Below are 72,089 nucleotides of genomic sequence, written 5' to 3' on the forward strand. Positions count from 1 at the left end.
AAAAATTACTCTCTTATTTAAGGTAAAAGCAAAAATGACTTTACCATCCACACAAAAATTAGTTACTTTGATAGTATCTTTCTTAATTAACACTGATAGATATAAAAATACTGTAGATGAAGAAACTATTTGTAAAACAATATAACTGATTATATAAATAGTTTATAGCAGTATTTTAGACAAAACCATTTGTAAACACGCTCAATAGGAGCGATTTTATAAAATGTGATCCCTAAATTGTGAAAAAATACAACAAATTTATATAAAGAAGCAGTTTGTAAAAATCGTCCCGAAAATAATTTAATAAGACCGGTTTTAATTTAGACCAATCTTAAAAGATAAAATAATAGAAGCGGTTTATGCAATGGTTAACCAAAACCATCCCTACAATTATTTAATAAGAGTGTTTTTTAGAGCAATCTTAAAAGTTGAAGCAATAAAAGCGGTTATTATAAAGCGATGCTAAAAATACTCAATTATATTAATGGTGATAAAACTGCATCTAAATATTCAAACTATAGAAACGGTTCAATTCAAACCGCTTCTATTACTTTATCTTTAGAAGCGTTTGGTATAACCACAGCTGAACAAACGCTTCTAAAAACCAATTTTTTTTGTAGTGTCGTAGACATCTTGATGGTTGAATATTTCCTTGCAAGCGATGATACATACTAAGCTAGTGTTTGCAATCATTAAATATAAGTGATTATGGATTTTTCTTCGTAATTTGTTAAGAAAAAATTCATAATTATTTATTTTTAAATATTCCTACGAAGATCAGAAATAAGATGGCAATACGGAAACGGGTAATTTTCAGTTAATGATTTCATGTAATCATGTTAGCATGGAAAGTGATAAATTTTGTTATTTATGGATAAATTCTTGTCTTGATTGCGGGGAAATATCCTGATCTACATATGTCTAATATTAATTTCAACATTTTTACAACTCATCGATTTCAGTTTTTATTTATTTTTATTTATTTTAGTTGACTTCATTTTATATTTGGGCTAGGGATTTTACGTACACATATCCAACTATTTTACAAACAATATCTATCTTGAATTTTTGGTCGATCAATCGTTGCCCCCATTTTACTTCTGCAAAATCAAATCAAAAATTAAAATCATATGATCGAGAGTCTACTTTTTAGAAACTTGGAATATTATAAAATTTTAAAACCTGTGTGTGAGATTCAAATAATGGAAACACATTGCAAGAATGTTTCGTTTGACGTTGAATATTAATAAATTTATTCTGAACTAATTGAGTTTGTACATATAAGTACTCACGTACGAATTCTTATACAATTTAATAAATTTCAATATCTTGACAGCAACATCAAATTAAACATGTTGAATTAATTAGCCAAGAGTTGACTGGAGAGGAAGAATATTCTCAACTCCATTTGCAAGAAAATATGAACAGGTAATTTTAATGCTCGTGCCTCGAAAATTCAAAGAGGCGCGTTGATTTTTCCATATATATATATATATATATTGGAAAATGAAAATGACGGGTATTTGACCGAGTTTTTTAAAAATTCAAACATGCTTCTACTCTATAAAAGATATATATGTTACCTAAAACACTACCCTTGAATGCGTAATTTAAATATAATGTTTTCGAAATAATATTTATTTTGACAAAATATTTTCTAATATATTCTTAAATTCGTTAACTTGTCTCCCACCCATGATCATTACTCGGAAATTTCTTAACCACAAACTTGGAGTTACCAAAGGCCCTCCAATTATATATTATATATAAAGCTTGCAATAAGTTCATTCACAAAAATCCTACTACAAATTAAATAATCAAACATATTAAATTAACAAGAATAACAGAAGATGACTGATGCTTCGCAAGGCCCTTTTTTCGTCCCGCCAATTCCAACGGTGGGACTTCCTGGAGGCAAAGAATTGCCTGCACTTGGGATTGGAACATCATCCTGTTCAAAAATACTCGATCCATCTTCCGCGAAATCTGCGATTCTTGACGCCATTGGCCTTGGCTACACACATTTTCAAACTGAAGTTTCTTCCTTTTTGGAGCAGCCAGTCGGAGAAGCGGTAGCCGAGGCCCTGGAAAATGGGTCTGTAGGATCCAGAGAAGAGTTCTTCATCACTTCCAAGATTCGGTTCAAAGACGGTACTGATTCTGATTCCATCGTCCCGAATCTGAAGAAATCACTCGAGTAAGTGTTGATATATATATGTTCTACGTTTTAGGTAGTATTTGCCACTTCTCAGTTTTTTCTTTACAAAATATTGTTTAAAAAAAAGCTGAAAAGTGATTCTTAGAGCTCAGTGTCCTAGAATTAATTTATGTTCCTTATATTTTTGTACATGCATGCAGGACACTGAAACTGGAATCCGTGGACATCTTTCTGGTTGAATATGACAAAGAAGATGGGGAATTTTCAGTTACTGATTTCATGTTAGCATGGAAAGAGATGGAAGAATGCCAATCACTTGGATTAGCAAAGCTTATCGGAGTATGCAACTTCTCTGCCAAAATGCTGCAAAGTCTATTTAACTCTGCAGTAACCATTCCCAGCGTGAATCAGGTCTGTGAAAATCGATTACATTATACAGATTTAGGTAGTGTTTGTAACCTCTAAAAATAAGTGATTATAGAGATTCTCTTAACAAATTTGTTAAAAAAAACTCCATAATAACTTATTTTTAGAGGTTGCAAATACTCTCTTATAATATTAAGAAATTTTTTTTTAAAAAAAGGGTTATCTTTTATCTGCATAAATATATATATTATGATGATTGTTGATTTGTTAGGTTGGGATGCAAGAGATGTGGAGAGAGAAGGAGCTTAGGGAATTCTGCGCAGCAAACAATATCACCATTGTTGTTTCCTCTGCTGTCGATGGGGAAGACAAAGATTTTGAGTACACTCAGTTTTTGGAGTCGGAAGGTTTCAAGATTGAACAAGGGAGTAATGTAAAGAAACTTGCTCAGGTATAATTTTGTGATTATTAATTGTAAATTTTTCGATGATATATGGTTTCAGGGATAAAACACTGACGGATTGATTACTTGTCCTTGTTTTATTTAGGAAAAATAAGTTTTTTGGTTCATTAACTTTATCTTCTTTGGGTTTTGGTCCATTAACTTTTCTGATGTGGGTTTTGGTACACTAACTTTGCTTTTTCAGTGTTTTTTTGTCCAACTGCATACGTGTCAGCTTTTGATTGGTCCATGTCATCATTTTGGACCAATTAGAAGTTGGCACGTATGCAGTTGGACCAAAAAACACTGAAAATGCAAAGTTAGTGTACCAAAACCCACGTTGAAAAAGTTAATGGACTAAAACCAAAAGAAGATAAAGTTAATGGACCAAAAAACTTATTTTTCCTAAATAAAACAAGGACAAGTAATCAATCCGTCAAATTCATTAGTTTTTTTGTTAAAATCTACTTAACAATTTCAAATTTAACTAGTTATTTTCTGTGTCAAATTCACTATGTGAAGTTAATTTAAATCTTATCTTCAAATCAAATACCCATCGAATCCAAATCTCAAACACGACCTAAAGTGTCAGCCTTATTTATGTGGGTCTGTGTGCATTGGAGATTAAGGCTATCATGTCAGACCTGGATATTATTTCTTTATTTCATGTTAGGCATTCGGCCAATGAGGTGACCCATTTTTTAGCAAAATTTGTTGTTAATTTCTTCCCCTGCACCTTTCTGTTAGGTGCCTGAGATTTTTCCTAGTTGGCTGGTTAAACTTGTAATATTTGACATTTCTAGTATTCAATAATATTGCAGGTTTCGTGTCAAAAAAAATCCTTCCTATCACAAAAATTTTATATTTGGAAAACAAAAGATCATATTGAGATAAAAAAATATTCTGATTTCACAATTAGCCAACGTATAATCATATTTTTTTTTGAAAAATTATATTTTGATGACCAATATTGGCCTAACATCACATCTGCGCATGCTTGGTTAATTTGAGTGCAGGTTTATTTCAAATGGGCATACGATCAAGGCGCAGCTCTATTGCTCGAGAGCTTAGACGAGAAGCTGATAAGGGATATGCTCGACATCTTTAAATAATTACGTACCACGAAATTGTTCGAAAAAAGGCCCCGTGGCTTTTTTTTTCTTTCTTTTTTTGGATTATGCAATTTTTGTTTTTTAGAAATGAAGTTGTAAAATTTATTATCTATCGATCGATAACTTCTAATTATCCTGATTTACATGTCTGATATTCGTTTCAATATTTTACGACACTTCATTTACATTTTGTTACACTAACTGTGGATTCCACAAGTTTTCAACTGTGCGACACAAGAATCCAATTTTTGCATCGACATATTTATGCCAAGTATGGTGATGCTCATAGATTTTGGGTAGAGAATACGTTGCTTTACTTGATATATATACAACACAACCCTTTTAAATATTTGGGTCTCATAACATGAAATCAAGTGAGACTCACTAATCCACGAGCTCTTGTTCCACTAAGTGCAACACACCCTGTGGAGCATGCATTTGTAAGCCGAAATTTGATATAACTAACTGGTCGAGTTTTCTCTCTTTTTTTTTGTTCACAGTTTTTTGTACCTTTATGCATACATTTAATTTCTACTAGTTCTGAAATAGAGAAAGTTTGGTCCTATGTTGATTCTATTTTCTCCAAAAGTGTTTATGATATTTTGTTAAATAAATCGAAATTTTTCTAGAGATTTTTATCTCCAATATTTTTGTCTAATCCAAAATCATCATTTTTTTATATTAGGGGTGGGGGTGTTTACATTGTCTTGAGTTCAAGATCTCTCTCAATTATGGGAGATTTGTGCCACTTCGGCTAACAAATCTTGGGCCAAAATCACCATTTCAATTCATTTACGTATGTAACCTTACATTTTTCAAACATTTTCATGAGGATACTTTTGGTATTTTATTAAAAAAAACTGTTACTAGAATCATTACAATTTACAAAACACCTTTACTTAAAAAAAAATTCAGTTCTTTATTTTATTTTCAAACATTACTCACTTTTTTTTCTCTTCTTCATAATCTATAGATTTAAACACGTATATAATTTTATTTTTTTTTACAAGCATTCTTTAAGTACTCTATTTAGAAGATTTTTTTGAGTTTGGAGAGGATATTATTACACAACTTGATATCAAACTCGAAATCTTCTCATAAACTTGATAGCTTGGTATTATCACATGAGCTAGCTACAAGTTATCGGTAAACAATCTTGCATAAAGATTTTCATCAAATTACTCCACATTTTGCAACGAGAAGATGCTAATTGCCATAGGTCGGGATTAGAGGGGTAACTTGTTATACAAAGGAAGCAAAATATAATCTACATCTATACCAATTATAAACTGTAAATTAATGTCAAAATTTTTCATTGTGTGTTTTCAACTTTGTCTTTAGTTTCTACACACTTGATAAATTATGTGAGGATATTTTTTGTAAAATCAATTGTTATGATCAAAATTGACAAAGTGTATTGATGGGTTACGACCCAATTTTACTATCTCCTGTAATCAGACTCCTGCTACATGTCTCTGAAAACTCTTACTCTCAACCATCTCTACTAAACAAGACATGCCCGAGAGTGGGGGACTTATGATGGGTTATGACCCAATTTGATTTTCTCCCAGCCCAAGCTTAATGGCTTAATCCATCTGGATCCCATACTAATCCGATATTTATTTGGTCACTTTATCAAGACCCATAAATTTTTAAAAGCCCATAAGAAGCTCATGTCAATGAAACTGTTCGACTATCTATAAATAGCTTAAGTCCTCTCATTATTAAGATACGCTTTCTATAACTTTTATTGGGCAAATACTGACTTGAGCGTCGAAGTATCTTCGCCGGACAACCCTCGGCGCTACTCACTTTGCTTTGTGATGCAAGTAACAACCCACGAAATTCGGTCTTTGGAACAGTTCAAGTATTAATCTGGCTATCCAGGTTACCCAGATTTTCTCAAATCGGGTAATATCATTTTTTTGATACATAATGTATGTATATTAGATAAGGATCGAGTTTCAAAAAGATTGAAATACCAAAATATTTATTTTTAATTTAAGTTTTATTTTAATAATATAACATATGTTTAAATGAAAAATGACGCTAAATGTACTGAAATAAATTCTCCCGAATCCTTTTATTAATAAAAAAAAAATTGTCCTGAATTCTTCATTGTTAATATAGACACAACCGTTGTTGAAAAAGTTTTATTCCTCAAAATTTGTGATTTTGAGATTTAATTTAGGAGTGGGTTTTTGGTATACCGTATAAAAATATTTGTATGAAAAAAATTCATATCGGAACCAATATCGAAATTTCGAAATTTTGGTACGGAAAAAATTCATACTGATATCGTAGAGATACCGAAAAAAAATCGATATACCAAAAAAATGTGTATATATCAAAAAAAAATCGGTACGATATTTCGAAAAGTCAATATTTGATTCGGTATCCCAGCCCTAATTTATGTATTTGATAACTTTAAAATTTATGCATTTATTTTTAAAATTTGTATGTTTTTGTGTTATTTAATCCATCATATATACGGGATTGGATCCTCTGCTGTAGGGATGCGAACACCAGGGGGTGCTATGGGGCGTTTAACCCCCCCCCCCCCCCCCCCCCCCGCACATTATTCATTTTTTTTATATATTTAATTCTTTATATTTTTTTTGGGTTTTTTTTTTTGCTAAAATTTTTGGGTTTTTTGTTTCTCTCTTTTGACCTTTATTTTTTTAATTATACATTTTAATTTTTTTTAAAATATGTTATTTTTTTATTTTGTCATATTTTTGTATCATTTTAAACACATTATGCTTGGAAAAAATAAGAAAAATTAATTACTATAAAAAAACTGTTGAATCCGATATTTTGGTGATAACAAACAACAACTCATTGTATAGAAATGTGCTGCCAACCATTCATGTTATTTTTGATGAATCTACTCTTTGTACAGAACAAACTCAAGGGAGCATAAATGATCTGAGTCACAGATTGGAAAACACAAATCTACAGGAAGAGAGTGACAGTGATCTATATCCTCCAAAGAAGGATGATCCAGCTCCCTCTACCGTTTGTGATCAAACAAGGCCAGAAGTGGATCCACCGGTGGATAACGATCCTCCTGCCAATGATGATCCAGTAAACGAGGACGTTCATCAACCAATTGATGACAACCCTTTAGGGAATTATTTTAGGTGGAACAAAAATCATCCACCTGGGTTGGTCATAGGTGACCCTTCTGCTCCTCGAAAAACACGTGGTCAAATGATTAATGAATTCTTGCATGCAGCTTTCATATCTCAGGTAGAGCCCAAGAAGATAGATGAAGCCCTATCAGATGCCAGCTGGATCGAGGCAATGCAAGAAGAACTGAATCAATTCACCCGCAACAATGTTTGGCATCTAGTTCCTCGACCGGAAAATCAAAATGTGATTGGAACTAGATGGGTGTTTCGTAACAAGCTCGATGAACATAGCACTGTTGTGCGTAACAAAGCTCGACTTGTTGCTCAAGGATTTAGACAAGAAGAAGGCATAGACTTTGAGGAATCTTTCGCGCCAGTTGCAAGACTAGAAGCAATCCGCATCTTTCTTGCCTATGCAGCTTTTAAGGATTTTAAAGTTTATCAAATGGATGTCAAGTCTGCATTCCTCAATGGTCTACTTCAAGAAGAGGTGTACGTTGAACAACCACCAGGTTTTGTCAATCCTACTCATCCTCAATATATCTATAAACTTGACAAAGCTCTTTATGGATTAAAACAAGCACCACGTGCTTGGTATGACACATTACTAAAATTTTTACTGGAACATGATTTCCAAATTGGAACGGTCGATAAGACCCTGTTTAAATTTGTAAAAGGTGATCATGTGTTACTAGTACAAATTTATGTTGATGACATTATATTTGGGTCAACTAACCCCAAGTTGTGCTCAAAGTTCTCTAAGCTAATGCAGGAGAAGTTTGAAATGAGCATGATGGGCGAGCTAAACTTCTTTCTTGGACTTCAAGTGAAGCAACTTGAAACTGAAATATTTATCAATCAGTCCAAGTATGCCAAGGAATTGGTAAAGAAGTTTGGAATGGAACAATGCTCAACTGCATCTACCCCCATGAGTACATCAATCAAGCTTGATAAAGATGAAGGGGGAATTCCGGTCGAGGTAACCATGTATCGAGGCCTTATTGGCTCATTGCTTTATTTGACTGCCAGTCGACCGGATATTATGTATTCAGTCTGTCTATGTGCTAGATTTCAAGCAGCACCTAAGCAATCTCATTTCATTGCTGCCAAACGAATCATTAAATATATTAAAGGAACTACTAATGTGGGTCTTTGGTATCCCAAAGATTCAAATCTTAATCTTATTGGCTATTCAGATGCAGATTATGCAGGGTGTAGAATTGATCGCAAAAGTACAAGCGGCACATGTCAATTCCTTGGAGATAGACTGATTTCGTGGTCAAGTAAGAAGCAGACATCAATTGCTACCTCGACCGCCGAAGCAGAATACCTTGCTGCTGGCAGCTGTTGTGCTCAAATACTTTGGATTCAACAGCAGCTTAAGGATTATGGAATCCGGTCGAGTGAAGCTCCAATCTACTGTGACAATACAAGTGCCATAGCCATCACTCACAATCCAGTGATGCACTCTAGGACAAAGCACATTGATGTCAGGCATCACTTTATCCGAGATCATGTCTTAAAGAAAGAAATCAAGCTGGAATACATCTCTACCGATCAGCAAGCAGCAGACATATTCACCAAGCCTCTACCGGACGCTAAGTTTTTTTATTTTCGAAATATTCTTGGCTTAGTAGATCTGAGTTAGTATGCATGTGTTTAGGGGGAATAATTGCCATTATGACATTAATAGCTTAGCTTTTACATTGCCATAAATAGTGGCTTATCATCCGCCTTAAACTAGTGTCTGACAGGCTTAGTACTAGCAGCCTTGTGCTTTGAACCAGTTGACATTAATTGGGCGCGGTGATTTTTCTCCTCAAAATTTTTTTTTGAATTTCAAAAACACTTTTTCATGACGTCACCCTATGGCCCATAGGTTCCTATATATACCTCTTTACACTCGTATATCAACCTTTCACATTTGCTAAAGCTTTCATATTGCACTAAACGCTCCATCGAATTACTCTCTAGATTTTGCTTACTTTCTGCTCTAGTTCCTATCTACAGCTATCATGTCGATCCAGAAGACCTGCCTGGCAATCAACTTTGACTCCGTGGTTAAGGCAAACAATGCAGGAATTACAGAGGTCTTCACCATGCTTGAAGCCTCTGGACTGAAGAAATTTCTGGAATGCAGTGCCATCTGCGATTTGCCTGTTTTGAAGGAGTTCTTCACTACCGCTCAAATCGAGCATGGGACTATCAAATGCGTGATCAAGACAGAAGTCTACTCTTTCAATCAGGAGTTCTTCGCTAGCACTTTTGATCTGCCCTCCAGGGGTTTGACAAAATGCACGGATCTTCCAGACGGTAACTGCTCTTACTGGTTGAAGGAGTTCTCAACCACTGATGCTCCAATCAAACTGCCGGCCCAGAAGACATCTCTCAAAGCTCCATTCAGGCTCTTGACCAACATCGTAGCCAAGAATCTTCTGGCCAAGGCTGGTTCTTACGACAAAGTGACACTGGAGAAATTTCAATACATGGCGTGTATTGCCTCCAAGATCAACATAAACTGGTCAGACATTCTGTTCAATATTCTATGCGAAATGATCAGGGGCAAAGGGCAATCCGAGGGATTTGCTCTGCAAATTTGCCACATTTTGAGCATCCTTGGAGTGGACTTCTCCAAAACTGAGCCTCTGCATCCCACCAAATGGCTCAACAAGTCCACGATTCACAAATTCCTGAACAAAAAGGAGACTGCGGTCGACACCTTGCCCGCTACCGCAAAGGTTATTGCTATCCCACAACCGCTTTCAACGGTTCCGGTCGTGGCCAAACCAGTCGACACCAAAAAGTCTGCCAAGCGCCAACTGATCATCGAATCTGACTCTGAAGACGAATCACGTGAGAATGTTCCACTGATTCAAGCTTTCAGCAAATCATCTCCTTCTCTATCCAAAGCAGCTGTGTCATCTACGCCTGCAGGCGAGAAGAAGAGGCAGCACAAGAAGCTAAAGTCTCTGTCTGGCCTTGCTCCTACCCTGCCAACGGTCGAGACCACTACCGCTGCTGCTTCTACTGCTCCTCATCCTACAAAGGGTGTGACAATCCGGGAAGGTGCCTTATCAGCTCCTAAGGTCACTCTAGCTGATCCCAAAGACAAAGGGAAAGGTGTGATGATCTACACACCCAAGGCTCAACCAGCAGCTACGATAGAGCTCAATCTGATCATCTCACACGTCCTCCGCACTGTCAAGCATCACCTACAACGCTTTGACAGATGGCATCACTCCCGCACACACCTGACTCTGGCTCAAATATTTCCTAAATGGAAATCTCTAAACCTTATTGAGCAAAAGATGCTTCTATTTGCTGATACTAAAGACATCGTGGAGGCTTTGGGAAGAAGACAGCTCATAGACTTGAAGCTTCGAGGAAGCCTGCTATCTCTGTTAATTAATGAGCGTGTCAAGAATTTCAAATCTAAGAGTCCTACCGCTGCCGATGACTTTGTGATTTTGACTGGACTACAGGATAGTCTACGTCAAATCACTCAACTGCTTCAGCACTATCAAGCTCTCAACTTTGACAACACACCAGCTTCAGCAGCCTGTTTACAAGCTTATGTGCTGGAAGGACAAGTGATGATGAAGACCTTTCTCACTCAAGATCAGGGTGAGGAAGACGTCTATGCTTTTTCTTCTTCAGATGGGATTCTGACCGATCTCATCACTGCCGACCTCTTTCAATCATCTGCTCTAAAATCGAGTGTGGCAGCCTCTTATCGGTCGACCCCTCCTCCACCGCAGTCCAAGTAGTCACTCAACCGGAAGTAGTTGTGATTGCTCACTCCTTTCCAGTGACGACCGCTCTCACCTCTCCAAGTCATCCACAAGATGTTTCAGAAGTGGTTGCACAAGAGATACCTGTCACCTCTGTGACAGAGGCTCCTTGCAGTAGTGCAGCAATAGTGCCCCCAATGGAGACACCAAGCACTATTGTATCACCTGCATCTCCAGTACAGCAAGTGACTGATGCTGATCAAGCACATCAACCGTCTCCATCCACTGAAAAGTTTATGGAAGATCTCATTATGGATGAACCAAGTGCTGATCCTGATACTCCACCAACCATATTGGCTGCAGTCGAGACTATTACATCTCCAACTGTACCATTATTGGAGGGTCCATCATCTAGCTCTCCAGCCAGATCACCATCACCACATCATCGTGAGTCTAGCCCGGTTTCACCAAGAAATGACCAACAAGGGCAAATGCTTCAGACTAATGAGTCTTTGATTGACGCCATGGCCGCAGCTCTAGATCATACCTTGATTAATAGGCTACATGAGCTCACGCAAACGGTTAGGTCCTTCTCTCAAGATATCACTAACTCCTCTTTCTCCGTTGATAATTCACGCCAGACGATGATTCGGCATTTCGAGACCGTGTCTCGAGACCTTGCTCGTATGACCACAGAGATCACTAATCATCATCGCACTCAAATCAACACGCTCTCTACCGTCTCTGAACAAGTTGTCCGATCCGAAAATCGCCTTCACAAGCAGTTGAATGATCGGATGGACACTATGCAAGCTACTCTACTTGCTCAACTCGATGCAAAGATTGACAATATGCAATCCTGCCTTGGCACTCAACTCACTGAGATCATCGTTCGACTCAACCAAGGTGATGCCAAAAAGGGGGAAGAAGAGCAACGTAGAGCAGCAGAGGCAAGAAGACGAGAAGAAGAGTCCAGAAGAAAGGAAGAAGCCGACAGAAGAAGAAGAGAAGGCGACAGGTCAGGCGATAGGTCGGGAGGAGCCAGTTGGTTCAAAAGATGAACAATCTTCACTTATCTCAGCTGCATCTCATTTTGACTTTCTTCTGTAGGTGTAATAAAAATTTTTATTGTACTTAATGAAATTCATTCTCTCAATGAAGTTCATTGTACTGCTTTCATATTGTTCTTGGGGCACTTAAGTTTTGTCATCACCAAAAAAGGGGAAATTGTTGAATCCGATATTTTGGTGATAACAAACAACAACTCATTGTATAGGAATGTGCTGCCAACCATTGTATTTCAGGAATCTACTACAACATCTACCGGAAGCTTGTCAACCGCCTATGTCTCTCGACCGGTTGAAGTCTCAAGCCTATCGACTGGTTATTCAAACCAGCAGAGGACAAATATCCCTACCGGTAGAATGCCAACTGCCTATCAAGATATCTCGAGACAAGTACCTGCACAAGGATAAATCCATCTACTGGAAGCTTGTCAACCGCCTATGTCTCTCGACCGGTTGAAGTCTCAAGCCTATCGACTGGTTATTCAAACCAGCAGAGGACAAATATCCCTACCGGTAGAATGCCAACTACCTATCAAGATATCTCGAGACAAGTACCTGTGACAAGATGTTCTTTGCAGGATCCTTTATTAAAAGCAGAACCGGCGTATCAGAAGATTTGTTGACTCCTGCAAATCAAGACAACAGGTTGCACCAAAATGGCAAAAACAAAGAATGACTGCAGATAAAGCACTCGACCGTTTATTCCAGTTTTGGACCTTGGAAGTTGTCTGCAGTGTACGATCCTCATGCAGAATCATCAATGTATTTATGAGCATTAAATGTGCATTCAATGCAGCATCAGAACGTTCAAAATAAAGACGTTGATGATTGACCTATTTAAAGGGAGGATTGCTCAAGAAGTGAACAACAACATAGAGAAAAACAACAAAAAAGGAACAACAACAAGTGATACGAGACAACGAAGAGAGACATTTCAATCACTTGAGTAATATCAGAAGTCCTCATCTGATATACTTGAGCACACTCACAAGATCATTCATCTGCTGCTCAAATAAACCCTCGCTTATAGTTCACGTATCTGATCATCAAGGATCATCCTAGGGTTTCCAAGCCTCTCGACCGCTCTGCAGTCTGAGAAGCTCAACTCAACTATACTCAGTGTTGAAGAGACTTGAAGCTGCTCTGAAAGCTTTCACCAGTCTGATAAGAACTGAGAATCTTATCTGTGTAAATCTAGGAGTTTCGGATTAGGCATTGGATAAGTCCTAAGTCTGAAGTGGGTGTATTACAAGACGTTGTAATAACCAAAGTCTTCTAGTGAATTCCTTCCTAAGTGGAAGAAGGGGAGACGTAGAAGGATTAAGCCTTCGAACTTCCATAAAATCGTGCTTTAGCATTTACTGCCATTTATCTTACATCCTGCTCATACATTGCTTTATAAACTTTGCATCACTAAAACCTCTGAACTATTTCCGCACTATTTAAGTTGTTCAAAACGTTTTAGAAGTTGAGAAAACAGATTAAGTGAACTAAACCTCACTTGATCATTTTAAAGAAGAAGAAGAAAAGTTTCAGAGTGTATTCACCCCCCCTCTACCCTCTGAACCGATCCCAACAAAAACCAACATATAATTATTTATAATTTTGTTAATTAGGTTAACTAAATTTTTTTATGAAAACCAAAAATCAAACTGAATTAACCGAAATTTTTTAAAACTAAAATCGAATTTCTGAATTAATCGAACTGAATTTTTTAATTAATTTGGTGAGCTAATTCGGTTTAAACGAAATAATGCACACCCCTAATTCTCTTGAAATCATTAATTTCAATAGAAGTGCATTATTATATAATATTGAAATATAAATTATAAGTCTCCTAAAAAAATAAAAAGTATAAGACGAAAAAAATGATATAAAAAAATTATTAGATAAAAAAAATGAATGTTTCAAAAAAATTAAAATATATAATTTAAAAAGGTCAAAATATAGAAAAAAACCCCAAAATTTTAGAAAATTAAACCCAAAAATATTTTTAAAAAAATTTAAAGAATTAAATATATTTTAAAAAAAAATATTGTGTTGTAGGGGTTTACCCCCACACCACCCCTGTTGTGGACTTGTGGGCATTCCCCACAGCAGAGGATTCAAACACTCATATATATTGGATGCAATTAAAAATTTTAATAAAACTTAAAACTTTTTTTAAAACTTGGGCTTTGTTTGGATGGATACTTGAAATATATTTACTGTTTTATAAGTAAAATAAAAAAAAACTTAAAGAATAAGTTTGGACAAAATTTATTTTAAAACATTTTGAAATTATTTTAGCAAAATGTTTTCCAAGGTTTTTAAAGAAAAATTAACAGGTACTTTGTATATATATATGTTTTTAGAATTAAAAAACGCTGGTTAAAAGAGAATCAAAAAGTTTTAATATAAATTTTCCAAAAGTTTCTTAATTATTTTTAAATAGTTGACAAAAAATATGTTCAACTCTAAAAGGTTTTTATAAAATAGTTGTACAAACACATATTTATTTTTAAAATCTTTTAGATATTTTATAATTTAAAAAAAAATAGTTGAAAGAAACTTTTTATAAGTACTTCTTATCAAAATATAGATTAACCTCCAACTGAACGTTTGAACCTACTTAAACTTGTAAAACTTAAAATTACTTTGAACTTATTTGGACAAGTATTACGTTTTCAAAAAATTGTTTTTTTTTAAAAAAAATTATAAAATGTTGCCAGGATCGAAAGCTACTGTTGCTGGGGTAGAACAAGTAGTGAGCTGCTATTGTTCTAGAACTTGTTGCATGAAGCAATAGCTGACTGCTGCTAGTGAGTTCAGTATTGTTAGCCGCTGAACTCTCTTTTCTCTTAAATCTCCGAGCTAGAGTCTACCAACAAATATATGGTTGTGCGCAAAAAGGTCAACTGAGAGATTGAACTTACATCAGCTGGCTCTACTGGTTGTGTCTGTTCGTTCGTAATTAACATAACAATTTGTTTTTGGATGTTCGAAAACTCAACTGCTCCTACGTCACTCCTTATTCTGTCTTCAGAAAATATCACTAGAAAACTTTGACACGACGGTCCACCTCAGTCAGGACTTACCCCACTGCCTACTACTTAGACTCTTAGTTACTTTACTGGTTTCAGCCATTTGTTGAAATCAGGTTACAGAGGTTTACAATACCTCAACTGTTATAAATACAACATTTGTACAACTCAACACTTAGCACAATATGATCCTAAAAGATCTGATAGACTTGATGCGTGTATTGGTGTTCTTTGGCTTCTGTATGATCTTTTACGTAAGCCTTTGAACTCTTTTTATGTGGATATGAACAACTGAAAGTGTTTAGTAGTTCTTTGATAAGTTGTAAGTGATTGTGAGTTTTTGGGAGCCGGACAGTTCTTCTATTGGCTGTGATATCTATTTATAAGTGCAAGATAACGATCATCTTTTGATTCAAATGCATCCGTTGGTAACTAACCATTTTCTTGTCTTTTAGTTCATTGTAAGAAGGTACATTTTGGATCCATAGATCTGAGTCTAATGAGTGTACTAGAGACTTTGGTTAATTAATAGCTTTAAATGGTTCATGGAGAATGCTGATCTGCTCTTCTGCTTCTGATATTCTCTCTTCTATTTTTGCTTCATAATTTGCTTTCAATTGTTTATATATCAAGTTGATGTCTGAAATACTTTTTGTCAAACACTAAAACTCGGATATTTGATATCCTAACAAATGTTTTTATATTATTTTAAGAATAAGTATGTGTCCACTTTGGGATAAACCCTGATGCCTCGTGCCTTTGTTTTAATTTAAACTTTATCCAAAAGACTTTATATCAATAGAGATATAATTTTATATATTAACACATGCTCTTCTTCTTGATATTCCGATGTGGGAGTTTGGTTGCATTCCAACACTATGCTACAAAAATGTTTTTAGTTTTAAAAAATATTTCCTTTATCCCACTCATTTAGTTACTTTTTTTTCCATTCGTCCCATTTACATAGTATAATTTTTATATTTAATGTTATATTTCTTACTATTTTCCAATTTATTATTATCAAATTAATATTATTAACTATTTGTGCAATTTTTTTATTCTATTAAAATATTTATAAATAAGCCAAAATGAGTAATTACAAAATTAACTTTTATACTTTTAATTTTTGTGAAAACAAACAAGCATAAATGAATTAAACATAGAGAGTAATATGTTTTGATTTTCATCATTACATTAAATTCTAAATACCATGAAAAACACATTTCAATTGTTTTTTTAATATATACTCAGATATCACATTTTTAAAAAAATTAAAAAAATTTTACTAATTTTTTTAAACACATATTTTAAATCTTTTTCATATATAAAAAATTAAAAATATTTTAGATTAATTATCCAAATGAAACCTTTATCTATAAGGTTTGGTGCTTCACATTTTTTAGAAGGATGCTTTTATTGAGTCAATACCTAAAGAAAAGGAAAAGGTATTTAGTGCTTCAAAATCAAATACACGCGTTGACTAAAATGAAATCATTGAACGAGGACATCCGGGCCAAAGAAATGGACATCCGGGCCAAAGAAATAAAATACCCACAAAGTTTTACCATCTCAATGCCAACTCGTGTTTTAAAATTCGGAATGAGGGTAGTCGATAGACAAAGGACAATTTATTGAAATACTATTTTATCATATATTACACAATATTAAAATTTAATACAATAAATCGTTTTCTCTTCTCATGCAAAAATAAAATCAAAATACAAGTTGCAATGTATTCCTTTTTATCTTCATGTCTGAATTCAACGTTCCACGTTCGTGTCATATATGTTCCCACTACGTTATTTATCTTTTTCCCAAAAGTCAAAACAACTCTACGTCCACTTGTATATTTATTTACATTTATATTTATATTTTGAGGGCATAATTATCAAACAATTCACAAATCTATTTTTTTTAAAATCTAGTTTGCTATTATTTTTCGCTGTTACATCGCTATTTCATCAAAATAAAATAAAATCCTACCTATAAAACACAAATTAATATATTAAAGACTATAAATTGTAGGGTTTTCAAAAACCAATCCAACTCGTCAACCCGACACCATTCAACTCGAAAATATCATGTTTGAGTTGGGGTTTTTTGGGTTTGGGTTGAATCGGGTTGACCCGAAAGCCAACCCGAAAAAATTATTCGGGTTGGGTCGGGTTGGATCGGGTTGACCCGAATATTTTTATTATTTCTTTTTATATATATAATTAAAAAAAATTTGTTACAATTTCATATGTTGTTTATTTGAAAAACATTTATTTTATATTGATATAATATATTTTTTTGATTTAATGTTTATTTTGTACAATTTTGATTTTTTAAAATAATTTTTTTATTTTTTGTAGTAAATAAACTTTAAATTATTTACAAATAAACTTTCAAATTTAGATTATATATAAGATTAGATTTTGTTATCATATGATTAAATATAATATTATTATTATTATTTTGTGTTTTGAATTTTTATTTAATTATTTTGCTAAAAAATAATAAAATAATAATAAAAAATCGGGTTGTTCGGGTTGAGCGGGTTGGTTCGGGTTATACGGATTCGTATTCGGGTTGAACATTTTCGGGTTGGTTTGGGTTTGGGTTGAGGAATTTTTAAATATTTTTTTTTTCAACCCGACCTAAATCCATCATACCCATCCGAATTGACACCCCTACTCTTGGTCAAAAATCCAGCTCATATTTCAAAGCAGCCATCCCAAACGTATGACCGATGAAACAACAACCCGCACATGTTCACCTAATATATAACTTGCTCGAAACCCATAACAATTATCATTCGAATTCTCCCACAAACAATCATCAATCCATCGTTCAGATCAAAACAAGTATATAATATAAAAGATGACTGATGCTTCGCAAGGATCTTTCGCCATTCCCAAAATCAAGAGAGAAGAGCGTTCATCGGTGATAAACTTGCCTGCGCTGGGGATTGGAACATCATCTGCTCCGGAGAACCTCGATCCATCTGCTGCGAAAAGCGCGATTCTTTACGCCATCGGTCTCGGCTACACCCATTTTCAGATCGAAGTTTCTTCTTATCTGGAGCAGCTCGTCGGAGAAGCCATAGCCGAAGCTCTGCAAAATGGGACCGTCCAATCCAGAGATAAATTCTACATCACTTCCAAGATCCGTTTCGCCGACGCTGCTTCCGATTCCATCGTCCCGAATCTCAAGAAATCACTCGAGTATGAGTACTTCTTTGCAACTAGAATTTGAGTTACCGTCTAGTCTAATTTTTTTTAACATGATATCAGAGCTCAAACTCGTTTCCATTTTATTTTTGACAGGACATTGAACATGGAATCCGTGAACGTTTTTCTACTCGAATGGCCGGAGAACGACAAAACATTTTCAGCTAACGATTTCGTGTCGGCATGGAGAGCCATGGAAGAATGCGAATCGCTTGGATTAGCGAAAGTGATTGGAGTCGGTAACTTCACCACCGAAATGCTGGGAAGTTTACTCCAAATTGCAACAACGGCCCCCGGTGCCAATGAGGTCTGAAAATTGATTTCAAATTCAAAAGATATATACTTGTTTAATTTATACATATATAATATTGATTCATCAAACTTTTAATTTGTTTGCTAGATTGGGATGGAACCCATGTGGAGGGACAAGAATCTCAGAGCATTCTGCGAAGATAACGATATTGTGATCCTTGTCTCCTCTGCTGTTGATGGGGAAGATAAAGATTTCGATTACAGCGAGTTTATGAAATCGGAAGGTTTAAAGATAGAGAAAGATGGTGTTTTGAAGACACCTGAGCAGGTTTACTTCAAATGGGCATACGAGCAAGGGGCGGCTGTGTTCTTGGAGAGCTTCAGTGAGCAGAGAATGAAGGAAATGCTTCAGATTTTTCAATGATTACACCCAAAAATATGATATTTTGTTTCAAGTTCTTTCTTTGAGTCGATCATTTGTTTGATTAGATTTAAATTTGAATGTTTTGTTTGCCTTCTCATTCATAAATTGAAAACTATAAAGTTTTTGGTATCATGGTGCATATCTTTCAGAAATACTCCATCGCTTTCATGCTACCATTACTAAGATTTAGGTAATTCGAACCTACACTTGCGACATTGTCCACAAAAAAAGTTGATCAAATTTAAAGGTTAGAAGTTCGATTTTTCCGCCAAGCATCTTTTTGCACTAGTCTGTCACACAGTCTTATCTGACTAGTGTAGTTTGTATGTTATTACGTTAGTTTGAGAGTTTACCCGTTGTACATAAGAAGACAGTTGGTGCGGGTTCTCACATCATAAAAAAAAATATCGAATGACATACCCAGTTTCAAATGATTAGCAACGTGAGAAATCATACGTACTAATCGTTTGTCATTGGATCAACTCTTGAAATAGATTTATTATGTGGTTGACACTTGGTCCGCGAGACGGGTCACGGTGGAGACATTTTCAGTTGGGCTAACTCAGAAAATAAGTTTGGAACAGTAACCGGAGGTTAGAAACTATACTACTTGATCATGTTTGAAGAATACTAGTTGAATCTCTTGTCTTGTATAGTTCTTTCATGTTTTAATTTTATGAGATAAATGTATTAACTTTGGACTCATGTATGCTAGTTCATAGATGTATTTCCATGTTCTAAACTTTATTGAAGTGTTTAGAATTAATTTTGACAGTACTAGATCAAGAGCAGATTTTTATTTTTCGGACAGAGTTGCGCAGAATCGATCATGTGAGTTGGTAGGATCGATCCTGGCACAGTAGGATTCTGGACAGAAATTTTGATTAAGGTCCAGGATCGATCCTGGGAGTTCACAGGATCGATCCTGACCAAGATTTAAAAAAAAAAAAAATTTATTTCTGCTCTTGGTTTATTACTCTTAATTGTTTGATTAATTATTTAATTAATCATTAGTTGCCCTAAGATGAGATTAGCTTTGTTGTCAAGGATTCACCACATGCTTGCGAGTGTGGATATCCTATGCGATCCGAGGAGATATTAGTATGACAAATCTCTGGCCAGAGTACATGATGTGCTTTAGGTTACTTGGTTTCCTAGTTGCACATGCGATGTCACTATTTGATCTTCAAGATGTATTGCATAGTTATCGAATCTCGAACGACTCTCAATATACCAATAGTTGTTGATTCGATCGGGATATATGGATGAAGGGACCGTACTGTACGCAAACCAAAACCTACTGGTTCTTGCAGGCACTATCAGTGATACCTAGGGAATCATGGGGCGATGTTGCTAGGCGCTCTTACCATGATTCGATGGGTAAGTCAGAAATTGTTGTTCCGAGTCACAAGGAGTTGTGGGCCCACGATTAGCTGTATCCCTGAACCATTGAGGGTTACACAAGTAATAGATTTCTAATCCCCGTTGAGATAATTAACTTTAATGAGTTAAATTTAGTGTATGAGAAGTAGGACTTCTTATTAAAGAGTAGAGGGAGTGAGATTTTATAAAATGACATAGAGATGCCATTTTTGGAAATCACTGAATTCGGATTCAGAAAATTTATCTTGACTTTAAAATATGCAGAAAAGATTTCTGTACACATTGGTGAAATTGGTTTATCAATTTGAGTCACGATGAATTTTATATTAATTTTTGAACATGCAGGCTTTGCTTGTGAGACTTGAACTTATGACTAATGGACCCTAAGCTGTTAGCAGCCCATGTTATAAATAAGTTATTGCAGTACAGAAATTATACATAACAATTCATAATTTTCGAAAATCCTAGAGTTTTCTCTCTAGGGTTTGGCCGCCCCCTCCCTCCACAGTGTTCGAAAATTCAGACTGCAGTTTTCGAAATTTGCAGTCTGATTTAACAGATCAAATCTGTTAATTCTCTTCGTAGAAACTTTTGATAGACTTTCTAGTGCAGTCTGTCAGAGGGATTAAGAATTCTGTTCGTGGACCTGATTCAGGATTTGATCGATAGAGTCATCAGTTCCTGGGATATACAAGAAGAACAGAGTAATCTGTTGAAGTCCATAACCTCAAGTTGAGACTTGAGAGGTAAAATTTAATTCTGTTTTATTTTACTTGTTTGTTTTAATCGTTAGGATTTGATACCCATGATCTGGAATCGTTCCAGATCAAAAAATAAAAATTTTAAACTTCCGCTGCTACGAGTATCACATCTGACTGATCCGAGAACGTGTTTCAACAGTGGTATCAGAGCCAGATTGCTCTCAGATCAAACGATTAAAATTTATCGATTGTACAAAGCCTCGATTTTTCAAAAAAATAAAACAAAAAAAAAATTATTTCGGGAGGCTGCCCGGAAAAATTAAAAAAATTTTATTTTTAAAATTTTGAATTCGGCCCATTAATTGTTATCGGGCCCAGTTTTTGGCCCGATTGAAAATTGTTTTAGTTGGTCCACGAGGCAATGGGTCAAAATTGTTTGAGCCCAAAATTTTAAAAAAATTAATTTTTGGATAAATTTTGAATTTTGGAAATTTATAAATTTAATCCAATAAATTAAAATTTTTAAAATTAATTATTTTGGTATAATTGATTATAAAATATGATTTTATATATGAAATTAGATTTTATATATAAAATATGATTTTATGGATAAACTAGATAAAATATGATTTTATATATAAAATAAGATTTTATGTATGAAATATGATTTTATCTATTTACAATTATTGCCACTTTGAATTGCATATTATCAAATCATTTAATTCAATTAAATGATTGGATAAAAGGATGATCGATTGCCATGACCAAATTTTTAGGTGTATGTTAGGTTGTTTACATTTGGTTTTTATTATTACTATTGGGTTTTATTAATGGGCTTCGTTTATGGCCCAATTTGATTTGTTATTTGTAATAAAAGTGGGTCTGGTTAATGGCCCACTCCCACCCTTAAATATATATCTCTTACTTGTCATCAAAATTTATTGTAAATTTATTAGAATTAGTGGGAGATAAATATTTGAAGACAGTGGTAGGCCCAGCAGACAATAAAGACTGAAGAAATGTAAATTGGAAGCTCAATGTAATAGGACTGCATTGCTTACTTGCATATCACCTAGGATTGGACTTAGACTCATGATTGGCAACCACGGGTCGAGTAGATCTAGGCAGATCATCCTTTATATAATATTTGATATTATTGTTGTGTGCATGTTTAGACTAAATTACATGAATCCCGCAAGCATACAAATTTTTAAACGATGAGACAAATTTTTCAAAATTAAAAATCCCTCATTTTAAATATGATTTAAAATTGATATCAACATTAACAAAAGAGAATTTAAATATTGTTTAAATGTTCCTACCTTCCATCAACGATAAATGTATGAGATGCTACCCGCGGGCATGGTCTGTCTCATATTATTGGGGGGCCCGTTCGTTGGAAAGCTGTACATTGGATCAACACATGTTGTAAGTTGGGTGGAACTCCCGTAGGATCGGCTCATATTATTGGGGGATCCATACGGCGACCGTCCTTCACAACTTAATATTGGTGGGTCATCTTGACATGTCACAATAAACGGCGTCATATTATTGGGCTTTTATTGGACATGAGGTAAAAAAACATGGGGGTTGTTTTGGAAGCAATTGGGCAATACACAATAAAAAAACTTTGTCCACCATTCATACTTTTATAGTAGTAAATATAGTAGTAATAGATAATAGATAAAATGGTGTCTCTTGGTATTAAAATAAGAATGATTCTTTTAGAAAATTCAAAAATAATTTTTTTCTTATGTTTTCTTTATAATAAAGTTAGGAATATGATGAAAATTAATTAAAATATAATGTTGTATTCAATGATTTAAAAAAATAAATGCACCACTTTAATGAATGAGCAACACATTGATTCTCCACTATTTTAATATCTCAAATTTGACCCTAATTTTTACACTATTTTTCTGCACAATGCCCATGTAATTAATACACATAATTCATAGTTTTGGGGCAATATAGTATATACACAGTAAAAAAAACTTTGCCCACCATTCATACTTTTATAGTAATAATTATAGTAGTAATAGATAATAGATAAAATGGTGTCTCTTGGTATTAAAATAAGAATGATTTTTTTAGAAAATTCAAAAATAATTTTTTTCTCATGTTTTCTTTATAATAACTTTAGGAATATGATGAAAATCAAATAAAATATAATGTTGTATTCAATGATTCAAAAAAATAAATGCACCACTTTAATGAATGAGCAATACATTGATTCTCCACTATTTTAATATCCCAAATTTGACCCTAATTTTTACACTATTTTTCTGCACAATGCCCATGCAATTAATACACATAATTCATAGTTTTGGGGCAATATAGTATATACACAATAAAAAAAACTTTGCCCACCATTCATACTTTTATAGTAGTAATTATAGTAGTAATAGATAATAGATAAAATGGTGTCTCTTGGTATTAAAATAAGAATGATTTTTTTAGAAAATTCAAAAATAATTTTTTTCTCATGTTTTCTTTATAATAACTTTAGGAATATGATGAAAATCAATTAAAATATAATGTTGTATTCAATGATTCAAAAAAATAAATGTACCACTTTAATGAATAAGCAACACATTGATTCTCCACTATTTTAATATCCCAAATTTGATCCTAATTTTTACACCATTTTTCCACACAATGCCCATGCAATTAATACACATAATTCATAGTTTTGGGGCAATATAGTAAATACACAATAAAAAAAACTTTGCCCACCATTCATACTTTTATAGTAGTAATAGAAGTAATAAATATAATAAATTTATTATATTTTATGAGTACTAAACAAGTACGTTATTTTGTTAGAAATGTTTTTCATAAATTTAAATGCAGAATACTTGTAATTTAAATAAAGGTGAATAACATATCTGACTCAAATTATTTATTACAACTCAAATCTTAAAGGAGAAATAATCTCATATTAATTAAATTCACATTAGCTACAGTGATCCATTTGAGAAAATTTCAATATAACTATACAGACACTACTTTAATAGTAATAGTGTATCTTATGGTGAAAATTTATTAATATTAGTATTTCGCTGCACGCATTGCGTGCTCGTACATTTCGTTTTTTTAACGAAGAAAATAAATAATAAATTGTAAAATTAAAAAATAATAAAAAATTCAACGTTTTCATAAACAAATATTCACAAAAAATATATATATCTTATAAAGTGGGTGTCATTTTTGTAAATAAAATAATATCAAAGAGCACAAAGTGAATTTTTAATGGCTAGAAAAGAGGAAAACGTATAAAATAGCTATTTTGCCTTTATTTTTATTGAAAATTAAGTTAGGAGATAATGGTAATTTCAAATCAATTTTCACCAATTAATTAAAAATTTGTTAATTAGAGGGTCTCTCTACTTTAATAATATAGTAAGATATGCGGGATTAACTGAAATATAGTGAACCACACGTATATTTATAAATATCGGGTCCTTAAATCTTCCACAGTGCCTGGTACCTCATTTTAAATCTGCTAACAATCTCAATCTTTGCGGAATCATGAAACTGATTCCAGAGCAGATCACAATAACCATGGTTGATAGATTGGGCATGGCAGCTTCATCGATCCTCAACTCAAACTTCCCTCGAACTTCAGAGAAAAAAAGCTCTTCAAGTCGAGGAAAGCTTCCAGCATCGCAAATCATTTGTTTCCCGCGGAATCGAATGATTTGCAAACGGAGTATTTTAAGATTTGGAAACTTGTCTAGTGCTTGCATGATATCCTCCACAATCTCTGTTCTTATGAACTCTAAACTCAAGTGCACAAGGCCTGGACACATGTTTGAGAAGTCTACGGTTTCTAATCGAGGAAGTTTCAACAATTTACATGATCTGATACCAAGTTCAAGACTAACATTTGGCATCTTTAGAAGTTTTCTAAGGGCCTCTGATTCCTGCCGTCCATTAAAATCACTATCTCCAATAGAAATATGTATCGATCTTAGATTGCTTCCACAAATGTAATCTGTTATTTGAACCAGATTTTCATGATCATTTACCTCACAGTCACGAAGAGTTCGCAGCTTTTCCAAATGAAAGAGATCTTTCAACTCGTAAAATTTGCTTTGAAAATTATATAGACACTCTAGCTGAGACAGGTTCACCAATCTCAGCTTTCTTTCTGTTCTTATAACTCCATTTGGAAAATGGGGAAGATATAAATGCCTCAATTGCGGCATCTTGCAAAATGTATCCACTGGCGCCAACTGCATCGATGTTATTGTGGTACCAGTCAAACCAAGTGTTTGTAGAAAAGATAGCTTGTCAACCGATTCTAATGTAAAGTTTTGCCATTGACACAGTGCCAAACCCAACATTCTAAGATGGATTAAATTCTCTATTCCGCGGAAGCATTTCCCTCTCAAATAACAACGGAAAATGATCAGTGTTCGAAGGGATTTAAAATGTGGGAGATGGAAGATCTCTTTTGGTAAAATCAAGTAGTCACTTAACTGCTTGTGAATAATTTGCACAGATCTTAAAGGGATATTACTGTTTTCTATTGCCTTGAGAACGTCCAAATAATTGTCTTCCCCGTCCACGTGCGCGACCAGTCTATAAGCTTTACCGGAAATATTGTGATCGTCCACAACCTTGAGAAACTCCTCCTCTTTAGCCTTTGATAGGCACAATTCCAGTATCGAGTCGTGAAGAGAGACTCTCGAAAGATTATGTGACAGAACCATACTTCGAAATTGTAACTCAGAGAAATAACACTTTGCCACATCGCGCATTGTTTCGTTTCTGCCGACATGTTTTGATATGATCAAACCTTGTGCCATCCACAAATCATAGATTGATTCTACAAATATACTCTCATCTTCTCGTAAGAACCCCAAAGAGAGAAAACAAGGTTTAAGATGATATGGCAATTCATCATAACTTAAAGCCAACACTTTCTCCACCTCTCCTTGTTCCCCTGTTCCTTCACCTCTCCCTATGTAAGAATTCACATCTTCGCTCGCTAATTTCCATTCTTCCAAAGAATTTTTACCGCTCAATATCCCTCCGATCACAGAGACTGCTAATGGCAAACGTTCACATTTTCTTATCATCTTCCTTCCTAATTTCTCATATTCAGATTCATCCCATGCTTCTGGCAGCAGTCATCAACAGAAATAATAACTTTTAAACTTATATGGGCAACTTAGGATTCATGGGAATAATTATTAACACAAAATGCATATATAATAATAATTTAATTAATGAAGAGATTAACTGACCTTTGAAATGAATCTTAGCAAATGCTTTCATGCGGAGGAGCTCCCATGCCTCGTCCTCTGTGATACCCTTTAGTTGAATTGGATATCCAATTTCTGCCACCTTTTTATTCCGAGTTGTGAGCAATACTTTGCTGTGACTAATTCCAACACTAATTGGGAAACATTTGTTCAGACATTTCCAATCATCGAGTTTCCAGATATCATCCACTACAATCAGACATTTCTTTTCCATTTGCACTTTATAAATTTGTTCCACCAACTCGCCATCCTCTACATTCATATCTTTCTTTTTCTCAGGGAGAAGCTGTCGAAATATATCTTGAATCACAGATTGTATTTGGCATTTTTGGGATATGCAAACCCAAGCAAACAAGTCAAAAAAATTTTTGACATCGACGTTCTTATAAACCTTGTTGGCAACAGAAGTTTTACCGGATCCGCCCATACCCCATACACCAATAACTCCATGGTGACTAATTTCTTGATCAGAAACTAGAAGAGAAGCAAGTTTTTCGATGTCTTCCTCCATCCCCACGAAATGTTGAAGCTCCTCGTGAGGATATGTTTTTCTAATGAAACGTCGTTTGTTCTCATGATCAGAAGTACTTTCCTCTTCATGATCATCACGTCTAATTATGGCCTCTATGCCAAACTTATCCATTTTCCCGGTGAGTTTGTTGATCTGTGACTTGATTGTTTCTATTTCAGATCCAATGTTGTGTAAAGTTCCCATTTCATTCGCAAAACAGACGAATCTTTTCAGAATGTTAAGAAATCCCCGCTCTCCTTTTCCAGAACCAGCAGCAGCTTTCACCACATATTCTTCAAGAACATCCTCGGCTCTGTATGCAAGACGCCTGATCTCTTTGATCCAGTTTCGAATCGTTTCGCTATCTTGTTGTTTACGATCTGCGTCTTTTAAGAGTGATTGTAAGTTTCCAAACTCAGTTTGAAGCTCCTTAACTTGATCTTTCACTCCACTGAGAAATGTTGCTTCTTGTATCAACAGATTTCCAAGCGTTTCCAATGCCACAGAGACTACAGCTTCGGCCATATACTTCCTATTTAGTTCATAAGAAGTCTGAGTATGTATGTGTATACATATTATATAATATATTCCAACAGATATTGAAATATTATGCAAAAATTAATGAATACATCATTACCTTTGAGATGAATTAATAGACAGTGCTGCTTAATTCGATGAAAACCAGATTCATAGTTTGTGAACTCGCATGCATATTTTCATTAATGGACATGAGTACTACATCATTATATAACAATCATACACTACTAGTTATTGATTAACTATTATTAATTATATTTATTGATCGTAAAAAATAATCGTTTCATTTGATGTCGTAATTAATTAATTAAGCTATTATTAATGCACGCGTTCTTTAAGCTATAATTAATGTACGCCTAATTATTTTATTTCAATTTATACATTTGCATGTGAGACAACTCAGCAAATTTACTATTTTATTTGAAGCTTATTTAATTAATACATTATATATTGATTAAATTAATGTTAGATTTAGATTTTGTGAACATGCATAACCCGGCAACTACGGAGAATGGAAATTCACGTGCAATATTTAATAATCAATAAATTAGCTGTTAAATATTTAGTCAACAATACATATTATTAATATTTAGATTCAGATATATAATTGTTCACGTGTTTGGCTCGGCTTTATAGCTTATAAGAAGTTTGGGTAGGCACTACATCATATTATATATATAAATATATATATATATATATATATATTAGAAAACTATAATTTTGGTAGTATATGTTTGTCACTTTACGATTTCGATCTTTTATATTTTCATATTTCGGTTTTAGTTCTGCATCTGATTTGACAATTTTAGTCTGTTTTCTTCGAAATGCTTACGTGACACTATACACGACAACTCCACATCAGCACCGCAATGGTACCACATCAGCGCCGCGTCGAAAAAATGATTACAATTGCCAAAAAATAAAAATAGCGGACTAAAATTGAAATATGAAAATAAGATGACCGAAATCACAAAGTGACAAACATACATGACAAAAAAAAAACAGTTTTCCATATATATAAAACAAAAGATTAAGATAACATGAGACAACTTGTCTGATAAATTATTTTTTCTTCTTTCCACATATTTAGGCTACGTTTTTTTAGTATCCCTCTCAATTATATAGTCCAATTTTCATATTTATGTTCTTTTTCCAACTCTTTTACTAATTTAGTCCTATTAAATTTATATCATTAACTACTCATATCATTTTTTTACCATATTAAAATCTTCATTAAATATATTAATTTGTTTTATAATTTACATTTCCAAATACTTCTTAATCTATGTAAAAACACGTGCAAAGTTTTCATATAACATGCCTAAATGAGTAGGACATAGAGAATAATTATTATAATATTTACAGTTGCGAAAAATTAAGATCTTTTCATCTTTTCATCGCTGTCATAATTAATTAATAGGTGATTAAAGATCAACACCAATAATTGTGCTATTTTTTTTAAAAAGGACCAATAATTGTGCTATTATTTATGCATTAACGTACCATCTTATTTTAATTCCCAAGAATTCAAAGTGTCAGTTTAAGGATATATAGGATTGCTATATAACATCAACCTTTACTTTAAGGTTTAGAGTTAGACTTAGCATCTATTAGTTCGTAAATCTCCTTAAAATTTTAGTCATGCCGAAACTTGAAACTGTCTTGGTACGTAGATTTTGCTGAAATATGATCCTTATATTAACAGTCTTGCTGAATTTGATACTTAGACTTATAGATTCAATCATCTTATTTCATTCGGCAGCTTAGGTTAATTCAATTTTAGTCTTATTTCGTTGAATCACCAAACTTTAATTGTCTAACAATTTTCTCATTCATGTTGATCTCAAAATACTGGTCTTAATTAAAGAATTTGTTTGACAATAAAAGAATCACAAAACTCTTATAATTAATATCGTCTCAATATTCAATTTTGTTAAACGGATCCAGATCTAATCCGACTAGACTAATGAAAACTACAACTTAGTTTAGGACAAATGCATTATTTTTCACTCCTGCAGGTATAGATCGAGTCGATCGGTCTCACGGGTATAGATCCGTGAAACTATCTCATAGACTCAATTTGTGTGAAAAGGATTGTTTGCAAAAGATTATGTTTTTGTATTAGTTACTAAAATTTTAATGTACCGAAAATGAGAAAAATAAGAAGTTGATAGTGTTTGAAAATAAAGAGAAAAACTAATTTTTTTTAAGGTTAAATATTTGATAAATAAGTGATGATGTAGCCAAAAACTGATATTACCCGATTGGAGAAAACAGAGCAATCCATGGAAATCTGGGTGGCCGGATTAATAATAAAACAATTTCGAAAAACGAACTTTGTGGGTTGTTACCTACATCACAAAACAAAATTACTGGACTACAGAGAGCTGGTACAATTGGAGCTTAAATTTAATTAATAGTATATATATTATTTAATACATTTATATGGAAGAGTTGACTCGATTCATATTCGGAGCGAAAAGTAATATTCTGGCATGAAAATAATTTTTTTTCACGAAGCAGTTCGAGTGAAAGATCTGTCTCACAAAATTGATCTGTGATAAGTCTCATCTTGTGTTTTTAAAAAAACTAGAAAAATGTACGTGCGTTGCACGTAATTACAATTTTATTTGATTGAGACTGAAGTTATTAAATTTCAAATGTTTATGTTTATTAAAATCACGTGAAAGTTTAAACTTTAGTCACTATGATTCAATATCCAATTAGCAGGTGAAACGAAAATATTACGTCTTTAACCTTTTTTTGTGATATTTTCGGTTCTTGATCAACGTTTTTTAGTGATATTATATGTTTATATATTGAGTTTAATTTATTTTTTAACTGACAACTTTAAAGCAATAACATATGTTGTATATTTATTGAAAAGCGTAATATATATTACAAACTGTAGGATCAAATGATTTATGTTATTAAAAGGTATAGTTGATGGTAACTGTGCAACTCAAATCTTTTAAATCGTACAACAGTACAAATAAACACATGTTTCAATTGTTCAATCCAGGAAAAGGACAATTATTTCACCCAAACAATCATCTTATCCATTATTGTGCTTTCAATCAATCTACGTGAATCGAAACCATGACATTGACTTCAATATTAATTGTATAACCGAACGCTTCTCGCTTTAACAAAATTTATAGTTGATGGTAACAATATTACTCAATTAATATTTTAAACAATAGGTACAAAATCTCAAACGTCATGAATAATTTATGTTAAATGATAATTTTACTTATATTGATTTTAAGTAAAAGAATAATAATTTGTTTCAGAAAAATGATTTTTTGATTAATTAACTTGTCCAAATTTGAGTTTTAGTCCATTGAGTTGTCAAATTTGGTTTTGGTGGACTAACATTTAATTTTTTTTTACTATTTTTAGTCCAATTGTTGACGTGATATTTGATAATTCAACAATTTTTGATCTCATCATTTTTACGTCATGTCAGTAGTTTTTTTTATTATTACAAATCAGTATTTTCCAGTGTCACGTTACCAATTCCAATAATTGCTGAAAATTAAAATTTAGCGTACCAAAAATAAACTTTGAAAACTTAGTGGACCAGATCCTAAAAGTAAATAAGTTAGTAAACAAAAAACACTATTTTTTCTTTATATAAAAGTTTTATTTGGAAATGAATGTTGATATTATATTAATAAAGTAAATATAAATCATTTATTATTTTCTCTCTGGTAAACCATGATTATCATAAACAATTATTGTAGTTTGACTTGTTTTGATTCTCAATCATCTTGGTCATACATAATAATATTTTCAAATTTTTCTTACGTATATTTTTCCAGTTTATTGAATAAATTTGTTTGTTTGGTTTCGATAATAAAATTTAAATATACATTAGATAATAATTTAGTATAAAAAATAATCAATATTCTAACAAAAAATATAGAAATAAAAATAATATTTTTATAATATAAACTTTGAGTGTTATAGTATATACAAATATATACTAAGAGTGTTTAATTCAATTATACAAATAATTATTTAATTAATGATATATATATAATTTTTCATAAGTTCATCAAACTCTTGTTTTAAAAAATCTAACATATTAATATGTGATAAATATCTTTTTTCAGAAATCAAATTCATATAATGTGCAACAGTCAATCCAAACTTTTTTTTATATTTTTATTTGTTCAAATCTTGTAATATTTTGTTCAAAAACTCTTAGAGTATTAATTTTAGTGGAACTGATGACATTATTTAAATTATCTTTTTTTTTTCTTCCTATTCGAGATTGTAAGTATAGAAATAAATTATTTTTAATTTTTCTATTGTTATCGCTAATAACATAGTTTCTAGTCTAGATATATTATATTAATATTTCTCGATCCTCTAATCAAATATATGAAGAGAATAATTTTATGTCGTCTAATCTCACAACCTTTAGTTTTTCAACCAAGATGTTAGACAACAATGTCTTGATAAAACTTTAATATGTTTTCTGTTTTTCTTCAATAGTAATCCAATCGAGTTGTTTTAAATTTGATATACATATAAATTACATGTTGCATGTATTTTTACATGTCATACAAAATATTTATATATGTAGTGTAATAATTAATTTATAATTTCTAAGAATAGTATGTAAATATATTATTTGAAAAAAAATATGAGCAGATAAAAAAATGTGAGGAAAAATATTTTTTTAGAGGATGAACAATCATAATTTAAACAAGTTAAAAAATTTTATACTCAATATTTTAAAGATTTAAATGACTTAGATATAAGAATAATATGTCTGAAATAAAAATCGATTTTGAGTGTAGTGTTTTTCTAATTTTTTTCACGTAAATTTTTACGATTTCATAAGTATTAAATTAATTGATTATATTAGCCAACTATTATATTGTAGTACAAATATCAACATGAAACTTATTTATAATCATACTCTCTATATCTCCTTTATTTAAACTACATTTTTTTTTTTTATCTTTCTCAATTATATAGTATAGTTTTCATATTAAATATCATTTGTAATACTCTTTTACCAATTTATCCCTATTAAATTCATAAAATGTATAATTATTTTATTTTATTAAAATTTCACTAAATAAGGGCAAAATGAGAAATTTATTTTTTCAAATACTTACTTAATATATATGTGAAAATACACGTACACAAGCCTAAATTAGTAGGATGAAATGAGTATATATATTTTTTTACCTTGGACAAAAAAATATTGATGTTGTTGATTACATTTGTAGTCCTTAAAATTTCAAAAATATTACACAATTAGTCGTCACTATTTGTTTTATAGTATCTCTTCCTAAAAACTGAAATATCAGAAAGTCTAGTTAGATGATCAAATCTCAAAAAAATAAATTATTAATTGAATAAAGGATGTGAGTACATTTTCTATATAAATAAAATAGAACCTTGACTTATGACATGATTTCACTTGTCTTGAACACAATGATGAAATTTAATCATTTGATTTAATTTTTTTTAATTTTTCTTAAAATTCTAATAATCAAAATATTTCGTTACAAAAGTATATGTAACACCCGGTATTTTTTTAAATACGTAAATCCGCATGCATAATTAGGATATTTAATTATTTAAATTTTAGATTTATGGGTTAAATAATTATGTGAATTATTTGTGCATGATTTAATTTATTTTTAAGCATTTAACCCATAATTAGTGATTTTTATGATTTTTAGTATTTTAATTAATTGTTTTGATCGCGTAGACGGGACCGTGGACGGACGAGATGACAACTTTCCACCCAAATTATTTTATGAGTATTTTTAGAGCCCAAAAATATTATTTTGAGATATTATTCCCCAAAATTATCAGTATTTAATTTTAATTATTTTAGGAGTCCGTTTTTACCCTATTTAAGCCAAAATATGGACTTTTTAATACCTTTAAAATTCCTATTTTTACTAATTTCGAGATTTAAATTTTACCATCAGTTTTATTATGTTTTTAAGAGTTTTTAAGTTATCTTTTACTTATTTTAAATTCCCTTTTTATTCCCTAATTAAATATATATCATATTATATCAATTCCTAAACCTATTCTACACTCTTCCTCACGTAAATCACACACAGCCGCCACCCTCACTTCTCAGCCTCTTCACCATCGGCCATCACCATCCAAGAGCCTTAGCCGTGGGTTTTTCTAGCTCGAAGTCATCTCGTCGTCGCCCCGTCGTCCCGAAGCCCGTCGTGCACGTTTTAGCTCTATCAAATCGGTGTTAAGGCATGATTTTCTTCTCTTTTCAATCCTATATCAGTGTATGTATGTGTGTGGGTGTGTAGTATCGAGACCTATCATTTTTGACAGCAAGTTTTCAAACTCTTTCTCTTATGCACTCGGTTTTGGTTTTGTGATGTCCATGCTCACGTTTTTACTATCCATGGCTTGAAGGGGGCTGCTGGCTAGGTCCTACGGGGTCCCTAGAGTGTCTAGATGGGTCGGATTTGGCTGGGTTGGGGCTAGGAGTCACGGCCGATCGAGTTTCAGAAGGGAAGCCATGGGCGCGCAGGTTAGGGTTGTCTTGGAAGAGGGTTCGGTGTTGGGGAAGGAGGCAGCATGGGGTTCGGGCCAGGGCATGGTTCGAACCGGCAGGACCCTGGGGAGGTCCTGCCGGCGGGGCTCCGGCCACGGTGGTCGGAGCTGGGCTGCAGCAGGCCGTGAAGGCCTGCTGCTCGTGCGGCCGCGGCAAGGGGGAAGAGGGAGTATTAGGGTTTCGGGTTTTTGGGTTGTTGGTGGATCCGGGTCGGGTCATGTGGTCCGGGTCGGGTCTAAAATAATATGGGTTAAGTTAGTTGGGTCCGGGTCCGGGTTATTTTAATTGGGCTCGGGTATTTTTATTTTTTTAAGTTTTTAAGTTAATTAGGAGTTAAATGGGCTAATTAAATTCCCAAAAATTTAATTAGTACCATTTAATTTATTTGGGCTCCATTAAATTATTTTGGGTTAATTTAATTATTTTTGGGCTTTTATTAATTTTTATTTAAATTTTTAAGTTGGCCAGAAATTTTTATGGGCTTGGGAGCCCATGAAAGTTATTGGGCCTGTTATTGGGCTTTTGGGCCCCTTGGGCCAGGGACAGTGTTATTGGGCCTAAGTTAGTCTTAATGGGCTTTGGTTGATTTATTGGGCCTAGAAAAGTTGTTAATGGGCTTAAGTACACTAATGGGCCAAGTCTTAAGTTAATGGGCTTGCATGTCTAGGGCCAGCAGTTGAATCAAACCATGAGAAATTGCATGTGTCCTGAGTTTATATTTAATTATTTTATGCATGAAAAGTTATTTGAATATTTATATGATATTAGAAAATAAATTAAATATAAATGAAGGACACACAATTTATTTAAGTACATGCATTCATGAAATCAATTTTTATGCTATGATTGAAGTTCTATGGTTGAGCAAATAAAATATTTTAGGTGGAAATTGAAGTAGTGTGGCCATTTATATATGGGCAGTTTCTGCCATTTATGTATGGGTGGTTCGCCACCAGCCTCGTACGATGGTTTCTTAGACTGATCAGTCGCACTATAAGTATGGGTCACACTTACGGATAGGACCATTCGATGTTAAGAAAATAAGTGCTCAACAACTCAAGTATGTATGATATTATGTATGTTACGTATAATTCAGTGATTTCTTTAAGCAACATTTATGTTATTATTTTTGAGGCATGCTCATGCATTTATAGGTTAAGTATTATGTATGAAAGTGTATTAAATCATTTTAAACCCTTGTTAGTATGCATGTTGGGCCTCTAGGCTCACTACACTGATATGGTGCAGGTGAGTACGTAGAGGAGAAGGTTACCCCTACCGGTGGTGAGGACGTATGAGCGGAGCTGCAGTGGCCCCGTGACCGTAGTCTGCATCGTGCTAGTGTTCTATGCATGAATATTTTTAAACACTATTTTATTTGAAGATTTTATTCCAGTGTTGAGATTTGAGTATTATTTTTATGCAACTTTTTAGTGTATGCACTGTTGATTAAATTGTTTTGAATTATTTTAAGTATTGCATGATTCAGACGTTTTAGTAATTATTTTTATGTTGCATGATTATTTATTAAATTTTAAATCTCTTTTATGGTTGTACATATATGTATGGGCATATATGTATATATATATATATATATATATATATATATATATTTTACTTAGTATTTATTTTAAAATTTAAAAGAAAAAGAAAATTTTTAAATTTTCCGCATTTTTGAAATTTATAAGTCCAGGATGTTTCAGTTGGTATCAGAGCACGGTCCTTGGAGGGGTCATTACTGTTATGCTAGCTCAGAAATCCACGCTACCGGTCTGTAAGTTTTAAGTGTTTATAGCATGATTTAATTCTTTGAATTTAAGTTAGCATTACTTTTAAACAACTTAGTTATGCATGGCGATTTACGTAAAGTAATATGTGGTGGTGCAGAATGCCTCCCAGACCAGTGAACCGACGTGGGGGACCTTCACCTCCACCTCCGCCTCCACCGCCACCTCCGCAGAATCCTTTATCAGCATTGGAGCAGGCCAATGCTAATATGATGGCGGGTATTACTGCTCTGTTGGAGCAGCAGGCTGCACGTCCCAGACTGTCCCATGAGGAGGACGTTGCTGAAAGGTTCCAGAAGAAGGGGCCCAAGGAGTTTGTTGGTACCACCGATCCTTTGGTGGCTGAGGGATGGATTCGCTCTCTTGAGTCCATCTTTGATTATATGGGGATCACAGACATCGACAGGGTGAGCTGTGCGACGTACATGATGAGAGGAGATGCAACCCTTTGGTGGGAGGGTGCAGTTAGAGGAGTCCATCTACCTACACTGACGTGGACCGAGTTCAGGCGTATCTTCTACGCCAAGTACTTCACTGAGGATGTGCGCAGTCGCATGATCCGGGAGTTTATGAGTCTCCGTCAGGGGGACAAGACAGTGGTCGAGTATGTGAGACAGTTCGAGAGGGGCTGTCGCTTTGTGCCTATGATTTCTGATAGTCCACCAGAGAAGTTGAGGCAGTTTGTGGAAGGTTTGAAGGCGGATATCAAGCATGATGTTCGCATGGCAGACGTACTTACTTATGAGTCTGCAGTCAGTAGGGCCTTGCGTTCCGAGGAGGGTCGGAGAGAGATCCAGAGAGAGCAGCAGGGTAAGAGGCAGTTTCAGCAGACGGGGTATCAGCGACCATCTTCGCAGCCTCATGCGAAGAAGCAGTTTACAGGGCCATCTAAGGGCCCGAATCAGCAGAGGCCTCAGGGGAAACCACAGCAGCAGACTAGGGGCGGGGCCCCTACTCCAGGGAGATATCCAGTATGTCCGAAGTGTCAGAAGATGCATTCCGGGCAGTGTCTTATGGGAGCAGGAGTCTGCTATCGTTGCAAAGAGCCGGGGCATCAGATTTCCAACTGCCCGCAGAGGCAGAACGTCAGTGGGCGAGTATATGTGATGCAGGCAGAGGAGGCAGACCCAGATACCTCCTTGATCACCGGTATACCTAACCCCTAGAACTTTTTCAATTCTTTGCTTTTGTTTATTGCGATTATATCTGAATGCCTGTTACTTGAGTTTAACTATCAGCATGCTAGAATAAGAATTTTGTTTCTTTGTGATTAGAATTAAGGATTGTAGTGTTTTAACCTTGGGAGCGTAGTGGTATGAATTGTTGGGAATCTTCTGCGTGCAGGGAGAATTCTAGTTGGAGGCAACTCCACGTTTGCGTTGCTAGATTCAGGAGCCACGCATTCGTTTATCTCCCGAGATTTTATCAGACGGATAGGCATTACACCGGAGGTTGTCGACTGTGGTTACGAAGTTACCATGCCATCCGGACAGACTATCACTACCACTAGTGTTATCAGGGATCTGGAATTTGAGTTGCAGGGACACTCCATTCGAGCAGATCTAGTGGTTCTTCCATTGACTGGGTTTGACTTGATTTTGGGTATGGGCTGGCTATCAGTTAATGGAGCTTCGATTGATTTCCGACGTAGGACAGTGTCAGTGAAGCCAGCAGGAGGTGAGATGTTTACTTTCTTTGCATCTCAGTCTAGCAGTATTCCTCAGATGATATCACTTGTTCGTGCAAGGAAATTATTGCGCCATGGATGTCAGGGCCTCTTGCTAGTGTGGTCACTACCTCAGACGTTTCTAGCAGATCTTTATCAGATATAGAGGTGGTACGTGACTATCCAGATGTTTTTTCTGACGATGTTGCAGGAGTTCCACCAGTGAGAGAGGTGGAGTTCAGTATTGAGTTGTTGCCAGATACTATGCCTATCTCTAAGGCACCGTATCGACTTGCTCCTACAGAGATGAGAGAGTTGAAGGAGCAGATTCAGGAACTGTTGGAGAAGGGCTTTGTTCGTCCTAGCTTTTCTCCATGGGGAGCTCCAGTGTTGTTTGTAAAGAAGAAGGACGGTAGCATGAGATTGTGCATCGACTACCGAGAGCTCAACAGAGTCACAGTGAAGAATAAGTATCCACTACCGAGGATAGAGGATAAATTCGATCAGTTGCAGGGAGCTTCGGTATTCTCCAAGATCGATCTGCGATCTGGTTACCATCAGCTGAGAGTCAGAGATTCAGACGTGTCTAAGACTGCCTTTAGGACACGATATGGACACTATGAGTTCTTGGTGATGCCCTTTGGGTTGACCAATGCTCCAGCAGTTTTTATGGATCTCATGCATCGTGTCTTCCAGCCGTATCTAGATCAGTTTGTCATTGTATTCATTGATGACATATTGATCTACTCGAGGAGCATTGAGGAGCATATACAACATTTGCATACAGCCTTGCAGACTTTGAGGGAGCATCGACTGTTTGCAAAGTTCAGTAAGTGTGAGTTTTGGTTGGAGCAGGTGGCGTTTCTAGGCCACATTATTTCTAGGGATGGGATTGCAGTGGATCAGTCCAAGGTGCAGGCAGTGAGGGATTGGGGGATTCCAAAGAATGCTTCGGAGATTCGCAGCTTCTTGGATTTAGCAGGATACTATAGGAAGTTCATCAAGGGTTTTTCCTCTATTGCAGTACCCTTGACTTCCTTAACCAAGAAGAACGCGAAGTATATTTGGAGTCCAGATTGTCAGAGGAGCTTTGATCAACTGAAGGATGCACTTACTTCAGCACCTGTGTTAGCTATGACAGTGCCACATGAGGAGTTAGTGGTGTACACCGACGCGTCTAAACTGGGTTTAGGCGCAGTGCTTATGCAGTGTGGTAAGGTTATTGCGTATGCGTCGAGACAGCTGAAGATTCATGAGCAGAATTATCCGACGCATGACTTGGAGTTAGCAGCAATGGTCTTCGCTTTGAAAATCTGGAGGCACTATCTGTATGGCGAGAAGTGCAAGATTTTCACAGACCACAAGAGTCTCAAGTACTTCTTCACACAGAAGGAGTTGAACATGAGACAGCGCAGATGGTTGGAGTTGGTGAAGGACTATGATTGTGACATTAGCTACCATCCGGGTAAAGCTAATGTAGTGGCCGATGCTTTGAGTCGGAAGTCGTCAGTGTTATCATGTTTGACCGTACAGTTACCACTACAGAGCGAGATTCAGAGGTTTGGCTTGGAGTGTTATCCGAGTGGTCGTGCACCGAGCTTGTCAGTGTTGACGGTGCAGCCAGTTCTGCGAGATCGGATTAGAGAGGGACAGTCTACTGATGAGGAGTTGCAGCGATGGAGACAGAGAGATGAGGCTAGAGGTAATCTCTTGTATACAGTGGAGGATGGTATCGTTCAGTACCGTGGTAGGATATGGGTACCGCACGTCGATCAGTTGAGAGCTGAGATTTTGGCAGAGGCTCACACATCTCCGTACTCCATTCACCCCGGAAGTACGAAGATGTACCGAGACTTACAGTTATTGTATTGGTGGCCTGGGATGAAGAGTGACATCGGGAGAGTGGTGTCAGAGTGCTTGACTTGCCAGCAAGTCAAGGCAGAGCATCAGCGTCCAGCAGGACTTCTTAGACCTCTTCCCATTCCGGAATGGAAATGGGAGAATATTACGATGGAATTTGTGGTTGGCTTACCGAGGAGTGCCAGAGGTTGCACAGCGATTTGGGTGATTGTGGATAGACTCACCAAGTCAGCTCATTTCTTGCCGGTGAAGACTACTTATACTTTGACACAGTATGCAGAGCTTTACATCAGAGAGATTGTTAGACTGCATGGCATACCAGTGTCTATTGTGTCAGACAGAGATCCGAGATTCACATCTGCGTTTTGGAAGAGTCTGCACACAGCTTTGGGGACGAGGCTTTTGTTCAGTACAGCATTTCATCCCCAGACAGATGGTCAGTCTGAGAGAGTGATCCAGGTTCTCGAGGATCTTCTGAGAGCATGTGTCATTGATTTTCGGGGCTCTTGGGAGACTAGACTACCATTAGTGGAGTTTACCTATAACAATAGCTTTCAGTCGTCTATAGGTATGGCTCCTTATGCAGCATTGTATGGGAGGAGATGCAGATCTCCTGTGCATTGGGATGAGGTTGGTGAGCGGATTTTGCTGGGTCCTGAGATTGTGCAGCAGACAGCTGACATTGTGACTCAGATTCAGGATCGGATGAGGACTGCTCAGAGTCGGCAGAAGAGTTATGCGGATGCCAGACGACAAGATTTGGAGTTCGCTGTAGGTGATCACGTATTCCTGAAGGTGTCACCTATGAAGGGATTAGTGCGTTTTGGCCGGAGAGGCAAGCTTAATCCGAGGTATATAGGGCCATTCGAGATCTTGGAGAGAGTTGGCACGTTGGCCTACCGTTTAGCTCTACCTCCAGGGCTAGCGGCAGTGCACAACGTTTTCCATGTATCCATGCTTCGGAGATATGTCTCCAACTCGTCGCATGTGTTGGATTTCGAGCCCTTACAGTTGCCACCAGATCTAGTGTATGAGGAGAGACCAGTACGGATCTTGGCAAGGGAGGAGCGGAGGCTTAGGACGCGGGTCATACCGATGGTCAGAGTCCAGTGGCTGAATCACTCGGAGGAGGAAGCTACTTGGGAGACCGAGGCAGACATGAGGACTCGCTACCCGGAGTTGTTCGGGTAAGTACTTTAATTTCGAGGACGAAATTCAATTTAAGGGGGGGAGAATTGTAACACCCGGTATTTTTTTAAATACGGTAATCCGCATGCATAATTAGGATATTTAATTATTTAAATTTTAGATTTATGGGCTAAATAATTATGTGAATTATTTGTGCATGATTTAATTTATTTTTAAGCATTTAACCCATAATTAGTGATTTTTATGATTTTTAGTATTTTAATTAATTGTTTTGATCGCGTAGACGGGACCGTGGACGGACGAGATGACAACTTTCCACCCAAATTATTTTATGAGTATTTTTAGAGCCCAAAAATATTATTTTGAGATATTATTCCCCAAAATTATCAGTATTTAATTTTAATTATTTTAGGAGTCCGTTTTTACCCTATTTAAGCCAAAATATGGACTTTTTAATACCTTTAAAATTCCTATTTTTACTAATTTCGAGATTTAAATTTTACCATCAGTTTTATTATGTTTTTAAGAGTTTTTAAGTTATATTTTACTTATTTTAAATTCCCTTTTTATTCCCTAATTAAATATATATCATATTATATCAATTCCTAAACCTATTCTACACTCTTCCTCACGTAAATCACACACAGCCGCCACCCTCACTTCTCAGCCTCTTCACCATCGGCCATCACCATCCAAGAGCCTTAGCCGTGGGTTTTTCTAGCTCGAAGTCATCCCGTCGTCGCCCCGTCGTCCCGAAGCCCGTCGTGCACGTTTTAGCTCTATCAAATCGGTGTTAAGGCATGATTTTCTTCTCTTTTCAATCCTATATTAGTGTATGTATGTGTGTGGGTGTGTAGTATCGAGACCTATCATTTTTTACAGCAAGTTTTCAAACTCTTTCTCTTATGCACTCGGTTTTGGTTTTGTGATGTTCATGCTCACGTTTTTACTATCCATGGCTTGAAAGGGGCTGCTGGCTAGGTCCTACGGGGTCCCTAGAGTGTCTAGATGGGTCGGATTTGGCTGGGTTGGGGCTAGGAGTCACGGCCGATCGAGTTTCAGAAGGGAAGCCATGGGCGCGCAGGTTAGGGTTGTCTTGGAAGAGGGTTCGGTGTTGGGGAAGGAGGCAGCATGGGGTTCGGGCCAGGGCATGGTTCGAACCGGCAGGACCCTGGGGAGGTCCTGCCGGCGGGGCTCCGGCCACGGTGGTCGGAGCTGGGCTGTAGCAGGCCGTGAAGGCCTGCTGCTCGTGCGGCCGCGGCAAGGGGGAAGAGGGAGTATTAGGGTTTCGGGTTTTTGGGTTGTTGGTGGATCCGGGTCGGGTCATGTGGTCCGGGTCGGGTCTAAAATAATATGGGTTAAGTTAGTTGGGTCCGGGTCCGGGTCCGGGTTATTTTAATTGGGCTCGGGTATTTTTATTTTTTTAAGTTTTTAAGTTAATTAGGAGTTAAATGGGCTAATTAAATTCCCAAAAATTTAATTAGTACCATTTAATTTATTTGGGCTCCATTAAATTATTTTGGATTAATTTAATTATTTTTGGGCTTTTATTAATTTTTATTTAAATTTTTAAGTTGGCCATAAATTTTTATGGGCTTGGGAGCCCATGAAAGTTATTGGGCCTGTTATTGGGCTTTTGGGCCCCTTGGGCCAGGGACAGTGTTATTGGGCCTAAGTTAGTCTTAATGGGCTTTGGTTGATTTATTGGGCCTAGAAAAGTTGTTAATGGGCTTAAGTACACTAATGGGCCAAGTCTTAAGTTAATGGGATTGCATGTCTAGGGCCAGCAGTTGAATCAAACCATGAGAAATTGCATGTGTCCTGAGTTTATATTTAATTATTTTATGCATGAAAAGTTATTTGAATATTTATATGATATTAGAAAATAAATTAAATATAAATGAAGGACACACAATTTATTTAAGTACATGCATTCATGAAATCAATTTTTATGCTATGATTGAAGTTCTATGGTTGAGCAAATAAAATATTTTAGGTGGAAATTGAAGTAGTGTGGCCATTTATGTATGGGCAGTTTCTGCCATTTATGTATGGGTGGTTCGCCACCAGCCTCGTACGATGGTTTCTTAGACTGATCAGTCGCACTATAAGTATGGGTCACACTTACGGATAGGACCATTCGATGTTAAGAAAATAAGTGCTCAACAACTCAAGTATGTATGATATTATGTATGTTACGTATAATTCAGTGATTTCTTTAAGCAACATTTATGTTATTATTTTTGAGGCATGCTCATGCATTTATAGGTTAAGTATTATGTATGAAAGTGTATTAAATCATTTTAAACCCTTGTTAGTATGCATGTTGGGCCTCTAGGCTCACTACACTGATATGGTGCAGGTGAGTACGTAGAGGAGCAGGTTACCCCTACCGGTGGTGAGGACGTATGAGCGGAGCTGCAGTGGCCCCGTGACCGTAGTCTGCATCGTGCTAGTGTTCTATGCATGAATATTTTTAAACACAATTTTATTTGAAGATTTTATTCCAGTGTTGAGATTTGAGTATTATTTTTATGCAACTTTTTAGTGTATGCACTGTTGATTAAATTGTTTTGAATTATTTTAAGTATTGCATGATTCAGACGTTTTAGTAATTATTTTTATGTTGCATGATTATTTATTAAATTTTAAATCTCTTTTATGGTTGTACATATATGTATGGGCATATATGTATATATATATATATATATATAAATATTTTACTTAGTATTTATTTTAAAATTTAAAAGAAAAAGAAAATTTTTTAAATTTTCCGCATTTTTGAAATTTATAAGTCTAGGATGTTTCAGTATAGTAAATTAAAAACATAACTATGACGATAAAGTTGAAATAAGTCCAAAAAATTAATATTTTTTTAAATATATAGAGCCAAAATTAATGTAACTTTCAATAATTATTTTTTGTTTCCATGAGTGTCACAATATAGATTTAGGACATGAATTAAATATTAACAAACATAACTATGATGATAAAGTTGAAATAAGTCCAAAAAATTAATATTTTTTTAAATCTCTAAAGCAAAAATTAAGGTAACTTTCAATAATTACTTTTTGTTTCTATGAGTGTCACAATATAGATTTAGGACATGAATTAAATATTAATTAATTTGCCTTCAATAAATGAACACACAAAATGATATGAATTAAATATTAATAATTAATCTAGCTTGAATAAATAAATTGACTAATCTATAAAATGACATAAAAACCCTTAAAAACCCTTGAAAATGACAAAAATATTTTATTATTAAATGAAATAATGAGGAAAAAATTGTAAATTCATTATCAAAAATGTCAAAATATAGATTTAGTAAATGAATTAAATATTAACAATTTATTTACCTTGGATAAATAAATGGACACAAAAAATGATATGAATTAAATATTAAAAATTAATCTACCTTGAATAAATAAATTAACTAATGCATAAAAAAATGCAAGACCTTAAAAACCCTTGAAAATGACAAATATTAATTATTAAATGAAATAATGTGTACAAAATTATAAGTTGACAATAAAACCCAATAATTAATGAAATAATGAGGGTATTAAAGGAAATTCACAATTCAAACTTTTATATTTAGATATATTTAGAAGATTGGACTCAGATTTTGTGAACCACCTGCATATCGCGGCAACTACGCAGAATGGAAAATTACGTGCAATACTCGATTCATATAGTTCGAATAATGCTATTCGGTCTGTTAAATTTTGACCAAATGTTCATCCTTTAAGTGAAAGATTATTAAATAATTACACTATCCCACGTTACACACACACACACACACAATTTTAGTGACCGAATAACATTATTATTTAAAAATATATAGTAAAAATCATTTTGGTTGATGAACTGTTGATAAATTGACAAATTGGTACATGAATATTCGATACATTGAATTACATCTTTTCCAATAGATTAGAAGTCTTGAGAATTCTTTATGCCATTAATGATTGCATCTTTTGCTAGTGGGAGTCACATGCCCGATGACATCTTTTACTAGTGAAGGAGTCACATGCTTGACTTTTTCTTTTGGATTTATTCTCCTCACATGCCTTCTTTATTGTTGTCGGGGCATCTTTTGCTTTTGCAGTGGGCCCTTGGGAAAACGCGGTTTTGGTGGTCCCTGTCCACCTTTGCTTGTCTCGAAAAAATCTTTTCGATCCGTTTGGGATTTGAAGGTTTTTCCGAATTTTGGCTCCTTCTGGTTTGGACATTCTGGGCAGATATTCTCTGACCATCTTCCGATATGAGCCATGTTACAAAATTTTCGGCAAGTTTCTTTACTCCCCAGCAGCTTGTTGTTCCACAAAAAGTTCCTCTTCTTTTCGAAGAGTTCTTCCGCAAAATCCGTAGTTTTTTCTATCAGTGTGTTCAACAGGAATGATCCGTTCACAGAATTTTGATAAAATTTGAACCGGAACTTGACCTTATCCATCTCGGTGAGACAAACCCAAATACCCCATGCCCTTCTGGTTGAAATTTCATTTTCTCCAAAGGTGGACACCAATGGTATTTCTTCAGATATGGGATCCTTGATAAATCTTTGATTATTCATGTCAGGTCTCCTTAGCTTGATGAAATGAAAAGGCTCGTGTGATCCTTTCCCTGTTGGTTCTGGAGCAGCACTAAAGAAGTATAACTCGAGCACATATCCTCTGGACAAATGATCATTATTTGCCCATGTTTCTTGGACTACTTCCTGAATCCATTTTGGTAGTTGTGATATTTCTTGAAAGCTTGGTGAAGTTGTATAAACTGAGGCTAGAGCCCCAAATTCATACCATAGCTTTACATCCTTAGGATTGACATTGTTTTTTTAGCCAAACCCTTGGATATATTCCTGCAACATCAACCCTGCAAGTGATCGGGTTGATTTCACTTCTTGTACTTAATTTCTCCCATCTTTGTTGATAAACCTGAAATGGAGAAATTACAGCTGGGTTAGTATTAATCTTAGATTTGCCCTTGTCAGTGTGGGGCCTAAGATTGATCTCTTCCTCTTTTACCCCAGAGGCGGAGGGTTGACTTGATGAGTTATCCTCATCAATTGTTGCTTTATCTAGATCATCAAAAGATGATGATAGATTAGCGCTTGTTTCTTGAGTATTAGAATCCTCAACATATTGTTTTACAACCGGTGGCTGTATTTCTTGTTTTTGAGAAACCAGTGGTTTTTCTATGGCACGCATAATTGGCCCTTGAATAGCAGCTCATAGTTGATATTGAGCTTGCATACATCTTGTGATTCGATTGGATACTTTGATCCGATCAGCTTGCTGTAACCTGCCCGCCATATCGGCACTTATGACAAGCTGGTTGAACTCGGTTTAAAGCAACCCAAGGTGTTCCCTGAGATGCCGCTGCATTTTCATGATGGAATCTACGTCACTGCCTTCCATATCTTGTTAAGAAATCTGCAAGAATATTTTCATGAGATTTAATAATAACAATATCAAAAATATAATTTTGACATAAAGCTTGCCATCTTAATAACCTAGCCTTCTCAGGTTTAGATTCAATCTTATTCCTTAGGAAAGCTTTTACCTGAGTGTTATCAACCTTCAAAGTGAATTTTTTAGCAAGTAAAAATAATGGCCATTTTTCGAAAGCCCTTTTAACTGCATAAAATTTCTTTTCGTTGATATGTTATCTGATAGCCTCAGATTCTGAAAAAAAGACCGCTACAGTATCTGCATGGTATTTCTCCATCCGGAGTGATCTTAGTAAGAACTGCTGCCCACCATTCGTTACTGGCGTCTGTAAATAACACCAGATCATCTTCTACGGGTATAGCCATTTTTGGGAGATTCTTACATATCTCCTTTAATTGGTTCACCCCTTTAGTATGTTCATCGGTCCATATAAACCTTGCATCCTTTTTTAACAAAGGACTAAACACCTTTCTATACATTGCCAGATTGTTTATGAACATCCCTGCAAAATTAACTACTCCTAGAAAACTTTGGAGTTGTTTTACATCTTTGAGTTTATCTGAAAAATTCTTTACCTTTTCCACAATATGAGGTTGTAGAATTATTCCAGTTTCATCAATCTCAATTCCAAGGAATTCAATTTTTCTTGTTGTTATGACTGCTTTCTTTTCAGATAAAACCAGTCCTTCTTGTGTACAAATTTTAGAGAAAATCTAAATGTTTAATATGTTCATCTATGTTTTTTGATGCTATAAAAATATCATCAATATAAACAAACATCAAGTTGAAATAATCTTTAAAAAGATTATCCATCTTTCTTTGAAATATTTGGGGTGCATTAGCCAATCCCATAGGCATAAATTCCCAGATATAATGTCCTTGTGGTGTAGAGAAGGCTGTGAATTTCTTACTGCCTTCTTCCATTCGAATCTGGTAAAATCCAGACTTACAATCAAATTTTGAAAATACTCTAGCATTTCGTACACAGCTAATTAGATGTTCTCTATTGGGTATGAAGTACCCATCAAATTCCAGAATTTTATTAATACCTTGGTAGTTAATAACTAACCTGGGTTTTCCTCTTTTTATTTCACCATGATTTCTGACCAGAAAACCTGGGCTGCTATATGGTGAAACTCCTTCTTTGATTAGACCAAGGTCCAAATGTTCCTTGATAATTATTCTCATATCCCTTTGATCTATTATGTTTATTGAGATAGGCTTATATCTGACGAATTCATACTCTTTGCCTTCCTTTAGAGTAAGACTGGCTTTGAGTTGATTTCTATCCCACCATGCCAAAGGATGCTCGTTGTAACTTTCTTTGAGCCTCTTTTTGACATCTTCAAGGGATACTTTATTTTCTAACTCTATATCTCTGTGATTTAGAGTTACTTTGAGAAGCTCCATATCCTCTGTTTGGAGTTCTTGTTCTGTTGTTATTTTCAACATGGTTTCTCCAAACCTTCTTGGATCTTTCATTTTTGGGTGAAAAAGTTGTCCTTTATCACCACGCTGGCTGCGAAATATTATCGGTATTTGTCGATAAAAAGCAACCTTGAGTCGTTGAACGATAACTTTATGATCACAAATTGTAGTGAACATAAGTCTTCTTGACTCATTGTCTTGTGTGTACTTCTTAAACATTTGTAAGAAGTTATTTCCTAACAGGATATCAGCTCCTATATTATGGAAATATATTGGTGGTGTCTTTACCTTGTACCAAGGTGTTTGACCTGCTCCTCCTATAAGGATCTCTGCTTGTTTTATTCCTTTGCAAAGAATTAAAATTCTTTGAGAGAAATCTCGTCCAGCAATTTTTTGCAATTCTTCTTTACATTCTTCAGGGAAAACTCCTCTTTTTTCTGTACAAATTCCTGCTCCCGAGTCAATATAAGCTGCAAAATATTCAGCCTTATATTGTTCATACAACATCCCTATTGGAATGTATATGGATAAAGGACTTGTTGTCATTTTTCAAATGGATTACTAAATGGCCCTGCCATTTTTAACAGACTGTGTTGTAACTCAATAATCCGATTAAGACTATTTACCTTTAGTTTTCCTAAGGCCTCAGAAGGTAGAGTATGGTTACTCATTTCTACTTCTTCAATGCGTTCTAGTAAACCATATTCATGACTTAATAATTTCAACAATGGCTTTTTCCTCTGTTTGTAAACAGAGTTTTCGAATCTGATTAAGGGATTGTTCCTTATCCAATTCTCTTGGTTTTCCATCTCGTAGAATTCTTATTGAATCCTCCAAGTCTTTTTTTTTTTGCCATAAACTCTATTCCTTTTTCAAGGCGTTTCCATGGTTCATGGTCCTCCAGAAACTCTAGACCAAGAATGAGCTGATCCACTTCTTTTCCTGGAATTCCACAGATTTGAACTTCCAATTTTTCAATATTTATTAATCCTTGGTAAGTTCCTATTACATGCTGCTCTAAATAGTAAATCGAGTTACAAGGAAATTGGTTCCCGCGACTTGTAATTTCGAATACTATTTTGACTTCTTTCCATCTTTCTGGAGATCTAAGTTTTCCTATTATTGAAAGATTAAATCTCGAGGATCTACAAGATCTTGCGGATTCTTTTTCGAATTTTAAAGTAGTAGATCTAAAAATGAATTCTCCTGAGGGTGAACAACTCATAGGAAATCCCCCGAGATATGTGGTTAAAACAGAAGAACCACATAGTGAGTTCCATGTTGGAGAAAATTCACATCCAGCAGGAACCAGATCAAGAAGGAGTAATATACCAATACATCAAACTCCTTATGGAAAAACCGTTTTAGACCCGATACATCCTTATGGATTATGTTAAACCTGGATGTTCTGGACTTCAAAAACAGAGAAGATCTCATAGATGATTGGACATCAGCCATGAGAATAGCAGCAGGAACTTTAGATCTCAATAAAGAAGAATTTATCAAACTTCTGGAAATGAGTCTAATGGGATCTGTCAAGATAGCTTGAGAAATGACCATGCCAGAAACCAAGGAATCAATCTTAGCAGGAGAATCACTTAGCGAGATTGGAGGAAGAATGACCACCCATTTTAAAGCACAATTCATAGGAGTAGACTATTTCTATAATCAAGATACAGAGAAAAAGAGAATATATACTCAAGCTCTGTATAGCCTCGAGTTACATGATATCTGTTTAGTTGATGAATATATTATGTTATTTACCAAATACAGATGGAATTCGGGAGTTGAAGAGAATGTAGCCATTCAGCTATTTTTTGCAAAAATGCCAAGTCCCTGGAGAGAAATGCTGATAAAAGAATACGTTCCAGGTAATCTTAATACTTTGGCAAGACGCGCCTCTTTTTTGAAAGGAAAATTGGCGGAATGGTGTCATATGGCTGCATTACAGAAGAACTACAAGAAAATAAGGGGTATTAACAAGCATACTCCTCTATGTTGTAGAGAAAATGATCTCCCTACGGTTATAGAGAATAAATCACAGGGATTTAAAAGGAAGAAATTCATAAATAATCCCTACAATAAAAGAATAAAAAGTTCTTGAAAACCAAGAACATTTTAGTCCAAACAAAAGGCCAGATCTTATAGATCAGGTAGAAGAAGTGGACCTACAAGAACATCCCCAACAACAAACTCATCACAAGGCAGGGGAAGAACACCATCTAGAAGAACTTTCAGAAGAACTCATACGAGAGCAAGTGAAAGTTTCAAGGATTGCAACTGCTGGACATGTGGAGCAAGAGGACATATATCTACAAACTGTCCAGAAAACGAGAAAAAGAGAGTTAAACTCTTTGAAGCAACACCAGATATGGATGATGCGGTATTATTTCAAGATCTAGTCCAAGTATATAAATTTGAAGATATCCCCTCAGATGAAAGTATATACGAAGAAGAGATATTGTTTAGCCAAGATGAATCTGAAGATGAATCAGAATCAGAATCAGAATAAAGAAGAAGTGTTTCGACACGAACACAAGAGAGTTTGGCTGGATTTTTTAGTCAAACCACGATATCTCATAATATGGTCCAAAGGATTATGAGAAAAAATCCAACATTACAGAAGTACCAAGGATTTTCGGCAGGACGAGTAGAGAGGGTCTTAGGAAACATAGGGCTAAGACAAAGAAGACATCATTTGATTTACAAAGTATCCAGAAGGGAAATGGCAATTCCGATGGAGTTAACAAGTAATCAAATAGAGATGCAGTTAATTCCTTTTGAAGAAGTAAGAGAGGAATTACAAAAGCTGAAAAATGAGGTAGCAAGAACGATGTCTTGGATTCATATTGAAGCAATCCAAATAATGATCAAGACAACTTTTAAAGAAGGAATAGATTCACCCATAGATATCGTAGTATGTGATAAAAGAATAGAGAATATCCAAGATGCTGTTCTGGGTACGATCTCAGGAAATCTATGTGCAGGAAAAACTGTAGGAGTTATTTATCCAAGAATAGCCTACAATTTAGCTGACAGAGACTTTAGTCGAGCCTTGACGTTGCATCAAAACTTCAAGAAAAAAAGATTAATGAAGGAAGGTAATAGACCATATTCTATTACTTATCAAATTTCATATGCTCTTTCTAATACGCACCATTCTGAATTATTTATTAGAAATGAGTTTATTGAAATTCCAGAAATCTTTGAAAAAGTTGCTCAAGTAATATACCCGGAAAGAATCGAGTTTCCTTTAATTCAGAAAACATACATTTAAATACAAGATAAACCGGTTCTATACAGAGATCTAAAAATAGAATCCCGAAGGTTATCTTTTCAAGGTGACCGAATGACAAGTCGAAGGTGGGAAAAATCTCTATTCAGAAAATTCCACCAGAAGAAAAGGAGTTCAACAAGGTTTATAAGCACGTGGATGTCAAAAGATATTTCGAGTCATTTGCTTGGGTTTGCATAACCCAAAAATGCCAAATGGAATCTGTGATGCAAGATATATTTCGACAGCTTCTCCCCGCAGAAACTAAGAAAGATTCGACAGACGAGTTGGTGGAGCAAATTTATAAAGTGCAAATGGAAACAAGATGCCTCATTGTAGTGGATGATATCTGGAAACTCGATGATTGGAAATGTTTGAGCAAATGTTTCCCAAGTGTTGGAAGTAACATCAAAGTATTACTCACAACTCGGAATAAAAAGGTGGCAGAAATTGGATATCCAATTCAACTAAAGGGTATCACAAAGGACGAGGCATGAGAGCTCCTCCGCATGAAAGAATTTGCTAAGATTCATTCAAAGGTCAGTTAATCTCTTCATTAATTAATTTATTATTATATATGCATTTTGTGTTAATAATTATTCCCATGAATCCTAAGTTGCCCATATAAGTTTTAAAGTTATTATTTCTGTTGATGACTGCTGCCAGAAGCATGGGATGAATTTGAATATGAGAAATTAGGAAGGAAGTTGGGATAAAACCCAAATACGTTCTTAAAGTTTCCTAACTTTTCTAAAAATATACTAACATTTTATTCGTTCCTAATTATGTCCCTTATTTAACAAATAGTTTAATTAATATGTCCCTCAAACTAAAAATTGTCTATAATACCCTTATTCTAACAATTATAATTAATATTTCCTCTGGGCTCAAAAAATGATATCAGAGCCTAGGTAATTTTATTCAGACTTTATATTATTCATTAATTCATACTTTTCTTTGTTGAGGAAGAGATTTACAACAAACCATGGATTCAAACGAAAGTTTGAACCAGAATGATTTCATTTATATAAAATCCCATAAACAAGTGAATCTATTTAAAATATATTTTTTACAACAGAACTTAAAGAGACTTAGGTCTTTTATACTCTCTGAAGAGATTAAGAAATATGATTTCTAATTTTTAATTTCTAGAGATCACACCAGATTCCTCTAAACTCTTCGGAGATCTTAGAGAAATTCAAAAGACGGTACAATATTACAGTAATCAGCTGTATGAAATACCTCGGTAGATTGGAGAAATCATTAAAAAACAAGAAGAAATTCTTGTAACTCTAAAGGATCTTCAAACTAATATTATAAATCTAGAACATACTTCTGGTTCTAGAAAGGGAAATACAGGAGGAAGGTTACCACTCTCGTTTGGTACCGAACCTCTGTTACATCAGAAAGGTAAAACCAAAATGGTTCAAAAACCTTTAACTGATGATGAATTGATGATTAATCTTATAAAACAGTATCAGAAAAAAAACACTATCTAATGACTATTTTATGAATAGTTTTCCATCCTGCTTTGAAACTATGCTAGCCCAGTTTTGAGTTTCAAATTGTGAGAATCCATGACTTTTATTGGGCTGAAGCCCATTTGAAAATTTTACTCAGGTTTATGGCTGATGAAAGTTTTGGTTTGAAGGGTGTAAACTTAGGTTCGTTATCTTTCATTTGAGGCCCGGTTTGATATGGCCATAATGGATCGGTTTTAAGATTATAATTTAATGTAGATATGGTCTTTATTTACCATATCCCCCTTATTCTTTTTTAAAAAATCATTAGACTCCTTTAGACGATAAACTAGTTTTAATATTTATTATGATTAGGGGTGCAAACGAACTGAACATGTTCGTGAGCTTTACGAGCCCGCTCGATAAATATTTGATTCGTATTCGAGCTTATCGAACTCGAGCCGAATTCGAACATATTCGAACTTATTTTCGAGCCGATCTCGAGCCAAAATTACTCTGTTCGATAGTTTGCGAATAGTTCGCGAGCCTTAATATTTAATTAATATAATATAATTATATAATAATATATATACATTTCGAGCTTTCGAACCATAATATCCGAATAGTTCACGAATAGGTTCGAATATTTCGAACCGAACTCGAACTCGAACTCGAACTTCATTTCGAGCCGAACTCGAGCCAAAATATTTGAAATTATCGAACTTCGAATCGAGCTCGAACTCGAATATACTCTTATCAAGCCGAATTCGAATCTCAAAATTTTACCATTATACGGCTCGATTCGGTTCGTTTGCACCCCTAATTATGATATATATATATATATTCTAAAACTATTTTTACAAATAAATGTCCAAAGATTATTACAATTTTTGTTATTTTCATGGTATATATTGTGTCATTTTTTGGTTAATAAAGATTATAAACGATTTGAAAGTATCAAACATATCAAAACTTCTGAACTCAATTATTTTATCAAAGCATTTAAATGGTTTAATTTATAATATTATACTTTATAAATTATAAGCTACTGCAACAGTTTTTGTGAAACTCGAAGCCAAAAAATTATAATGTGATACATGGTCCGTAATATGAGTGGTTAATACCTGAAAGATAGAAACCCCATCAAAAGAATAGGCGACGAGCGAGATGAATGAACTGATCTCATAGTGGAATAAGAGGTACAAAAGATTTGATATATATATATATATATATATATATACAACTTTTACTATAAGAAGGTGCATTTTTTTTTCAGGAGCTCATCACATAAGAATTTCAAAGCTAAGCGTGCTTGACTTGGGACAATTTTAGGATGCATGAGTGACCCCTGGAAGTTTCCATATATAAAAATGTGGATAATATTGTAAACGAGAATATAGTCAAAATGATCCTGTAAGTTTGTTCATTTTGTGTTTTGGTCCTGTAAGTATTTAGTTTTGAGTTTTGGTCCTATAAGTTAAGTTATAATTATTTTTTAGTCCTTTCTTCATATAGTGTTGATGTGGCAACAAAAAATGATGACAACTTTTGAGTCGTGACTCGTGTGTATATGATCTATTTTAGCGACGTTTTAATCTATGCACACACGCTTTATATGAAGCCAATTAAATGTGAAATGACAACTATGGATTTGTCTGTCTTTGTATCATTCGATGGGACTCTTTCGATTGAAATGATATACGTCAAATGAAAAATAATTGGCTCTACCTAAGTAATAATTTAATTTTTTTTTAGGTAGGAAAAATATGGCAGCCGAAAAATATCCAGTCTCTAATTGAAAATTTTGTCTAGCCTTGAAACTTAATTGTTGGATATTTGGATGAAGCTATAAACCATCAAAATTAATTAACGATTTCCTAATATTTGTGATTGCTGATTAACAATTCTAATTCACGATGCTTTTGCTAACACTGTCGTCCGATCTCAATTACTTTACATATATATATATATATATATATATATTAGGATAATAATTATTATATCTCAAAAACTCCATGACACGATTTCACGAGTTAATTTTATGAGACATATATTTCTTATTCGAGTCACCTAGCTATGAAAATTAATGTACTGATTTTTATATGAAAAATATTATTTGTTATTGTAAATATTGATATGTTTGAACCGTCTCAAAGAAAGTAAAAAAAAAATCCGTGAAACCGTATGAAAAGAGACCCACGCACTGTTTCTACATACTGTTGCTACATATGATAATCAATAACATCCTTAATTGGTCCCTAAGTCCCCACGTAATGAAGTTTGTCATGCATGTAATTGCACCGATCGAACTGATCTTCCGTGTAGATGGGATGACGATGATGGATGCTATCATATGTTACAATTCAAAATCAAAATTTACATTCAAATAAATTGAAATTTTCACATCTCAAAACAACATTCGACCCACAAATAATAACATCACCTGACTAAAAAATAATTACACGATGTGAAAGGCGATCACAACCCAAGAGTAATGGCCCCCTCGCTTTTCAGAACTAATTAAACTAGCATGCCCGTAAGAAGAATATATTAATTTGGATTGGGATTTGAATTTTATAATAAATTTTTATGCGAAAATATTTTGGTTTTTTGTTTGTTTGTTTGCCTTTTTTTTTTTTTTTTTTTTTGAAATTGAACATAGGTGGGACTTTGTAATATCTGTGATTCGGACACAGGTTATGATTACGTCTATATATTGGTGTGTAATAAAGTAATGACAAATAAGTAGGTGAGTCATTGCACGCCTGCCCCTTAACATTCCCATATCATTGGTTGACTTCTATCACCATTAATCATTGTGTTCGATATACTTCTATTTTTATCCCAACTTCATCATCGATTTAATTTCCACAAAATTAAATTTTTATGCTACACCGATCCCAATTTGCGTGTTAATTCCACAGATTTCCAGTTTCTATCAATGTTGCATAAACCATAATTCTTCAACATGCGCCAAGTTTGCTATTTTAACTCTTTTTTTTTTTTCTTGTAAAACAAATAATTATAAGAATTTATAAAACGCACTTAAAAGTGAATATATATATCAGAAAGTCAACCCATTTACACGAATCATGAGCCGCAATCTGGGTGCCCCCTACCTACGACGACTGCAGTAGTAAACCGTGCAAGATTAAGGGTATATATATTTTTATATATAAAAAATATATATAGGATCATTGTATTATAAGGTTCTGTTGGTCCTAAGGTGATGCATGTGTTATAGCAAACTCTTGCTTACAGAACGTTGCGTCTAGGAAATTGAAGCTAAAATTTGCGTGTGTATAGATGTTTATACGTTTGTTTAGTTTCAATCGAATGCGAATGCGGGGAAAAAATATTTATCAAATGCGGGGTAAAAGATACTTGTAGGTGAAGTTTCGATTTTTTGTGTATATTTATTTTACTTGAGTATAATTAGAATTATTTGCGGGTTACGATCACGAGAGGAAATAATGTTTCATTGAATAATTATAATATTTGTGGTAAAAGGAGAGACAAAACTGACGAGAAAAAGGAAAGAGAGCAGGAGCGAAAGAGTGGACAAAATAGGATAGTTTGAGAGGCGCATGCATGCATGCATTAAGTATTTAGTGTTTCAGCTACATACGTTGTTGTACAGGCTTTATGTACAGGTTTTCAGCGTAAATAAAGAAGGATTTCATTTGATTTTTGTTATTATATATATATATATATAATATGATGAGACAAATTATTCAGGAAATACCTGTGAGCCTTTCAGAACTGTCAGTTGCAGATGTTTTTTTTCCCCTTTATTTCATGTCGATTTAATACCATGCGTAATCCAAATTTAATCCCAAAAAAATCTGATTAAAGTTGTGATTTTGGAGAGCTTGTGCAAAAGTTCTAAATTATTATTACTCCTTCGGATCCGGCCCACTAAATATGAGAATTGGACTACATAATTAATTAAGAGGAATGAAAAACGAAATTCAGTCTAAATAAGTGGAACGGAGAAAATATTAAGAGCGCATCGGAGATCTCATCCTTACTCAGCAAACTGAAGGCTTTTAATTTTTTAGCTAGATTAGATTATGTTTTAAGAAGAAAGTGGGAGTTTGGGGGAAATGAATCACAAGGGACGTAACTCAAAACCAAAGTCGGAAATTATAACAAGGAGGCTTTATATTGTACCTTTTGATCTCACTAATTAGTGATCTTGTTTATTTAATTAGTTTATATATTTAGTTTATTTTTTAGCTATCGCATGGAGTCCGAATCGTCTGCAACATTGTGTATAGCATTCTTAAATTAATTATACATAGTTTGTATCAAATTTAATGAGTTGTAGCTTTGCCTAATCAATACACGCGACAAATATTTATCTCCTGTAATTGTTCCAAGTAATTAAATGAGAAGTTTTAGTATATATTCAAGTCATAGAGTACATTTTGGAGCGTATAATGTATGTAAATAGTAGAAATTGGTGAATAGATTCTATATTTCGACAAATACAAATTAATATTTGATTTTAAAAGAGGTCCTAAAATAATTTCAAATTAATGCCTTCGAATTCTTTTTTTTTTTTGGCAAAATTTATGCAGTAGATACAAACGAGGAAAAGAGATCAGAAAGAAAATAAATAGTAAATCTTATAGATTCATATGTTTCTTCTAATTTTTAAATTAATTTTTTGTGTTTGGCGGGTTCGTTTAAGAATAAATATTGTACATTAATCAGTTTTAAGAGGTTGTAAAATAATGTTAATATTATATTAATATAAAAATATACATGGGGATGTCGCTTTCAGTGAAGTGATAATTATATGTCAATTATCGAAAGTTCATTATTTGGTTTAATTTAAATGCCCCTTAATGCTGCACGTGGTGTAGGTAAGTGAGAGGTAACCAGCTCCTAAAAACCTTCCTCTTATTAATTTTCTTTTTTTCCCTAAACCCAATAATATGTATATGTATAATCCAAATGATAACCATATTTTTTAGCTAATATAATTCAAATATTTCTTAATTAATTAGTTAATTTAAGTTAATAATTTACATTGATAATTGCTGTAGTACTACTATATATATACGAACTCTCTATATATCCAAATTTATGATGCATGAATATTATATAAGTAGATTTTAATTCAAAGAGGAATTCAGGTTTAGGGTTTAGGCGTTGACGAGAATGGAGTTCCACTAAATGTGATAAATTCGTAGGTTAATTATATTGCATGTGTTAATTGCATTTGACATGATGCATGTACGTACACCATTTAATCTTGGAACCATATTTCATTACATGAATGAATATATATTTGTTTATTTATTTATCAATGAATCAAATTTGTAATTCCTTTTTGTGTTTGATTACTGGGGACGTAAATGATGAAAATAATAATAATAATAATAATAATAATAATATTATTATTATTATTATTATTATTATTAAGAAGAAGAAGTAGTAGAAGAACAACTGTAATAATTACATTTTAATTATTTAAAAAAAGTGATTAATATGATTTTTTTTAAAAAAAGAAATGAGATTATTATCTGTAGCAGTGTACGAAGAAATCCGTAAACTGGAAAAAGCTGGTAAAAAATTGTCCATTGATTTTACAGCTTTCAGAATCTGACAGTATCTTCCCCTTGTCGTTAAAATCTAGTTGAGAACTTTATTGTTCCCTCCTGCCTATGCCTATTTCCTTCCCCTACATCTAAATGCATCATTAATTTACTCTCCAATTTTTTATTTATTTATTTATTATTTATTTATTATTTATTTATTTATTTATTTATTATTATTATTACTATATAATTATTATTATTATTATTATTATTATTATTATTATTATTATTATTATTATTATTATTATTATTATTATTATTGTCTTACCTTAATACAAAAACTGCCGTTTCAATGATCAATTCTATGTTATCCACACACACACACACACATTATTTTTATTCAATTAATTACGATATATTACTAAATATTTCTTTTGAGAAAGATATATCACTGATTATTGTATATCCAAACACACACACATTATTTTTATTCTATTAATTACGATATATTACTAAATATTTCTTTTGAGGAAGATATATCACTGATTATAAGCACAATCACGATTTAATTTATATTGAAATTAAATTTAAACCAAACAAATAAACAATTGTATTTGAGTTTTTTCTCTCCATCTTTTTTCTTGAAAAAATTGAAATTTAGGAATTATGAGTTTGGTTTATATATACTACGGCTTCAATAAACAGGTAACTTTGGCTGATTTAATTTTTTATATATAAAAATATAAATAAAGTTCAAATCATAATCTCATTTCATTTCATTTCTAATAGAAAATAAAATAATTATTGTAAGAAGTTGTGATATATTATTAAAATTTGTAATAATTGTTGCTATTAATTTGATTTACTCATCAACCCTTCAATATAATTTAATATTTTTAATAAAAAATTATTACGTTATCCATGCACTCCAGGTTAAAAAATTGTCATCTATAATTCTCTGGCCAAATAATTAAACATCAACTAAATTGCGAATGATACGTAAGAACACATGGATAATAAATTATTACAGTTCATTATTCAATAATTTCCCCAAACATTTCTGTCAGTGACATTAGTGCTGATAACTAAATGCTGAATAATTTCCCATTACTCCAACCCTGAATTTAGACGTAATTTGATACTCTCTCTTTTTTCCTTGTATATATAATTTATATATATAATTTTCATTTTAATTAACTTTAATAAAAGAATGAAGAAAAGATACCTTCTCACTCCTGAAAATTATAATTTTCGTGTTATCTCTTGGATTTTGACTACTTCAAGAAATCACATATATATATGATGATTGTTTTTTATTACTTGATTAAAAGATAACGAATTTTTTTTAAAAAAAAATAATATTATGAAACATTAAAGTTTATCCATTATATCTAACACAGCTTTAAATTATGTAGGTAGTAATAAGGTTTTGTCTTTTTGCAAATATATTTGTTTAATTTTAAAATTGTAAGCGGTTCCGTTCCCACCATCACATGGACATTAAGGTGTTTTAATGCAGAATTAGTGGATTATTTATAATACGATATTGTATTTTTTGAGTTTGGGGAAGAGATTTTTGTTATATTAATTGAGCCTCGAACTGAGACATTTAAGATTTTGATTTCACATTAGCCACAAGTCATCGGCGGAATACAATATTGCAACAACATTTATTAACTACTCCAAAAACTAAATGAAGGCCACTATAACTATAAATACGTCTAGTAATTATTCATCAGCCTACTTCACTTCGTAAGTAAAAATTATAGAAATTTCATGTTTTTTTTTTCTTCTGGAAAGAAATTTCATGTTTTTTAAGCAAATTATCTGGCAATCTCCATCGAAATCGTAAATGTATTTCAAATCTACCACATCTAATATTCAATTAAAGAAGGGTGTATTTGAAATTCATAGAACACAAATTCATCCAAACAAATTTAAAACTTAAAATACAAATAAATAAATTTTGCTAATTCAAAATATGTGTACCATCGACCAATGATGCACTCTATGATTTTCTGACTAGCATGCCTCAGGTAACTCCATGCTCTAAGCTGGATTAGTCCATAATTTGTGCAACTAATCAATTTTTTTTTTGACGTAGCAACTAATCATTTCGAACAATGCAAGTTTATATATAATTTCTCAATTTCACATGTATTAATTCATTTGATCGTATTAACCCTGAAGCCATTTTACACTGTTTAGTTGAAACTGGTTGGCCAAAATATATTACGAGTGGGTGAAACTTATTTGTGAGTGTGAGTTAATAAATAATAGAAAGTTTTAAAAAATAAAGATGTGGTTGTCCGAGTTGATAGAGCAGGTAAACTTTTAATAGATACTCAAGAATTCAATTATCCCTATTAATACTTGATCAAACGAGCATATCACATAAGGTTAGTTTGTTTAGTGTTACATTAGTTAAGAAGTTTACTCATTGCTAATTGACAAATTACGGTTGCAGGCTTCCAAATAAAAAAAATAAAATACGAAGCACACAAATTAAATAATAAACTTGTGGAAATAATTGACAAGAAGAAAAACAAATTTCCAAACACAAATTTCTGAGAAAAAAGGTGCAACTTTTAGTATCCGGACACAGAAACCTAAATCAGTCCCTTGAACGAATGATTTGTCCTCTAGAGCTTGCGAGAAAACTTCTCAAAAGAAAATTACTTGCTACAAAAATAAAATAAAATAAAATGCAAAAGGTAGAAAGAAAATTACTTGCTACAAAAATAAAATAAAATAAAATGCCAAGGTAGAAAATACAAAAACTTCCAAAAACCTTTTTTTTTTTTTTTTGTTAATAAAGAAATCGGAGAGTACACGAAATGAGAGAGACAAAATCTGAGCGCCGCCAGTGTAATCATTCAGAACAAAGGATAAAAGGTGACTTCCTTGAAACTAGTAAACAAAGTCGCACTTCTAATCTTTTCTTGCCCGAAAATCGTGATTCTGTTATCATGTTCGATTTTGACATCTTGATCATGACACTTTTTTTTTTTAATTTACTTATTTACATATTATAAATAAATAATATACAAATCGATACGCCAAAACCAAGTGGAGGAAAATATAAAGTTCATTTTCCTCTTATTATTATATAAATACAATATTATACTAAAATTTGATAAACGTGCATGATTTTTTCTCATAATATATCCAAAGTAACTCCATTTGAATTGGTATAGATCAAGTTAGAAACCATGGGATTATACAAGAAAAACACATATATAGTTTCGAATCATGTATGACAAAATCACAATTTTTGTTTTCTAATTAAAATTTTAAAATTTTTTGTTTAAAAAAAAATAAGTGATTATTCCGTGAGGACTGAGGTACGTGATCAATTTGTTTTTTTTTTAAGAAATAAACGTAGGAAAAATAATAATACAATGAACGACAACATTATAAATATAATTAATATATATGCAACTCACTTTTCTTGGAAATAGACGAAGCAATTGCTGTAAACCGCAGTAGCCATTAGAAGTCACACATGTCGATTAGTTTATGGAAAAAGAAAACTTGATGTAACATTTAACAATGACAATAATAATACCAATAATAATAATAAGTTATAAAGCGTTGTTATTTATTATGAGTTGATCCGAAATATAAATGGCTTTTCAGTTATCTTATCAACAAGATTGAGCCATGATATCACTTTGAAAAAATTGCCTCAGGCCATGTTTGGATCTTAGCTTTCAAGATATATATATAAGGGTAAATATTAATAAAATATTTTGATTTGTCTTATTAGGATGATCAAACCTTTTCCAGTACAAATTTCGAGCTACTTAACTCTGAAATTATGAAATGAATTAAATTTCGGTTTAAGAAATATATGCAACAAATTACGTTCGGTTATGTTTCTAAATTCTAATTAAAATTGGTGTTTTGTTTTGTGCCTAAATTTTTTATCAGTTAATTCTTAATTTACATAAAAAATATAATGTGGGGTTAAAAGAACTGAACGAATGAAAGTTTGAACCCAAACATAGAAGTATTGGAGAATATGAGGGTCAGTTAAGGAATGAAAAAAGCAGTATTTATCTACTCCGTATGGCTCAGAACACGAGGCACAGATGTATAAATTATTAAATAATATGGTTGTTGAAATTTAATTATTTCATAATTAGAGAATGTTGCCTCGATAAAAGATAGAATAATTGGATTGGAACGACAATTAAATCATTGCCATTGGATGGAGGGAGTAAAATTACGTGTAACAATGTCCGTTATTCAATTTTCTCAAAGGGGAAATCATTTTTTATTACATTAACTTTATTAGTTTATTTTTCAGTATATTAAATTTTAATGTTTTGATATTTTGGTTTAATTTTTGTGTTTGACAAGTTGTCTTTTTTTTTTTCATCCAATGTCACATTGTCATTTTTTTTACGTTATGTCAATAATATGATTAAAATATCTTAAATTAAAAGGTTGTTTATCAAAATCAAAATTTGAAAAATCAGTGGATCAAAACAAAATGTTAAACAAAATAATGTCATTCTTTTTTTTCGTTTATATTATAAAGTAGAAATAATATATAATAATAGTTGACTAGTTTTGAAATTTTACTTTGACGAGAGATGCAGAAGTAATGTTTTCGGTATAATTTGAATATATGACGATGGTTTTGTATTTTGTATTTACGATTAAGATATTGTTGGTAATCGCTTCTAAAAAATATCTTTTTCCTTTTTCCTTTACAAAATTTATTTTTTTTTCCAACTATGTATAAAATATGCCCCTTGTGTCCTAAATGATTGAAGTGTAAAATTCATCTATTTTATTTGTTATTATTTCTATCACTATATTCTAAAGCAACTTTTACAATTTTAAATTTATTGAAATAAAATTTATGCACCTGAAATTTGTAAATATGTTCAATATTATGTGATAATTGCATATATTACCCTGTGAAATCATGATATTGCTGAAAACTTCTGTTCCTATTAACCCCTTATGTTTTGAAATTTTAAGCACAAATACCCCTAAAAAAACGTACAGACAAGGGGTTTTGTGCTCAAAATTTGAAAACATGGGTAGGTATGTGCTCAAGATTAAAAAAACACTGGGAGCTAATAGATCATTCTTTTTTCACAGGGCGTTTTTAGCAATATCGGTATTTCCATGAGTAGTATATGCAATTATCCCAAATATTATAGCAGATAATTGCTCATTTTTCCATTACAACAAATGTCCAATTTCCAAGTTTAAATCAGCCACCAAAAGAATTTGGAAAAGTTAAAAGGCGGAGGAATATATATTCCTAATATTAAATTGAGTTTTAATCTTATATATATTTCAAAATATTAAAATCGAAAAATTTGAATACCAAAAAAAGATAAATATTTAATATAATTTTTATGATTCAAATACGTTTTCAGTGGTCCTGCAATAATAACTAAGTCTATCTCCTCCTATAAATACAGCATTATTCCCCAAGCTTCTACACACGCTTGCAGGTGCGAACTCTCTTTCTACCAAACTTTCTAGCTAAATTTCACAGAAACATTCTTCTCCAAAGATTCTTTTGCTTCTCACATACTCTCTATCCGCCATGGAAGAAGCTTTGAGAAGACTCAACGGCTCCCTCGCCTCCGCAGACTCCGACATCCTCTTCCCCCCCACCACCTCCGCCGTCCCCAAGCGTTGCACTCCCAACAAGAGGTCCCTCAAAGACACCACCTCCGCCGCCGCCGTCTCCACCGGCACCACCATGAGGTACCGCGGCGTCCGTCGCCGCCCGTGGGGACGTTACGCGGCCGAGATAAGAGACCCTCTGTCGAAAGAGAGGCGGTGGCTCGGAACATTCGACACCGCGGAGGAGGCGGCGTGTGCTTATGACTGCGCCGCTCGGGCCATGCGAGGCGTGAAAGCGAGGACGAACTTTGTTTACCCCGCTTCTCCGACGCACCCGCCGGCGGCGGCGGCGGAGAACCTCCTCCCTTCGTTTCATTATCAGAAGTCTTTGTCTTCCATTAATTCTTTCGAAAACCCTAATCTTGATTTCGATGGATCTTCGTTTAAAGGAAGTAACTGCAACAACATGCTTCTGCTTCGTGACTATTTCAACTCATCTTACTCGAAATACTCCGACTATTCTTCTTCTTGTTTCAAATTGCCTCTGCAAGAACAGATGCCTTCGAATGCTTTCTTTGGATCACCTTGTAATCCCTTGATGAATCTGTCGTGTAATACGACTTCTCAAGCTACCTGCTTGAACACAACGATTGTATCTTCTTTAAACTCAGCCAAATTCGGTGTTCATGAAAATATCATCACCCCTGTTTCAGGTTTAACAAGCACGGATAATATTCAAGCTGATGCAGTGGACTTCTTCCCTTCCGAGAGGTCCGGTTCGGGCTTATTACAAGAAGTTCTTCACGGGTTTTTCCCGAAACCTAAGACGGTCGTCAAGGCCGAGCCGCCGCATATCGCTTGTAATGCATTTACTCCTCCGCCGATGGCGGCTGAAGTCCCCGCGAAATTCGAGTTTGCGGTCAAGAATTTTACAAACCCTCACGAGAATATTGATCATGACCTGCGAAATTTCTTCGATATCGAATCAAACCCTACTGTTTCTTTCGGCAATGATTTCCTCCAGTCTTCGAACATGCAGATGAATGGATCGAATGGGATTCTTGGAGACATTTTTCATTATCAGGAAGCTTTGAATTTGTTCGCAGCCAAAGTGCAGAATTCTTGATAGATCTTTTAATTTCTTCAGCCAAAATGGTATTATTTATTACTGTATTTAGGTTTTCCTATCAGGAGTTGGAAATGTTAGTTGGATTAAGCATTTTCGTCTCTCTCCCATCACGTATTATTATTATTACTTTGCTTCATGCATTTCTCTGTACTAATTAATCGTCTATTTTGTTTCTTTTTCGATATACTTTGTTTTACCTTTAATGCAGTTTGAATTAATATTTGATTATATAATTGTGTTAACCATGCAGTTGATATTTTATTGTAATTGTAATTTTCAAACGAGAAATGTTTTTTTTTAATACTTCATGAAATTAATTCTTAATCAAATTATCCACCATAGCCATTTGCTGTGGATTTGAATCTTTGATTCAGAGAAAAGAAAGTCAGTAATTTGCATGCTTTTAACCACTTCGGGGCCTTTTCTTGAGTTGACCTTTAATGTACGGTTTTTGTGTGCCGTGTTTCGATCACAATTTTTATGTAATAAAAATTTATTTTCAATACAGAATTGACTTTTAGAAAAAATTATTTTCAATACAAAATTAATTGTGATAAAAGTATAGTAAAATTCTCTGTATATATATATCATTAAAATGCATAGGCTTTGGTGACGTTTCGTTAAATAATGAAGAACAGTCACACGTGTTGCACGTACGTATAAAATAAACTACACACGTACGTGGTGTGTAATAAAGATCAAGACATCTAGTGATGTCTAAGTAACAATGATTCCAATCGAGTAATATTATTGCTATATTATTATATGTATTGTTTAATGACCAACTGAATATGTGTTGGTATAATAAATATTTAATTTATACTTTTAAAAATGTACTATTACAAACTATACTATGTTTGATTATATAATGATAATTGACATTCTTACTAAATATGAACATTAAAAACTTAAATAGTTTGGTTTGGGGCATTTTATTGAAAACATTTTATGTACGGAAAAAATCGTATCCCACTGGAAAATATCTTATTACGAGAGTTCCTTCAAATTATTGGATCTGTTTCTTTAAAGAGACAGGTAAGTAATTTATCCATAATGTCTGTTGTGTTCCTTTCAAGATCGATATCCCAAAGCTATAATGTAATCCAAGAACTGGTTGCTCATTGCTGGTGGGAAAAATATTAAAAGAAGGCCTTTCTCAAATTTAATGAATTAATTAAATGATTTCCCTCTCCCATCATAACAGTATAATATTTATATTACGTATTTCTTTTTTAGCAAGCGCTCATGTAGTAAAAGCTTGGATTTCAGTTAGGGGAAGCACAATCATGATCATGTTTCTGGTTTGAATCAATCTATCATCTTTGTTTGTTTTTTTTTTGTTTTTTTTTCTTTTTAGCATTTTGGTCCTTTTTTACCGCATGTGGCCGATATAGTGCTGATTTTCATTAATGTAACTGTTAAATGTACGTTGTACTGCATCTATATTCTTAGTAAAAATGATTAAAATCGTTAAAAATTGAAATTTACATGACATTATTAACTTAATTTTAACTATATAAAAGACCAAATTGAAGATAGACAATCAAGCATGACATGAATTGAATGCATATCTAATAACCATTTCATTAATTTTATTTAATATTAATGTTATTTTGGATTCGATGGAGGGATTATTGTTCCCTTTTCATTTACATATTTTTTAATTGGCAATTCATGGTTTTTCTATGTTATTTATCGAGTTTTTATCTTTCCACATTAATGTAAGAAAATTTTAGTCTTTAGATTATCAGATTATCAACATATACATAATATCAGTTTCCATTAAAATATGAGTGATGACTCAAATACACTAGAAGATTGATATTTTTTTAAAAATAAATTTTGATCAAAGTCATTCGATCCCCGAAATCACCCGTCAATTCGTTATCTCACGATGGACTAACTAATGTAAATAACAAAATTTAGTGGATAATGGACCATTTACATATTAAGTGGAGAGTAATAATTTTTCATGAGTGGGGTAAGATATCAATATTTTTTTTTTAACAAAATTGATCCACAGTTTCATGAGAGTTTTTTGTGTTAATTAATTAGCTTGTCTGAACTCTGAAGTCCTTGTTATTCAAAGTTTCAATTGTAACAAATAGCTAGTACACTTGCGTAAATGCGTAGAAATTATCTAATAACAGTTTTAAAATGTGCAATTTTGATATGGATTGTAATTGGATGGAATTTCTAGTAAATTCACATTATTTTTTTTTTTTACTCAAATGCATGATTTTGAGTTTAACATTAATGATTAATTTGTCAACATAATATTAAATATTTCGTTATAGAAGCTTCATACTTATTAATTACACCAGTACTATGGACGACCCTTAATTAGTTGAGGTAAAGAATAACGTAATAAATTCTTTAGACGATGCTCAATCAAAGAAAAGTTGATAAATTTGGACTATATAAAAGTCTAGAACTTGATTTAATAATCAACAGTTAATTAAACCAAACCATCAAGAGGATCAGTTTACAACATATCCCAATGACAGTTAATTAATATATCTTTATTAAGCGGGATATTTTTTTTTACTAATGAATAGGGTGCATATATAACTCTCGCTATATCATTTTATTGATTTTATTTTCCTAAAATAACATGTCGTTTTAAATCATTCAATCATATAATTAAAGAGATGAGATAATAATTATTTTTAAATTATGTTATAAATAATTTATTATCTTTTAAATTTCTTTCTTCTTATGAAACAAATTTTTTATGTTGCACACTGTACGCTCACGCTCAAGTACTACGTTACCACTCTTAGAATGTCCATTCAATTTTTAAATATTTTTTTATGATTATAACTATGCGTTTATATATATGGCCCTTTTCAATTTTTTTCACCCCCATTTATATTGCCAACGCTGATTTAGACATGGACAATTAAGTTGAGGAATAAATCTAAGAGCAGAGCCGAAATTTAAACGAATAATTTAAGATGCAACGTGGTTAAACTTCGGTATGATCTTATCATACATAAAATCTAAAATACTCACGCATATATGTGAATTAATATTAATTGTCTCATGTTTTTAATAACATAATCATCTGGTGTAAGGGTGAAATTCGACATTCTTACATCATCATATTTAACTTAGATATATAACAAAGTGTAGTTAAAAAAATAGTTAAGTTGTATATCTTTATTTTCAATGTATCATCTCATCTTACGAATCAAACGATGACAGTAGAGTATATATATACTTGTATGTATTATCCATTTACACTTTATATCTACCCTAGTATAATATTACATGAAGTTTGGCTATTCTAAATGAATTAAAACCTAGAAGTAGTTACATAAATGCATTGATTCCACTTGCACGTAAACATGGGTCACATTATTGATTTGTGACATGGGGTGACGATGTATTCCGATGATACGGCTTGACGAATAAATATCAAAGGCAAACCACATTGGTGTCCATATGGTATTTGATTAGATGAGATGGATGATTAATTAAAAAATAATAATCAAATCTTCCTTATTTTTTTTATTTTGTCGAAATTACTTTTAAATTGTCCTTTTTTTTAATAATAATAAAATAATTGTATATTAGAGATGCGATGACATGAAGGGTATTGCTTTAATTTTTGTAACCACACTTTTGAGAGCATTGTGCACATGGGGTTCTTGTTTTGTGATAAATATGGACACTTATGGAATAGGCATGCTGTTGTGCCCGAATTCTACTTCCCTTTTAAATTTTTGGGTGGTATTTGTACCTTATACATATCATTTTAATGGTTCCACTTATTGGAGGAATTCTATAGGGTATATATGATAGATCCTGAGAGTGATGGATATATACTATATATATAGTAGAATATAGCTTGAATCCATCCCCTTGAATAATAAACAAATAAACAAACAAATAAACGTCGACTAATTCGAAGAAGAAGAAAAGCTTTTGTTGTCGATTCTTCATATATATCTATGGTCGTGATCATGATTGTGGTCGTGTGTTTTCCAAATGTAACATGATCATATGGTTTCATAATGTTGTGCAAATAATTTGGTGGTGGGATTGAATACTTGAAGTATGTTTTACAAACTTTATTTATTTTTAATGAAAGTAAAGATTGTTGAAATTTGGTAGAAGCGTTACACGGTAGTTCCAAACGTGATATATGTTATTTATTCACGAAATTTATATAGTGTTATTAAAATATAGTATATAGTATATATATACACGTATTTGCTGCTCGCAAGGGTTGCGAAAGCGCGTACATTTAAATGGGGGTATATAACTAACTATATTTTGCTGCCTATTCTTTAAATGCAAACTTCATGAACATCAATAATTGTTTTGATATTTATTATTGCAATAAATTCATATTGATGAGTAAGTAAATTAGTAAGGCATCCATATTATTAATTGAGATATTAATAAGAATTATAAAATGTTGGATTGGGGTGTGTGATACGGCCGATAAAAAATATTTTAGTTGTCCCGATCGATTGGAGGAGGAGCCATTCTATTATTAAATCAGAAGCAAATGTAGAGAAACATTGCATTTGTTTGAATAAAGATTTTGTCCCCTTGCGCCTTTTTTTTTCAAACAAAATAATAATAATAATAATAATAATAATAATAATAATAATAATTGTTTGAATAAAGATTTTGTCCCCTTGCGCCTTTTTTTTTCAAACAAAATAATAATAATAATAATAATAATAATAATAATAATAATAATAATAATAATAATAATAATAATAATAATAACAACAACAACAACAAATTACTTGTACCCAACACGTTGCTTCCGCAAAGTTCGGAGTATCAACAAATCCTTGTATGTTCCCTGTAGAGATCTTCAGTGGGTTGTTCCTACGTCACAAAACAAATTCAGAGGAGCCGGGAGGGTTCCCGGTGAAGGCACTCCGACGCTCAAGTCAGTGATTACTCAAGGAATAATAATCAAGAGTAGAACGTTATAGTGCTAAAGAAAGTTTGTACCTTAATAATGAGGTGACTTGAGCTATTTATAGATATTCGGAGAGTTTTTACGGGTTTGAGTCTCTTATGAGCTTTTGTAGAATTCAAGATCTGCTTGAATTAAATATATATAATATTTAAATAAGCTTGAGTCTCAAAAATATTTGGAGTGAACCTTTATGATTGGGCTCAGGCCCAGTTGATTTTTTAGGTGTAATCCATCAAATAAGTACATTTGATTTTCGGTATTATGGTGATGGGATTATATTCTATTGAAACAATGAGTTTAATGAGAATTAAGATGAATATGGATCGAACAAATTTTAAATTCAATTCAAATATGAAACATTAATTGTTTTTGAGATGTATTTGTTTAATTGAATAGAATTTAGAGTTATTGTACAATACTTATTGACAAAGATGCCCACAATTTTGATCTTAATTAATTCTAAACACATCATATTTGTGCAAATAATTAAGAAAAATATTTTTTTTGTACATTAACTTGTTTATGTTTTGGTTTAGATCTATTAATTTTTCAAATTTTGGTTTTGGTACACTACCTTTTAATTTTCAGTAATTTTGGTCCAACTGCACTCGTGTCAACTAGACATTGGCACACGTTAACATTTTTCCGGTGACGTGTGCCGATTTCTAGCTGACACGTATGCAATTGACCAAAATCATTGAAAATTAAAAGTTAGCGTACAAAAACCAAGTTTTGAAAGTTAATGGACCAAAACCAAAACATGGACAAGTTAATAGACCAAAAAAAATATTTTCTCAATAACTAATTCTAAACACATCATCTAATAGGTTACATATGTTTGTTGGTTTCACTTAGATTCATGTTGTGGTCTTTTCTTGATTCGAATGTTTCGGTTTTATCATACCTGTTGTTGTTGTGTGAATGTTAGATTAGAATTAGGGATGATAATGGGTCGAGTTCGGGTAAGATATCATACCTCCGTCCCCATTTTTATTTAATATATCCCCACACATCCCCATCCCCATCCCCATCCCCATCCCCATCCCCGTCGTTTTTGCTTATTTTCGTTCGCTGAAATTCGTGATATTTTTAGTGATGCTATATCACGATCGTTAGTCGTTGTATCTTAGAGACGATTTCCGTCAACGTGAGCACTGTTAACGGGCAATCTCATCTTGCGCATAGAGAGATTCTTTCGCCTCGACTTGTTCATTGTTGATGATGCTATTGTTGTTGTATTGTTCAGAATTCGGAGTACATCTTCATAACAAAATTCTATGAGGATATTTTTGTAAAATCAATTATTATGATAATGTCAAAATTGACAATGTGTGCATATTAGATAAAGTTCCAGTTTTCAAAAAGATTGAAATACCAAAATACTTTAGTTTTATTTTTTTGTAGATAAAGTGAACATATTTTTTTTCACAAAAATTTTAATTAAATTAAATACTTATCCAGTTTCCTAAAAGATTGAAACAACAAAATACTTTAGTTTTTATTTGTTTGTAGATAGAATGACATATTTTTTCAACAAAAAATCATATGTATTTTAATTTGCCTAAGGACCTATTAAACTAAATAATTATATCATGAGTTCATAAATATAACAAAATATCATATTTTTAAACGTTAGTAATATATATATATATATATATATATATATATATATATAAATTAAATTACACATCGGTGTTGAAATAAATCAATTCATGTGGAGTCAAGTTTTAATCCAAAATAATAAATAAAAAACAAACCAAAACACAAATATCATATATGTAAAAGTTGAAATTTAAAAAATTAACTATTTTTTCTCCTCAAAAAATCTAAAAACTATAACAATTATTTTATGAGATGATATTACAATTAAAGAAAGAATATTTTAACAGATTAATATCTTCAATTATTTTTAGCAAAACTATAAGATTGATATTATTTAAATATTATTGAAGTTTGTAAATATATCTATGTTAATCAATCTACTACGGGTTAGTTAATAAAAAAAATCTAGAAAAATTATGGATGACACGTCTCACATTAAATTAAAGATCCTGTAAAAATTACATTGATGTAAATTTTCAATCAGATTAATAAATAAAGAAGAATATGTAACAAAACAGTTGAGATAAAATATGGAATGTTAACATTTGTAATTAAAAAAATTCAAAATTCAATCAAAAAATTTCAGCAATGAGAGCATTGCAAGCAAAAAAGAGATCAGTAAATTTCGAAAAATGAGAAATCAAAAAGAAAAGAGGATGTACAACAAATACATTGATCGTTAATGATACTGACATACAAGTAATGGAAGACGATAACATACCAGAATGAAAATGAGAATGATGAAATTATTGTTATTCTTTGCAAGTAAATATTTTTAGCAAAAAAAAAAGACCGTGTGATTAAATAATAACGATAGAAAAAATGTAAATGATTGATGAAAATAATATCACAAGAATTGTTATTAAAGATGATGTTAATTATGATTCTTTCATGGAAAATAAAAAAACACATGATTTAAAAAATCGTTAAAGAGAGAAAAATCTCAAATATAAAATAAAAAAATATTTGACGTAATAATTTAAATTAAGGTTTAGAATGCATTATCTATACCAATTTTTTTCCATAAATCAACAGTGATCAACATATAACATAGAAAATTACAAAATCATATTTAATATATTTTAATTAACATATCTCACTTATTAACAAATAAAGAATAAATCATACATACATGAGATAGAAAATAAGACGAATTCGTAGTACGAAGCATGTCATAATTTTTCAAAATTAATAAAAAAAGAGTAAAAATTATTTTGGTACATGAACTATTGATAAAATATCAAATTGATACATAAACTATTGAAAATGGTTTAATTGGTATATAATCAAGGGCA

General features: G+C 33.2%; 4 protein-coding genes across 5 annotated transcripts; 3 read left to right on the forward strand and 1 right to left on the reverse strand.

Annotated features, from left to right (window-relative positions):
- The first annotated feature begins 1,817 nt into the window (after positions 1-1,817).
- LOC140872295 (non-functional NADPH-dependent codeinone reductase 2-like) lies at positions 1,818-4,211 on the forward strand. The gene is made up of 4 exons (XM_073275116.1): positions 1,818-2,197; positions 2,359-2,569; positions 2,796-2,975; positions 3,983-4,211. The coding sequence occupies exons 1-4, from the start codon at positions 1,851-1,853 to the stop codon at positions 4,076-4,078; spliced, it is 834 nt and encodes a 277-aa protein (XP_073131217.1). The 5' UTR covers positions 1,818-1,850; the 3' UTR covers positions 4,079-4,211.
- A 13,613-nt stretch (positions 4,212-17,824) lies between these two features.
- LOC140872174 (non-functional NADPH-dependent codeinone reductase 2-like) lies at positions 17,825-19,050 on the forward strand. Its single transcript, XM_073274957.1, has 3 exons — positions 17,825-18,239; positions 18,342-18,552; positions 18,646-19,050. The coding sequence occupies exons 1-3, from the start codon at positions 17,896-17,898 to the stop codon at positions 18,919-18,921; spliced, it is 831 nt and encodes a 276-aa protein (XP_073131058.1). The 5' UTR covers positions 17,825-17,895; the 3' UTR covers positions 18,922-19,050.
- Positions 19,051-24,217: 5,167 nt separating this feature from the next.
- On the reverse strand, positions 24,218-27,696 carry LOC140872107 (putative disease resistance protein At1g50180). Of its 2 annotated transcripts, XM_073274854.1 has the most exons (3): positions 27,427-27,696; positions 26,261-27,321; positions 24,218-26,133 (listed from the first exon to the last, which is right to left on the reverse strand). In XM_073274854.1, exons 2-3 carry the CDS (start codon positions 27,312-27,314, stop codon positions 24,497-24,499), a joined length of 2,691 nt encoding a protein of 896 aa, XP_073130955.1. In that variant the 5' UTR covers positions 27,315-27,321; positions 27,427-27,696; the 3' UTR covers positions 24,218-24,496. The 2 variants fall into 2 exon arrangements, with proteins under 2 accessions (XP_073130955.1, XP_073130954.1); XM_073274853.1 differs by having other exon boundaries at positions 26,261-27,696.
- Positions 27,697-63,004: 35,308 nt separating this feature from the next.
- LOC140872333 (ethylene-responsive transcription factor ESR2-like) lies at positions 63,005-64,341 on the forward strand. The gene has a single exon (XM_073275155.1). The coding sequence runs from the start codon at positions 63,093-63,095 to the stop codon at positions 64,239-64,241; it is 1,149 nt and encodes a 382-aa protein (XP_073131256.1). The 5' UTR covers positions 63,005-63,092; the 3' UTR covers positions 64,242-64,341.
- Positions 64,342-72,089: the final 7,748 nt, after the last annotated feature.

The sequence above is a fragment of the Henckelia pumila genome, unplaced genomic scaffold, assembly GCF_033568475.1.
Source record: "Henckelia pumila isolate YLH828 unplaced genomic scaffold, ASM3356847v2 CTG_461:::fragment_3, whole genome shotgun sequence".
In the NCBI taxonomy this organism is placed as follows: Eukaryota; Viridiplantae; Streptophyta; class Magnoliopsida; order Lamiales; family Gesneriaceae; genus Henckelia; species Henckelia pumila.

Excerpts from the sequence above, each read along its gene's own strand:
- LOC140872295 (XM_073275116.1), top strand. The coding sequence starts at position 1,851 with ATGACTGATGCTTCGCAAGGCCCTTTTTTCGTCCCGCCAATTCCAACG. Across the intron at positions 2,198-2,358 it reads AATCTGAAGAAATCACTCGA|GACACTGAAACTGGAATCCG; the intron begins GTAAGTGTTGAT and ends ACATGCATGCAG. Across the intron at positions 2,570-2,795 it reads CCATTCCCAGCGTGAATCAG|GTTGGGATGCAAGAGATGTG; the intron begins GTCTGTGAAAAT and ends TTGATTTGTTAG.
- LOC140872174 (XM_073274957.1), top strand. The coding sequence starts at position 17,896 with ATGACTGATGCTTCGCAAGGATCTTTCGCCATTCCCAAAATCAAGAGA. Across the intron at positions 18,240-18,341 it reads AATCTCAAGAAATCACTCGA|GACATTGAACATGGAATCCG; the intron begins GTATGAGTACTT and ends TATTTTTGACAG. Across the intron at positions 18,553-18,645 it reads CGGCCCCCGGTGCCAATGAG|ATTGGGATGGAACCCATGTG; the intron begins GTCTGAAAATTG and ends TTTGTTTGCTAG.
- LOC140872107 (XM_073274854.1), bottom strand. The coding sequence starts at position 27,314 with ATGGCCGAAGCTGTAGTCTCTGTGGCATTGGAAACGCTTGGAAATCTG. Across the intron at positions 26,134-26,260 it reads TGCTAAGATTCATTTCAAAG|AAGCATGGGATGAATCTGAA; the intron begins GTCAGTTAATCT and ends GACTGCTGCCAG.
- LOC140872333 (XM_073275155.1), top strand. The coding sequence starts at position 63,093 with ATGGAAGAAGCTTTGAGAAGACTCAACGGCTCCCTCGCCTCCGCAGAC.